Source organism: Phacochoerus africanus, chromosome X (assembly GCF_016906955.1).
Source record: "Phacochoerus africanus isolate WHEZ1 chromosome X, ROS_Pafr_v1, whole genome shotgun sequence".
NCBI classification, from domain to species: Eukaryota; Metazoa; Chordata; class Mammalia; order Artiodactyla; family Suidae; genus Phacochoerus; species Phacochoerus africanus.
The window spans coordinates 122,856,103-122,928,191 of NC_062560.1; the positions used below are offsets into that span (position 1 = coordinate 122,856,103).

The 72,089-nt window shown below is 43.7% G+C and overlaps 1 protein-coding gene across 4 annotated transcripts; it reads left to right on the forward strand.

Moving 5' to 3' along the window:
• Window positions 1-29,459: 29,459 nt before the first annotated feature.
• Window positions 29,460-38,169, forward strand: SLITRK2 (SLIT and NTRK like family member 2). 4 transcript variants are annotated; one of them, XM_047765576.1, is made up of 4 exons: window positions 29,460-30,497; window positions 34,158-34,211; window positions 34,296-34,472; window positions 34,703-38,169. In XM_047765576.1, exon 4 carries the CDS (start codon window positions 34,746-34,748, stop codon window positions 37,293-37,295), a length of 2,550 nt encoding a protein of 849 aa, XP_047621532.1. In that variant the 5' UTR covers window positions 29,460-30,497; window positions 34,158-34,211; window positions 34,296-34,472; window positions 34,703-34,745; the 3' UTR covers window positions 37,296-38,169. The 4 variants fall into 4 exon arrangements, with proteins under 4 accessions (XP_047621532.1, XP_047621531.1, XP_047621534.1 ...); XM_047765575.1 differs by lacking the exon at window positions 29,460-30,497 and having other exon boundaries at window positions 31,007-34,211; XM_047765578.1 differs by lacking the exons at window positions 29,460-30,497; window positions 34,296-34,472 and having other exon boundaries at window positions 31,007-34,211.
• The last annotated feature ends 33,920 nt before the right edge of the window (window positions 38,170-72,089 follow it).

Sequence of the window (72,089 nt, forward strand, 5' to 3'; positions counted from 1 at the left end):
AATAATTACTTTAACCTTTTTTTTTTTTTTGGATTTTCTAGGGCCGCTCCCATGGCATATGGAGGTTCCCAGGCTAGGGGTCTAATCAGAGCTGTAGCCCCCGGCCTTCGCCAGAGCCACAGCAACACAGGATCCGAGCCACGTCTGCAATCTACACCACAGCTCACGGCAAAACCGGATCCTTAACCCCCTGAGCGAGGCCAGGGATCAAACCTGCAATCTCATGGTTCCTAGTCGGATTTGTTAACCACTGAGCCACATGGGAACTCCCCAATAATTACTTTAAATGTAAATGGATTAAGTCCTCCAATCTAAAGGCAGAGAGTGGCTAAAAAGATTAAAAGAATGACATAATGCCATTTGCAGCAACATGGATGGAACTAGAGACTCTCATACTGAGTGAAATGAGTCAGAAAGACAAAGACAAATACCATATGATATCACTTATAACTGGAATCTAATATCCAGCACAAATGAACATCTCCTCAGAAAAGAAAATCATGGACTTGGAGAAGAGACTTGTGGCTGCCTGATGGGAGGGGGAGGGAGTGGGAGGGATCGGGAGCTTGGGCTTATCAGACACAACTTAGAATAGACTTACAAGGAGATCCTGCTGAATAGCATTGAGAACTTTGTCTAGATACTCATATTGCAACAGAACAAAGGGTTGGGGGAAAAAAAATGTATACATGTAAGAGCAACTTGATCCCCATGCTGTACAGCGGGAAAAAAATAAAAGAAAAAAAAGAAAGAAGAAAAAAAAAACACAAGATGCAACTTTGTACTGTCTATAAGAGACTCATTTCAGATTTATGGAGACACATAGGCTCAAAGTGAAGAGATAGAAAAAAATTCCATGGAAATGGAAACCAAAAAGAGAATAGTGGTAGCTATGCTTATATTAGACAAAGTAGATTTTAAATCAAACATGTAATAAGAGACAAAGAAGGTCATTATATAATGATAAAGTGGTCAATTCATCGAGAGGATATAGCAATTATAAATATATATGTCCCCAACATTGGAGCACGTAAATATTTTAAACAAATATTAACATACTTGAAGGGAAAAATATGTGACAGACGAATGGATAAAGTAAATGTAATATATATATATATATACACACACACATATATAATGGAATATTACTCAGCCACACAAAAGTTGAAAATACTGCCTTTTGTGACAATATGGATGGACTGTGAGGGCATTACACCAAGTGAAATAAGTCAGAGAACAACGAATATTGTATAAATTCATTCATATGTGTTATCTTAAAAAGGTAAACTCATAAGAGTTCGCATCATGGCTCAGCGAAAACGAATCTGACTAGTATCCATGAGGATGCAAGCTCCATCCCTGGCCTTGCTTGGTGGGTTAAGGATCTGGCGTTGCCATGAGCTGTGGTGTAGGTCGCAGATGTGGCTTGGATCTGGCATTGCTGTGGCTGCGGTGTAGGCTGGTGGCTGCAGCTCCGATTCGATCCCTCGTCTGGGAACCTTCATATGCCACGGGTGTGGCCCTAAAAAGCACACACACACACACACACACACACACTTTTTTAATTAAAAAAAAGCTGAACTCATAGAAATAGCAACCAAAGAGAGAAATGTTTTGCATAAAAAACAAGCAAATAAAACCTAAGATGTTCTGAAATAGGTATGGTCAGAAAGAATTCTTGAAAATTAAGAATACAATTGCTGAAATTTAAAACTTAATTAAAATAATGGAAATCTGCAAAGCAGACTGCAACTAAAAGAAGAGGAAAGATATAAGATAGAAATTAAATACAGGCTCTAACGTCCAATAAACAGGTATTCTTTCTTTTTTGGTTTTCAGGGCCACACCCATGGCATATTGATGTTCCCAAGCTAGGGTTTGAATTGGAGCTACAGCTGCCAGCCTATACCACAGAAACACGGGATCTGAGCCAAGTCGGTGACCTACACCACAGCTCATGACAACACAGGATCCCCGACCCACTCACTGAGTGAGGCCAGGGATCAAACCCAAATCCTCATGTATACTAGTCCAGTTCATTATAGCTGAGCCACAACAGGAATTCCAAACAGGAATTCTTGAAAGACAGAATTGGAGGGGAGGAAGTGATAATAGGAACAAAAGCAAGTTTCCTGGAACTGAAGATGTTGAGTGTTCCAAATGTAGAAGCCACTAAGTGCCTAGCACAGAATAAAGGTTAAAAGACCTGTATCTTGACAGACATCACAGTGATATTTCAGAACAGCCAGAGTAGTAAGATGGCACAAACATTAAGACAAAACATTAGGTTAGCTACACAGGAATGATAAGAAGACTTACATCAGACTTATCATCTAGAAAGTAGTAGATGCCAGATGACCATGAAGCAATGCTATCAGAAAGTAAGGTCAGTTTTTAAGCTAGAAACCTATACAAGGCAAAAGTATTTCTCAAGTTTGAAAAAAAGGATAAAATGAGTTTTCAAACATTCAAAAACTCATGTTTCTTTTAGAAAATGAACAGAGAACATATAAGGGAGTGAGCAAAGGAAAACATGGAGTCAGGAGACAATGTAATCACCCCAAATAGGCAGTGAAGAGATGACCCAGGATCGCAGCTATGCAGCAGGCTCACCAAGCATCATCTTACCAGAAGAGTAGTTCAGAAATACTGTCTGAAGTTGTTCGAATGCGTGATGAAATTATTAATACATTACTTACACTTACGAAGGTAATCAAGAGTATGGCTAAAAAGAGCAAAAAAAAAAAAAACCATACTGAGGGTAGGTTGGGGAGCAGAAAGTACAGATGTATAATATACACCAAATCAATCAGGAAACAATGATGCTAAGATAGGCTCAAGGAGGTACTGTACAACGTGGGGAATATAGTCAATATTCTGTAATAACTGTAAATGGAAAGTAGTGTTTAAAAATTATATAACAATTTAAAATTTAAAAAAGAAAGAAACAGTGATGCATACAAGTTATTTACAAATGTATCGGTTACTAGAAGGAACAATTTAAAAAGCTCAAATGCTGTGCCTCTAAAGAAAAGGGTTGATGGTTGAGAGATGAGAAGCAAGGAAATTGTTGCTTTTTGTTGCAAGCTGATAATTTGGTGATGGATGGAACTGAATCAGTTGAGGTGAGTCAGGGCCTATTGTAATTGTTGAGCCAAGAAATGTGGAGGTGCTGAAGTGGAGCCCTGGCAGGGCACGTGGAAGGGAGGATTTGAGCGAACCTACTGGCTGATAACTATTGTATGGGCTGCATATGACTCCACTGTTCCCAGATGGAGTGATTTTAATGAAGTAAGATTTCTGTACAGTCAGCAGTTTTCTCTGTTTTTGCTCAACTCTCTTATGCAAGTACACAAGTAGCTATACCAAGCAGAGAAGTCCTCATCAATCTGTTTTAATTAATCACTGATATTTTCCAATGTATGTATTGTTTACATTCAGTAGCATCAAATTGTGTAACTCAGAAATTTCATGGGTGCCCACAGCTTAAATCACTCCAACTGGAATGGAGAAATAGAAAGAAAAAAAACGACTTGATAGAATGTTATAGAAAGAGACTTGGCAGTGGAAAGACTGGGAATAAAATCAGCTTGGCTTTATCTCTGTATCCAAAAATAATCACTATTGTAAGGAAAGAGATTTTTAATGGGAGATTTCAGCTCAACTTGCCTTTAAAATCTCTATTGCCTTTGGTAACCATGGATGCTCCACACCTCTGTGTTCAACAGGCCAATAAGGAAGCAATGGTAGGGAAATTGATGGTGTTATAAGATTTTTGTGCTCAAATTAAACACTATAGCTTATCCCTGTAATTATAATATTTAGAAAGGACATCACCCAGAAGAACAGGCCATAAATCCCCACAGAAAGCTACTGGATCAGTATTTGGCATGAATGAGGAGGCAGTCCCACAGAGCAGCCACTGACCTCCAGAAGAGGCTGATTGAAAGACCATTGGGGAGTTCCTGTCGTGGCGCAGTGGTTAACAAATCCGACTAGGAACCATGGGGTTGCGGGTTCGGTCCCTGCCCTTGCTCAGTGGGTTAACGACCCAGCATTGCCGTGAGCTGTGGTGTAGGTTGCAGACACTGCTCGGATCCCGTGTTGCTGTGGCTCTGGCATAGGCCGGCGGCTACAGCTCCGATTCGACCCCCAGCCTGGGAACCTCCATATGCCATGGGAGTGGCCTAAAGAAATACCAAAAAGACAGGAAAAAAAAAAAAAAAAGAAAGAAAGGCCATTGGATCAGATGATGACTAGGTAATCAGATAGGTTAGCTGATAATTTGTGCAAAGTGCTTAGGAAGCTCCTTAAACTGGGAGAGTTAAGGTTGACATCTGTCTCTAGATAAGGCATGAAGTACATCCCCACTAACAGATGGTTTTTAAAAGATAGAAAGAGAAATCTGGGCTTCAAGTTTTAAAAGATGGATTGAACACACATCTATTTCTCTTCCCTATCAAGATCCTCTTGATATTATTTAAAAAAGATTTGGGGGGCAGGGCAGAGGGAGAAAAGGCTATTGTGGTGCCAGAGAAATCAGAAAGGCAGCTTGTAGTAGACTAGAGATTTCGAAGAAATCCCAGCTGGTAGAAAGACAGTAGAACACAGATGAGATGGGACTGACTGAGGAAAAGAGACAGAACCTCAGCCCAAACAGCAGAGGGAAGGAGGAAGAAGCGCTTTCTCCCAGTCTCCTGCAGCCTTCTGGCCAGGGCTCCGGGGAACAGGACTCAGGCTCCCCCGGCCCTAGGAACTCCTCCCCAAATGAGGTGGAGGGGTGCCTGGAGAGGGGAGTTGGTGTAGATATTAGGGCCTTCTCTCTATTAGAGAGAAGAAGAGTTTGAGGTAACTCAGAATCTTCACTTGAAGAACCAAGGGACAAACAGAGATGAAAACAAAAATACAAACAAAATGGTAAAAAGCTCCATCCAGGAGGGCAGTACGCTAAGACCCTCCCCTCCCCCTAGAAAGCAGGACATTCCTTCTTTTGACACCTGTGGGACATTCTGCTTGTCAGTGGAGTCTTGGAAAGCCAAGCAAAGGAAATGGGTGCTTGAAAAAGCACACGTAGGAGTTCCCGTCGTGGCTCAGTAGTTAACGAATCCAACTAGGAACCATGAGGTTTCAGGTTCGATCCCTGGCCTTGCTCAGTGGGTTGAGGATCCGGCATTGCCATGAGCTGTGGTGTAGGTCGCAGATGCGGCTCCGATCTGGCATTGCTGTGGCTCTGGTGTAGGCCAGTGGCTACAGCTCCAATTAGACCCCTAGCCTGGGAACCTCCACATGCCACAGGAGGGGCCCTAGAAAAGGCAAAAAGACAAAAGAAAAAAGAAAAGAAAAAGCACATGTAGAATTGAGTGCTATGAAAAGTTTACTTTGGGGAGAAGCCCCGGGCTACTTAACTAGCTGAGGAGACACTGAGAAATGGCAGGATGGGATTTGACCTGTAGAGTGTCATATCTCTTCACATCTCCGCATCTCCATCCACAACAAACCCAGAGGACACGGGGGTCAGGTCCAAGTGCTTGGCAACCTGAGTATTCATTCCCTTTAGATGAGTAGCCCCCTTCTCCTCCTCCCTCTTCGCCACCAAGCAGCTCCAGCTCAAGAGTGTTTTAAATATGTGATATTATAAAGAAGTTGTTGTTCTTGCTCAAAACTTAGTTCCAAGAGCCCCGTGCTCAAAAATTCCCTTCTCTTAATAATGAATGTGGTCCAATGACCTTTTTTTTTTTTTTTTTTTCTCCCTGAAGCACGACTTTATTTCTGGAAATACAGATAAAATGCAGTGCGGGGAAACTCAATCCTACTTTTTTTTTTTTTTCTTGAAGATAAGGAGTTCAGTAATCAGAAGCTACCTGTCATGGCACATGCAAACACTGGCAGCTTGGGGTGAAAGAGTCATCATAGTAAAGCTGGAGACTTTCTTTCCTTCTCTGGGGAGCACACGCTTCTACAGAGAACACAGGGGAGGCTGGGTGTCAAGATTTGATAGATAAGAAGAGCTTGTGGTTATTTATAAAATCCACTTGTATAAAATAACTTCTGGAGGGCTCAGGTACGTGTCTTTCCTGTGAGTTCTGCTTCTGCAGCTGCAGCTGAGCGTAATGGTGGAGAGCTGAATAGCACCCAAGCTGAACCGTCAGGGTCAGCTAGCAAGGATTAGCCCTGCTTTTGCATGAAACTTTGCATACAGATAATTAATTGCCTTATGAATTATCTGCAGGGCCAAGGAGGGAACTGTCACTTCTGTCAATGATTAGGGACTGCTTTATGGGACCAGGGCTGGGGGGAGGGGAACGACTGGATTGAAACAGAACCTTCCACAGTTAGTACATTTCAGTCCCTGGCACTCTATTAAACATAATAGTCAGTTGAAAAGTCTGACGGCATTCTTTATTCAAAAGTATATTTAATCCTCATTGGCTGATCTTCAGCCTTTGAAAGTAACTTTTCAGAAAAATCCAAATGCCATTAGAAGCTAAATCTGGAGAAAAAAAAAAAAGTGAATGATCAACCTGAGTGTTATTCTTTGAGTCTAAAGCAATGTCTGCTGAGAAAATAATGACATTAGTTTCATCTGTTCCTGGAAAAATAGTTGGGAAAATGATTCCAAAGTACAATGGCTTAGCATCTCTAAATAAGTGTAGCACGTCCACAAGGAGAGAGAGATCTCTTGGGACCGAGTGTCGGCTGTATTGGTCACCTAAGAGCAAGGGAGGTAGACTCAGAAGGGAAGAGGAATCTGGGAATAGTGGCAGGCAGGGAAGATGGAATGTAGACGCAGTGTTGGCCATAGGGCAAGACTCACTTGTCAGAGGTGAAATCCAGAAAGAATTATGGAAAATATAACACAGTTACAAGCTGAGAATGTTGATAGGTGAAAACTTAGGAAACAATTGTGTAGGGTATGACTTCAACTACAATAAACATTACATACGGAAAAATCTTTCTGTCCATGTCTGTCTATCTGTCTCAGAGGAAGAGATTTATATAAGGTTGCCATATTTCACAGGTATTCCCACAACTGTGCCAACAGGTGGTGGTCCCAGATGCTTGGGAAGATTGGGACAAAATAGACAATGTTAACTGGGTGGATTATGCACAGGAAGAAAGGAAGAAAATTGTATCCCAAACCTGGGCAAAAAAGGGGGGCTGTACAGACGTTGCTCCCCATAAATGACTGTGGGTGTCAGGCCCTTCAGCTCTGTAATGTAGGAGACTTAAAAGTCTTTCCAAATGCCTTTAGTGGTTATTGAAGTGCTTCTTCCTGCCCTTGTTGGACCCTGGTGATGGGAGAAGAAATATAGATCAAGCTGTGGACATCTGGGATGGACCAAGACAGAGCACAGAACATTTCTAGTTTCTTGAATTAAAAAGTCTCATTATTGGTTTGTCATACTCAGAGAGGAAATGCCAAATGCTTAAGTTAACTTGCCTGGAGTCACACTGCAAACCATTAAGAAGAAATTAATTAGAGATGCCCAGAAAATTTGTAGCTATTTTGGTTGCTGTTCATTATTTTTAAAGGGTAAAAGATACTAATGGAATTTTATTTTCACTTTGATATTTAGTACATGAGCAATGTCTTCAAATTTGATTCTCTTGATATCTACTCCTTTCCCCCCAGCTATTGTGGTAAACACTGTTGGCTACCTACCCAATAGCTTTTCCTCTCCCTTCTTCCTTGCTGTCACAACTGAGCTTTCATTCAGCCATCTCTGAATTGTAGTGTCCTTCCCCATAATTAGGTGATGAGGGTTTTTTTTTTGGGGGGGGGGGAAGGCAGGGATTGCCTTTTAGGGCCGCACCTGCAGCATATGGAAGTTCCCAGGCCAGGGGTCAAATCCGAGCTGCAGCTGCCAACCTATGCTACAGCCACAGCAACATGGGATCCGATCCATGTCTGTGACCTAGACCACAGCTCACAGCAATGAAGGATCCTGAACCCACCGAGCAGGGCCAGGGATTGAACCCTCATCCTCATGGATACTAGTTGAGTTCGTAACCCACTGAGCCACAATGGGAACTCCCTAGCTGTCGAGTTTTTTATTAGACTTTTGAAAACAAGCATTCCTCTTGGTAAGTGCTGTATTTCTGGACAATGAGACTTTAGGTGAAACCTGCTGGAGGCTTCTGGGAAGGTTTTCTGGAAAAGGAACATAAGTGATATATAGACTATTATTTTGAGAATTAAATGAATATATATGTGTGTGTGTGTGTGTGTGTGTGTGTGTGTGTGTGTGTGTGTATTGCTTTGAACTGTGGCTGACATAGTCAATAATTGGATGTCAATAATTGTTTTTTATCATTGTTATTTTGTTGCTGCTGTCGTTATTGTGAATGTGTAGCATCCTGGGGTGCCCATGATGCCGTAAAAGTGGCATAAGATGTGTATACCATATTTTTCTCAATGTAGGTAGGGCAAACACCAGCCTACGGTGGAGGCACACAGGCACATGAGGAATTCTGACAAACGCTTGTGAAACCAAGCTCTCTGAGAATTTTTCAAATTAAGCATGCAGAAGCTAGCTCAGAGCTAACAGGACATGTGTATTGTCTTACCAAGGGAGCATCAGAATAAAGAAAAATAAACAAAGTTCTCTGAGATTAATTCTCCATTTGCTACCCCACTCCAACCCCCCAAAACAAATCTTTCCACATGTATAATTTAGGAATTATGTATTGGCCACATGGTAGTAACAAGATTACAAGAGCTGAAATCAGAAAATAATATATTCTAGAAAATGAAAACCTAAAATTTAATGCAGGAACATTTCAATTTCCAGGTAATTTTTATTTTCATTCACTTATCTCTAATAATGTGAATACTAATGGAAAGGTTTAGAAATACTGGCATATGCAGGCCACAAATGCCATTTCATCTCTGAACTCTTAGGCAAGATATTACAGTATAACAAGCATGAATATTAAATATTCTAGTTTTATAGCTGGTGCATATTTTGCAAAACATGAACAAAACTCGTTAACAAGCAAAAAACTTTCAATACCGTAAAATAGTATAATGCCATAGTGCTATTGATAAGGTTCCATTTTCCACTAGGCAGAAGATTGGTCCAGATGATGCTAGAAAGGGTCTGCACTAACCCCAAGTGGTATCTGGATACTAGGTGTTAGCATACTGGCCAGAGGTATTCTTTTGTAGAGAGAAATGTCAGAATATTAGGTTTTTTTGTGTCCTTCTTACTTTTCATGATTTTTAAGTACAATATTCTGCCTCAAGGGTATTTAGAAGTACTCTTTAATATCATTTACAACCATTATTAGGAACAAATAAAGTCCGCAAAATAACTTTTAAACAATACTTCATAATCTCAATTATATAACAAGAAATAAAAACAACGTAGAAACAAAGTTAACTAGTATTCATTGTATGAAATAATATTACAACCACACACAGAATAACCCTCAAAAATGAACTAAGTCCCAAGCTAGGGATGAGTAACTGAGGACTTATTTCACTCCGTCTCTCTACTTTTGAGCACACTTGAACATATTTTTGGAAAGATTTTAGAAGATGTGGAGCAGAATACAGGCCCCACCAAGATGTCCACATCCTAATCCCAGAATCTGTGAGTATGTTAGGTCACACAGCAAAAGGGTGAGGTTGCTGCTTACCTGATCTCGAGATGGGGAGATTATCCTGGATTATCTGAGAAGGTCCAACATAATCAAAAAGGTCAAGTGCAACAGGGAAGCAGGAATGGGGGGGAGATGTGATGCCTGAAGGAGGGTAATAATGGTTCAATGTAAGAATGATTTGACTACACTTTTTTTTTTTTGGTCTTTTTGCCTTTTCTTGGGCCGCTCCTGAGACATATAGAGGTTCCCAGGCTAGGGGTCCAATCGGAGCTGTAGCCGCTGGCCTGTGCCAGAGCCACAGCAATGCAGGATCCGAGCCGTGTCTGCGACCTACACCACAGCTCACGGCAATGCCGGATCCTCAACCCACTGAGCAAGGCCAGGGATCGAACCTTCAACCTCGTGGTTCCTAGTCGGATTTGTTAACCACTGAGCCATGACGGGAACTCCTTGACTACACATTTCTTAATTTTATTTTTACTATGGTTGATTTTCTGGCTTTGAAGATAGAGGAAGGGGCCATGAGCCAAGGAATGCAGGTGACCCCTAGAAACTGGCATAAGTGAAGACATGGATTCTGTGCCAGCACCTCCAAAGGAATGTACCCCTGCTGACAGCTTGATTTTAGCCATTTCAGGCTTCTGACCTACAGAACTGTAAGATAATAAATTTGTGCTAATTAAGCAACTAAACCTGTAAATCTGTTACATCAGCAATGGGAAACTAATACAGGGAAAAACATAAATCCTCCACCCCCCTTCCCACTGGTGGATGGGTGCAGTAGGCCCTGCAAAGATGTCCATGTTTTAATCTTCAGAAACTGTGAATATGGGATGTCACACAGCAAAAGGGATGAGATAGGGAGATTACCTTAGATTATCTGGATAGGCCCAATGTCACCATAAGGGTCCTTCAAAGTGGAAGAGAGAGGCAGAAGAAGAGAAGCAGAGAGATTCGAAGATGCTCTGCTGCTGGCTTTGAAGATGCAGGAAGGGGCCATGAGCCAAGGAACGTAGGTGGCCTCTCGAAGCCGGAAAAGGCCAAGACAGAGATTCCCCTCTAGAGCCTCCAGAAGGAACATGGCCCTGCCGACATCTTTGTGTGTGTGTGTGTCTGTGTGCGCGCTTTTTAGGGCCACACTCATGGCATATGGAGGTTCCCAGGCTAGGGGTCTAATCGGAGCTATAGCTGCCGGCCACAGCTACAGCAACGCAAGATCTGAGTTGCGTCTACAACCCACACCACACACAGACCCTTAACCCACTGAGCGAGGCCAGGAATCAAACCCAAGTCCTCATGGATACTAGTCAGGTTCGTTAACACTGAGCCCTAACAGGAACTCCCCTGCCAACATCCAGATAAGCTTGTGTTGGTTGAAGCCACCCAGTTTGTAGTCATTTATTATGGCAGTGTGAGAAAACTAATACCAAAACAAAACTCTTGTTGTGTGTGCTTAGCACTGTGATGGTCGCTTAGACACCAAAATGGTTTAATCCTTGCCTCTGTGTTGCTGACCGCCTGTTTGGGGAGACAGAGCTTACACAAAGAATGCCTAAGAGAGTAATACAAGATGACAGAGAGTTTAGAGCTAAGATTCAGGACCTAGCTTGGGCTCCTAACGGAGAGTCCTGGAGATACGGAAGGGCGGCATTGGAGAACTGCTGGCACTCTTGGGTTATCTGTCATTGTACTGTGCTGCTGGCCTGGCGTGTTGCAAGAAAAGTCCCTGGGCAACTGAAGGGAGCCTGAGGTGATGGGTGGCTTTCATCTCCGCACTGATGCGCTGTCACACAGAAAATGAAAAACCACTGAGCACTGCACCAAAAATAGCCTATTAGACCATACTCTCCTGGCCTCCTTAAGAAGCTCTCCCAGGCCCCAAACATCCCAGCTGAAGTTGTCACACCGCCTGTAGAATTCATCCGTACTCACTCCCTCCTTCCAGCCCACTTCCCCTTGTCTTCAAGCTAACGGATGCTCCCACTCACCTTCTCCTAATCCCTCCAGTTTGTGTTTGCAAATGGGAATTTAGCCAGGGGAACATGCATGACTTTCCTTTCCTGTACCTTGGTGGAGTAACTGGCTGTGAGGATTAAATGAGACACTGTGAGTAAAATGCTTAGTACTGTACCTGGGAAGTACTCAGTCAAAGCACAGTAAGATCATTATCACTTATCAGTACCAGGATCATTATCACTTATCAGTACCAGGTGGGAGATGGGTACATTTTACTTTTTACTCATAAGTAGAGAGATCATAAGTAGAGAGATCCTATGTCTAGTATGCATCATAAGTAGAGAGATCCTATGTCTAGTATGCACCAGCAGTTCAGGTTTATACCTGCTTTTCCAGGCTAGTTATTAATAGCACCCCATTTATTCACAAAATATCCCCAGATGGCACCTTAATCATAAGGAACAAGGCAAGAAACCAATTATTAGAATTCAGTCATTAGATCATCATCAACAAAAAAAGCTGATTTATAGTAAAACATCTGGCTCAGAGCTTCTTCCAGCTTCCCTGCCGAAGGAACAGGATTGGTGCTATAACCAGAGATGGGATTGAGTCTCTGGGACAGGTGGAGGGCATAGAAACGGACACAGAAGACTTCAGGGAGATGGTGTATTTCTCTTCTCCTTGAACAATTTCTTGTTCATCCTCCCTAATCCAGGGAGAAAGGAGGGATTAGAAAGATCCAACTCTGCTGCCATTTGATTATTTCAAGCAGGCATTTCTGTCTGTCTCCCTAGAAAGAACAAAGCCAAATCCTTTTGATATCGAATCGCCTCAATGCTTTAAAGCTCCAGAGCTGTGATTATGGTCTGAAAATAGCTCTTGATATAAAACAAAGATTAAAGATTCAGGTGAGTTCGAGGATGGGTTCTCCTTAGTTCTAAGGAGGCTAAAACTGGGTTAGACAAACAACAATTTTTTATGGGGATAAGGTAAGGAGCTGTGGCTAGGCATTCCTACTTTATAATAGCTTTTCCTTTAGAATGACCTTTCAATATTTCCATTCATGATTTTATGTACATATGTATATACATATACACGATTTTATGTATATACATGTAAGAGCAGATGACCCAGCTAAGCCTTGCCTGGACTCCCAACCCACATAAGCTATGGGATAATAAATGTATGTTGTTTTAAGTTGCTAATTTTGTCATAGTTTGCTACCCAGCAGTAGAAACATATATCCCTATCTGTGTCATATATATAGATATAGTTAATTGTAGTTGTGTGTGTGTGTATGTGTATGTATATGGGATGTATAGAGATACAGGGAGTATCTCTATCCACGTTGCACTGCAGAAAATAAGTGTCAAAATAAATATATAGAATATGTGTGTCTGTATAAGCTTCATAAAGAATCTGAAAGAACATCTCCAGAGAGTGGGAAAGGGGGGTTGGTGGGAGATGGGTACATTTTACTTTTTACTGTACAATCCACTGGCTTCCGAATTATTCCACTTTTTTTCAAAACAGTAAGAATGTATTACTTTTGTACTTAAAAATGAATGCCAAAAAGTTATTCTGATTTTAATCAAAATTAAGTTTCAAAAGCATGTAAATATTGTTTTTGAGACTAGGTAGTAATAGACAAGATGGTTGGACCAGAAGACCAAAGTTATAATTTCACATTTATATGTTAATAGGCGGCCAGCTAACTAGGAGGAAGTAAATAGCCTCTTAAAAGCATAACAACTCCAGCTGTAACTTCCATACTCAGAAAACCCATGCCTTTCTTAAAATAATTGTGGCAGGCAGAGAGAATTCTACAACACCTCTTGGGGTATAAACCCTGTATAATCCTTCCCCTTGAGTGTGGTCAGAATCTGTAAATATGATGGGATTTCACTCATGTAAGTGTGTGAGTGTGCTATGTACATGGCAAAGGCGAATGGATTTTGCAGATGGTTTTAAGTCCCTATTAAGTTGCCTTTAGGTAATCGAAAGAGAGAGATTTTTGTGGGTGGGCTTGACCTAATCAGGTCAGCCCTTTAAAGCTAGGAGGAATTCAGAGACAAGAGTAGGAGCAGCAGATACTTAATTCTCCTGTTGACTTTGAAGAAGCAAAATGTTATGTTAGGTAGAAGGCCGTGTGACAGGAAATGGCAGGCAGATTCTACAAAGCAAGAATCTGAATTCCGCCAATAACCAATGAGCTTGGAAGAGAACCCAAAGCCTCAGATGAGACTGCAGACCAGGCTGGTACCTTGACTGAACCCTGGCGAGACCCAGAGCAGATGACTCAGCTAGGCCTTGCCTGGACGCCTGACCCATGTAAGCTATGAGATAATAAATGTGTGTGGTTTTAAGTCACCACTTCTGTGGTAGTTTGCTAGCCAGCAATAGAAAATCAATGCAGGGATTTAGCCCAGCTCCCTTCCCGGCATTCAAAACCAGCCTCTACTTCTTGGTTTTGCCAAACTGTGTTCTGTTGCTCTTTGTTAGCCTAAGACAACTCTCTATGCAAGGACTCATAACTATGCAGTCACGCTCCACACGCTTGTTCATATCATTACCCCAGGAAGAGATGGCATAGAGGAATGGTTGAATGCACAGTGAGTAAACAAATGCTGTGTACCAGAAAGTTCTACAACGATGGAAGTGTTCTCTATATCTGTGCTGTCCACCAGCTACATGTGGCTGTTGAACACTTGAAATGGAGTTAAATGCATCTATGGAACTGAATTTTAATCCCATTTAATTAGAATGCATTATATTTAAATAGCCACCAGTGGCTACCAGATTGGACAGTGTAATTCTCGAGTTAGGCCATCTAGATCCCACTCCTAGCTCCATTCTTCAGCTCTCTGACCTTGCATATGTTCCTTCTCTCTGTGCCTGAGTTTTCTAACAATTTGATCTCTTCATGAGGTGGTTGTGAACATTAAATGAGTTATTATTTGTGAAGTACTCAAAACAGTGCCCTATGTTTGGCAAATACTGTTGAGCTTTGTCAGATGAATAAGTAGATTCTCCCACCCTATTTTCCCCATCTCGATCTTACCCATCTATTTTTTTAAGCCCTAGAGATATTTCCCTGCTTACATGAAAACTTTGAGAGAACTCCAAACCACAATAATACATACTGGCTGCCCAATTACCTAATTGTGTACTGCCTTGAATTGCTATTGAAATATTAGGGGGTGTATTTTCTGTCTTTCTCCAAGAGTGAATGGTCCTCAGTGGAAACTGCTGTGTCACAGGTGCCTTTTGGTATCTATCCCTCATACTGCTGAATACACATCAGTTTATCTAAAAAGACACTCAATAAATATTTGTTGACACTTATACAAGGCCTTGAATTCAAGATGGAGAAGGCAAGTGACCATGACCAGAGATACTGCTAATCCCTGTCTTATAGAGCTAAGGTGTCGCTAAGCTGGAGTAACATAGCATCTTAGAAAACATGCTGTCAAGAGTCTAGCTGTCCAGACCTGAGAGAGGGGAGAAAATTAGAATCCTAGGCCAGGAAGTTTGTGAAGAAGAGGATGGTGATGAACCTGATAAGGGATTTATATCCGGAAAGTACACACACACTCTCCCAAGCCAAGCCCAGTCCATAATCCACCCAGAGGGCATGGGGGTTTCTCAGGGGACAGAGATCCTGTCTCATTCCCTGGAGAGTAGGGACAGTCAGTCCAAAGAAGATTTGACCCTCTACATCTTGGGAGGCTGTCTTTGCTGTAAGATCCCGGAACAGCAACAAGACTCCTGAGAAACAAGTCCTGTTGGAACCTAGACCCCAATTCCAAAGTCTGACTCCTGGCCTGCTTCATTCCTGCCTTATTCTCAGCATGACAGTCTCCTGTCTGTGGATCTTGCCTAGAATTTTCTTTGGGACCATGTCTCATGCTGCCAAATCATTTAACACTGGCTTCACCTCCTGCCGAAGAACAAGACTTTGGCTCGATTTCTGCCAGGACCTGTGCTCCCACCAACTCCTTAGATGACTGCTTCTCTACCTTAAGTTCTGTCCATACCATGACTCACCTTGTCTCCAGGCAGCCCGACTGCCTCTTTCTGCCGTGTGAATCCTAATCGACTTGGCAGGCTGCAGGGTTGCCTTGCACTGGACATTCAACTCCCGGGGCTTTCTAAAGAGGACTTGGAAGTTCCTGGGGGTAGGAGAGTCGCAAAGACACTATAGCCACCCCTTTCTCAAATCATACCAAGTTACTAGCTCAATTCTGTGCCACTGTGCATATGACTGTGACAAAAAGGTCCCTCAAGGAGTTTGCTGGAGCTCACACTCCGCCCTATTTTTTTTTTTTTTTTTTAAAGGACCGCACCTGCAGTATATGGAAGTTCCTGGGCTAGGGGTCAAATCGGAGCTCCAGCTGCTGGCCTACACCACAGCCACAGCAACACCAGATCTGAGCCATGTCTGCAACCTACACCACAGCTCACAGCAACACCCAATCCTTAACCCACTGAGCGAGGCTAGGGATGGAACCTGGATACTAGTCAGATTCGTTTCTGCTGAGCCATGACAGGGACTCCCTCTGCTCTCTTTTGTAATCAACCAAAACTGTTTTTTGGATGGCTATAAATACTTCTCCTAATTTTAGGCAGGACCAGTCGAGTTTTACTGCCAGGCCTTTCCACTTAACACTTGAGTGCATTTCTGCATATCATCTTTAACCATCCAGTTGGTTAAGGAAGAAGAAAAGAAATGTGTTAAGACCTCCAGAGTAAAACAGTAAAAAAAATAAATAAATAAATTGAAGAAAAGCAGCAGACTCAGCGACTATAATACTGCTCACCACTAAGAGCTTCTCTGACTTTATTATCTATTACTAATGTAACCCTTTATTTTTGCTGCATTTTTTCATTAGTAAGTCTGCATACAGTGTACTGTAATAGCAGCACTCACTCTACTCGTTCTAGGACATGGAAATAAAATGTGAATCATGAAGCTCATTAGCAAATACCAGTAACTTGTGGTCATTTAACACTAGAATATTAAACACAATATTCCCATTGTTATTTTGCATCATGATTCAAAGCAAAATACACAATTTTTAAAAATAAACATTTGTATTAACTACGTGCTCTAAAAACTGCTCCACTGGATGTTTTAAGCATAGTTATTATCTTTTTAAAACTCTGGAGTTGCAGAATATTTTCATGTTTTTCCTGGAAATGAGTCCTACTGATAGGTAAGTCACGAAAGTTGAATTGTAATCTGACTACCAAAATGTCACCAATTCATATTAACTACAAGGAAGCTCAGTAAGAACTAATGAGAAAAAGGTAAAGAAAAATAACATAGAATAAGACAAATTTCCAATTAACATATTTCTAAGCATTTGCCTTTCTGGTAACGAAGATAATGCTGTCGTTCAGGAGTTATGAGTAATGAGATCATGTGTATCAAATGTCATTCAATATAGTATTTGTATTATTATGAAACCCTAGTGCCCCACATTTTCTACCCTTCCAGGAATCATTTTTGTTGAATATCTAAATAAAAAAAAACCTAAGCACTCATCCTAGGTGATCATGAGTAACACCGAAGCCTCCTGTGTATTTTCACATGATTCCTGGAAAGTATAAATCTCTCTCTCTCTCCTGCTTTTCCTTGTGACATTTGGCTCCAAAAATATGCCTCCGGTTTCTCTGGATCACTCTAATATGGGTGCATCTAGTTACCATGAAGCCAAGCCACTCCAGTCCTCAAGAACCTCTATCTGAACACAGAAACAGAGCCCCTTCCTCCACTCCCCAAGTAGTACTAACACCAGAGGTTGTGGTGGTTAACACATGGTGCTGGAAACTTGATTACATCACAGAAGAAGAAAACCCATAGGCCACACCTCCATATGGAAGGTCCCTTGCAGACCAGCTGCCAGAGTTTCTTCTCCCATCATCTCTCCCTCCCCAGTTCCGAGGCTCCTAAGCTTTTGTCCCAGGGGAAGTGGAAGATCCTTAGATTAGGAAGGTGTGGATTCTCATCCCTCCATCCCCCACCAAATGGAAACTTCTGCATTAGGAGAATAAGTTAGCGTTCCACTAGGAATTATTTATACTTGGATTACTTGCAGTATCAGAGGACAAAGAATAAGTACGTAGTAGCTTACTTCTGCATGTCAATAAAGCTCAGGATTAATTCTTTCCAGAACAAAGAGAAAGTCTACTTACTCCCAAGGCGCATGCCCACTTTCACTCTTCCAGCCCCTGGAAGCCAATTGCTTGCAATTTTTGAAAAACAGTTTTATCCCAGCTGCTAGTCATCAAGGAATTAGAAGTACTATTTGGGTTTTGGACCACCTCACTACAATTGAGTAATATTAAGGGTTTTGCCAGATTCTTTTAGTAAATAGATTTTTAAAAATCATTTATAATTAGTATGTTAACTGTTTCCATGCAAATAGGAATCAGCCAACTTTCAATTAGAAAGCAGTTGGTTTGTGAAGTAAGCCAACAATTACCCTGCAGATTTGTGGAGGGTTTTTTTGTTTGTTTGTTTTAGATTGTACAAAGATAAGCTTCAGCCTAGACTGCATCCAAATCGTGCAAAAAAAAAAAAAATTCAAATTAATGAGGTTTTGCCAAACTGTAAAGACAGGTTTGTTTCTTACAAATACTTGCATGAACATCCTGAGTGGCTGTCTTTAGATATAGTCACAGAATTCTCAAGCAGATGAAGATCTTATACGTTCTTTTAAAAAAAAATATATATATATATATATATATGATAGGAGTTCCCGTTGTGGCGCAGTGGTTAACGGATCCGACTAGGAACCATGAGGTTTCGGGTTCGATATCTGACCTTGCTCAGTGGGTTAAGGATCCGGCGTTGCCGTGAGCTGTGGTGTAGGCCGGTGGCTACAGCTCCGATTGGACCCCTAGCCTGGGAACCTCCATATGCCATGGGAGCAGCTCAAGAAAAGGCAAAAAGATAAATATACATACATATATGATAAAACTCAATTTTATTTATTTATTTATTTATTGGCCACACCATACATAAGTTCCAGGGCCAGAGATGAAACCTGTGCCACAGCAGTGACCCCAGCTGCTGCAGTGACAATGCTAGATCCTTAAGCCACTGAGCTATCAGGGAACTCCAAAGATCTTTTATCTTCTTAAGCTTATTCTGTTGTTTTGTAGAAGAAAAAAAAATTGGTCCTAAGAATGAGTTGCTCAGATTTACACAGCTCTTAAGTGGCTCCTGGGCCAGTGTGTGTGGATATTTATTCTTAAATGGTAAGATTCTTAGGATGGCATTGCTTTAGCTAACTATGTCTGTGTTTGGATTGGTGTCCTCTGAATATAGATGTTCAGTTCTCACGTTAAAAAGAAAAATCACAGGTAAACAATTGAAGGCATATGATGGCTCCACATGGTCCTTAGGACCTAAGCGCCTTCTAGAAATCTGTCCCACCACTAACTACAGAGGATGGTCTTAGTCTTCATGATCCAAGATGGATGTAGGAACAGAAGCAGAGAGCAGAGTAAGGGGATTCACCTCGCCCCCCGCCTTTTTTTTTTTTTTTTTTTTGCTCTTAAGGGCCGCACCCACAGCTTGTGGAAGTTCCCAGGCTAAGGGTCGAATCAGAGCTATAGCCGCTGGCCTACACCACAGCCACAGCAACACGGGATCTGACTGGCGTCTGCAACCTACACCACAGCTTGAGGCAACACCAGATCCTTAACCCACTGAGCAAGGCCAAGGATCAAACCCACATCCTCATGGATACTAGTTGGACTCGTTTCCGCTGCACCACAATGGGCACTCCCTCACCCTCGCCTCTTAAAGAGACCATCCTGAACTCCCAAATGACACTTTCACTCTCACAGGCAAGACTCAGCCCCATGGTCATGCTTGGCTGCAAGACGTTTAGTAAGGACCGTCTTGAGTCTAGGAGATCATGCAACTGACATAAAAAATGGGCTTCATTGCCTAAGCAAACAATGGTGAACAGAAACTGAGAGGCTACCAGCCATGCCTGCTGCAGTAGCTTTGGCTTGTCTTCAGGTCTTAGAACTTCTGAGGACAGCTTTATGTTCACAAAGGATGAGAGCCACTCCTCTTACCAGTGACTCTAGAATTCCGGGAAATGACACTTCTGTACGGGGTCCGGCTTCTTGGTAGATGACACCATAGGGAGCAGAAATCTGAGCTGCCATCTACGCCACATCTGCCATGGGGAAGGAGACAGGGATGGGTATTTTTAGCTAACCCTTGGCACAGGCTTGCCAGAAGTCTATTTGTGCGAAGGACTGAGGAGATTCCTGGCAGAGAATTCACCTTAGGGAAAGTGTGATTCATTTGTTGTTTTCATTGTATTCATTTACCCCACAAATATTTAGTAAGGATACACTGTATGACAGTCACCGCGAGCATATACACATGTTGGTGAACAAGACCAGCAAACCCAGTTCCTGTGCAGAGACCTTCCCATCTAATGGGGGAGGCAGCTATTTTAAAAAGTAATTAGTGAATAAAATCACTAAATACATTATTATAAAGAATGTTAGATGCCAGGGTCAAAATAAATAGGACTCTGCACTATGGGAGACTACTGAGCAGCTCCACATAAGGCTGAAGACAAGGCGATAAGAAAAGGTGCTTATGAGAAGGACAGGGCTTGTTTGTATTGGTGAAAAAATTGGCAACAACCGAGATGTCTATCACTCTGATAAATATTACTCGATATATTCATATGACTCCTCTATAGCAGTTAAGCTAAATGAATTCTATTTCTATGCAAAGGTCTAAAAGAAATGTTAAATTATATGTATAACTGAATCACTTTGTTGTGCAGCAGAAATGATCACAACACTGTAAATCAACTATACTTCAACAGAACTTTGAAAAAGGTTTTTAACAAGAAATGTTAAATTAAAAAATAGAGAATAACGCATACAGTGTTCTCTCATAAAACAAGCCTATAGATTCTCCATGGATAAATGCACACACACACACACACACACACCCCAGTATGTTTGCCTCTGGGGACAGAGGAAAAGAACGCAACTGGGAAAGGGTTACAAAAATGGCTTCACCTGTATCTTCACGTGTTTATTTTTATATTAATAATATTGTTTGTATTTGTTCTAGGTCTTTTACATTGTCAGTCTGGGTGATGGGAACAAAAGTATTTGCCGTGATCTTATTGTTATACTCCATCTTACTCCTTTCTCTCTCTCTTCCTTTTCAATCTTTCGTTCTTTTAATTTTCCAAAAAAAGTGATAATTAAGGATCCTATTGCTAATATTTCCCCTCAGGCCCATATATTTCTGTTCCCACACTGACTGTATTCATGTCACAAAGTGTTAATGACAATTAAATTCACACTCACACATACACACATTCTCAAAAACCAGGTGAAGCTACCATGGGAGCATTGGTCTTGCTATGAGAACTATTATTGCCTCATAATATCACCAAATCCAGTGTCTTTTGACACAGCAGACATTTTTTGCATTTAAATCGAATGCATAGAATTTATGACTAAGCAGAACTGACCTTGAGGAAGCACCAAACAAAGCATTTCCTCTTGCTTTGAAGATGTGAAAAGGATTTCCGTTTTCACAAAGTATGAGCAAAATCATGGTGCTCACTTAGGTAAAAGATGCCAATGGTCAATTTTTTTCTCCCAATTAATTAATAAAGAATGTCCCATATGGAACCCATTAGGTTACAGGCATTTTGTATTTTGAGTAGACAAAATTACCATGGAAAGAATGAGGGTACAGTCAAAAATCCCTACGATGACACTAACTATTAATTTTTTGACTCTCTACTCCTGGGGATTTGTAGTGATCAGTGTTCACACCTTTAAATTCACGTGGGTTCACAACCAATTGAGAAGTTTACTATAGATGGAGATCAGAATACCAGCTTCATACTATTAACACTGAATGCAATAAGTTGGTTTGGTCTATGGCCACAGTTAGACTTCCCAGTGAAGACTTCTCCATTGGATTTAGCCACCCAGTCCCAGGCAGTGTGAAGCATACCTTGAGGGTAAGTGGCCCTGGAGGACACAACACAAAAGGCACTGAGCTAAGCTTGGTCAGATTTTTCACTCAAAGTTAGTAGCAAGGTCACTTCTCTTTGGGAGTTGGGAGAGAGAGAGAGAACTCTCATCCTATGACGTCCGGAAAGGATGAGAGGATGGTATTCCTTACTCTATGGACCAATCTAAGGACACTAGAAGGAGGACACAGTTCTGGCTCCACCTGTTAAATGGGCACAGTATGCAACATTTTATATCTATTTTCTATGTTTTTCACAACAGCCCTCTCGAAGTCAGCCTAATTATCCAGACTGTACAAAAAAGCAAAGTGAGACTCAGAATTTAAGTAACTCTTGGCTAGGTGGTTGGGCTGGGGTTCAAACCTAGGCTTATATGACTCCAGAGCCCACATGTTTTCTACTATCCACACTTCGTACCCATGAAATCACCTGATTTCCCCTAGTGATGCAGATGGGGCATAAAAATGTCATTAGTCCTTTCAAGTTTCTTGGATAATTGGAGCTTGTCAATCCCATGTATTTGACTCAGGATTAGATTATGCCAAATGAATTGTCTCTTCACAAAAATTTATTGTTTAATTTTAAGTTAATTCACCTTTGTAACTCTGAGAGGTTAAGTCCCATTCTGCCTTGGGTGTGTACACACAGTACCTATTAGCAATTAAAATGAGTTACAAATGTGTCAAGAAGAGATCCTGCTGCTGAAATCCAGGTCAGGTTACTTGAAATGGATATATATCTTCCTCTTCTAAATGTTAATTAGATGTTCTATTTTATCTTCAAAAGTTTCTAGCAGAAATTTTCTTGAAGCTGACACTTATAGGTCAAGAGAGCTTCTGAAAGGTTTATGTAACTTTACTCAAAATTCTGAAATGAAGATAAAAGCAAAATGTAAAAAAACAAAACAAAACAAAACAAACTATTATGGACCATGGTCTCCATGCAGTGGCCTCAGAATTATCCAATAGACCTAGTAAATGATAACATGAAAAGCAAGCTATTTCAGATTCCATTAAATTTGACATTTTAGCGTCTGTGTGCCAATAACAAAGTAAATCTTTTCAAACTCGATACCAAAGTCAGTGCTCATTTTTTTTTCAATTCAATACATACTTATCAAGCATTTTATTCCATTTTATATAGCTTATCAACCAAAGCACAAATAAATAGCAAATAAACTTTTAGCCAAAAGAGTTTGGAAATAAAATGTTATTTCTTCTTGTGGCTGACCAACAAGGCATATTGTAGCATGGTTCATAAGCAGAGTGTGTTGTGCTGCATTAAATTTTAATGCTGATTGTCATTGAAAAATAAAACCAAAGTAGCAAAACATCAAACAACCCGGCAGAGGCATGTACATGAGAGATGGGAGATGAGTTTTACTCCTGCTTCGCCCGTGTGACTTTGAATTAAGTCACTTCACATTTCTGAGCCTTAGTTTCCCCATCTATAAATGAATGTATTGGACTAGAATTGGTCCTGCAAATGGCATCAGAGTCCCCTTGAGAATCAAAGACCATTCCCAGGCTCCACCTCCAGAGTCTGGGGTTGGGGCCCAGAAATCTGCTGGAGGTTCACACAAACCACACAGTAAAGTTCTTTAAATGCCTTCCTGCTCTGCTGTCCCTCTAGTTTATGGAAAACACAGTAAAGAGAACAATCAGGATTGGTGTCTTGCTTATGGAAACCTCTGTGTGGTGGTGGCTGATTTCAAATCATCTTTGTCCCAGGATATAGGCTGCTGCCTGAGGAGTTGATAGTTTTCTTTGACAGAACATCTAATTGTGGATAAATGAATTCCCAAATCCACTTAAAAAAGAGAAAGAAAGAAAGGAGGGCAGGATGGAAGGAGGGAAAGCGGGCAGGCATACATGGAAAGCACAAATTCTTAGGCTATCAAGTGCTTTTAGTCAACATCTATACCAAAAATAATCACTGACATTTTGCAAGTAGAAAATTCTTAAAGATGACTAATCACTTTGGTATTTCAATGAAAGATAACAATTGAACAGGAAAGCCAAGAAAGCAGCTTTGTAAATCTGCAGAGTTTAACTGTAGATCACTTGCCTTAACTCTCATATTTTGAGATCTTTCTATGTAGAATTATTATATGAATATGTCATAGAATGTTTTTAAAGATTACTTGGGGTGCTATTGCATATTAATACTGAAAATGGCTCAAGAAATTGTATAACTTAACTCCATATAGTGGAATTCCGATCATGGCACAGCGGGAAACAAATCCGACTAGGAACCATGAGGTTTCTGGTTCGATCGCTGGCCTCGCTCAGTGGGTTAAGGATCTGGTGTTGCTGTGGCTGTGGTGTAGGCCAGTCGGCTCCAGCTCCGATTCGACCCCTACCCTGGGAACCTCCATATGCCGCAGGTGCGGCCCTAAAAAGACGAAAGACCAAAACCAAACCAAACCAAACCAAAAAACTCCATATAGGTATCATGGTTCATCAGCATTCTAGGACTTGTTTTAGACAAACCACTTACTTAAAAGTCAGTGGAGAAGCACAATTTGATGGAGCCAGGTAGCCTGTGGTCGATATCATCACCACAGCTCAAGACTGAATTTGGCTAAGGGCCATAGCAGGGCTAACAAACGCATAATTCCATTGTTGTCTAATACACCCCAATGTTGATGTAAATCATAGCAGATCTGTTCAGACCCTTGAGTAAATCATAGATTTGAATGACAAACCACTGAAACTTAATTTGTTATGAACCCCTTATTCATTTTGCAGGTCCCTATTTTATTTTTTCCATTTTTAAAAGTTTTATTGAAGTATAGGTGATTTACAATGTTGTGATCATTTCTGCTGTACAACAAAGCGATTCGGTAATTCATGTACACACATCCATTCTCTCGCAGATTCTTTTCCCGTATAGATTATGACAGAAGACTGGGTAGAGTTCCCTGTGCTATACAGTAGGTTCCATTGGCAAGTCTAAATCAGGGACTTGAGCATACTCTGTATTCAAGAGATAGGAGTTATCTTAGGTTGAGTATTATATCTTATAAAAATTGTAAGGAGAACATCGATTCATTCATTTGACAATTGTCCTTCTTTGCTGCAACTAATAACCAGCATCCGTCATTTAGCAACACTGTACACGTCTTCTTAAACATTAGTATTTCTACTGAAATAAAATGCATTAAAATAAAGTAATTCAACACATTTAAATGATGGCAAATAAGTTGTCTGGCCCAAATGGTGCTGTTTCCTGACCTGTACCAACTGGAGCAATATATACAGAGCTAAGGAATCAGCACACTGAACTCATTATTCTGAAGCAACGATGTGTAGCAAAAAATGAGCTTGCATTTCCCGCCTTTCAAAATATTATAAAGTGACACTGACCCCATTACAGCACTTGGGCTGCTGTGGTGAGGTCCAGGGTAGGGGACAAATCTGGTGATGATTATGCCTCCCGTTTTGTCAGGGTTTCCTGGGGTTGCCCCAAAGTGATGCTTTTGAGAAACACCATATGGTTCCTCTACCCCAGGCTATTTTTTAACATCAGGCCATTTTTCTGAGAGAACTTCAGGGGTATTTCAGTTATCAAAAGTGTCATGAAATTTGAAGCTTTTTTTTTTTTCCCCTTTTGAATTTGCCTAGGGACCACAATATGACCACAGACAGCTGCAAAAGCTGTTTGATGTATGTCCTGGAGCCATTGCACTTGACTTAGAGGTGACCTCACCTACAATAATCAGGTGAATTGGGGTGTGTGCCAGGTGGTGTGATGACATCACTTAGGCAACTTCCTGGGAGATGAAAAATGGAAGGAAAAAAAAAAAAGAACTGATATCACATCTGAGTAATCAATCATCAAGATCCAAGGTAAAAAAAAAAAAAATCCTTCCTCCTCTCATTGATTTGCAGTGATGGTTGAAGGCTGCATCCAGCTATTATTTGGAAATGATTTTATTTACTTTGTAAATCTTACTCACCTCCCCTCTGAACCCATAATTTCTAAACGCTGCTTCATTTTGTGCAAATCACAACTTCAGGGTAGACCTGGAGTGTGTCATCCTTGCTATTTTTGAATATTAATGGCCTAGTCCTCTCCACAAATGATGACTTTTTTCAAAATCAGAAATACTTAATGCAAATCCTTAGTAGCTGCTCTTCTGGCTGTAACTCTTTAGAACTGGGCACCTTTGTGCAGACATTTTTGAATGTTCCAGCAGAGTCAGCACTAACCTCTCTACCACAGCACATACTTTACCATATATTTATACTAGCTAAACAGAAATACATAAATAAAATCAACAGAACTTAGCACAGAGGCTCAACGGCATGATACCGTTCCGATAATGTGCAGTGTCAAACCCAATAAATTTGGTTTCCTCCTGAACGCATTAGGTTGTAACTCCAGACCAAAGCATAACTTCTAGCTGCGGTGAGATTAATAGGAAGGAATGTGTCAGGGTAAATGAAATACTTACTAATGCTGTCCTAAGCCTTATCTGTGAAATCTATGGCTTTTGCCATGTATATTCCCTCCCGAGTCCAGTAAGCTTAAATCTGGTTCTAACTGATGAACCGCTCTACTCAATCACCACGGAGGGAGGTCTAGGACCCTTGGGAGCAGGGCTGATCACTAAGTGACATTTGATTTTAACACAATTGGTTGAGAGCCAGAAGTTTTACTATAACTTTGCACCGTAGACACTTCTTTTTTCTCTATTTCTAGTCTCCCCCTTTTTCTTTACTGCCCCCTTTTTCTCTTCGGTCCCATTGTCCCTCCTCTGCCCCATCCAGTATGTCGGTGTTTTTCAAATTGTGAGATACATCCTATTAGTCCCTCATGAAGTCAGTTTAGCAGGCCATGGCCAGCAGTTGTTTCAATGAATTACAATCGAATATTTCAGGGTGCATGGCTATAACAATGGTAATATTGTTTCAGAAACTCTGGTTGCAACCCATGACTGTGCCCTGGGTCATGACAGAAAATACCACTGATGGTAGCAGATCACAAAGCAGGGCAGCAGGGAGCCTGGCATCTTACTCTGTCGCTAAGTCATAATGTATACTATGGTCCTTCAACTCAAGTGTGAAATAAATGTAAGGTGTTTATATACACATGCACACACATACATACTTATATATTACATAAAACACATGTAATATGTATAGATATATAGTGTATGAATATAAATATATGGCATACTAGTATTCCTGGAGAGTGATGGAAACCAGGGATGCAGCTAAACTCCACATGGCACATGCCAGCCTCCACATCACTGCTTATCTGGTCCAAAATGTCGATAGTGCTGAGGCTGAGAAATCCTGATATACACATATATCCAGCTATTTGGAAAAATCTAGGGAAGAGATTGAAAATTTTTTAAGTTTTCCTTTGAATGTCTGACACCACATAGCTCCAACCAGAATAGTCAATGACTTTCTAATCCTGATTCCATTATCCAATTTTAATCAAAATTATGCTTACTCATGAAAATCGTGGCTTTGGATTATTTAGTTACCTTAAGAAGGAAGGGTAGGACTTCCTCATTTCATGATTTCCCCTCACATATGGGTACCACGTCCCAATTTTCAAGGACTTTTGTATGAATCCCATCCTTACTGACTCCATAAGGCAGATGCTGGTACCCAGTTTTACATGTAAGTGAACGGAGAAGAGCAGTGCCTGCTTGGGTCCTCCTGCAAGTAAGAAGCAGAGTTGGGGATTTGAACCCAGGCCATTGGTCATCTCCAAGGGTTTGGATATGAGTCTGATTAAAAGACAAACTACTCTGGGTCTGGCTCAGCACTCCTCCAACCAAGCCAACATGCCTGCCAAAATAATCAAAATAATTGAATTTAAAAATATCCACACTTTCAACAGCATCACAGAACCAACGTCTACAATATCCTTTAAACTCTAATTACTGGTATTAACAGCATGTCCTCTGTGTCTCCTTTCTTTATTTAGGAATTTGTCTGTCTCTGCCTGAACTCTTCTTTGAAACCTTTGGTTCAAAGGGACAGTATTCCCAGAAAACACCTCACATCTGTTTTATTTTTTAAAAAAAATTTTTTAAAGCTTTCCAGCCCTGGATAGGTGTGGAAAAGGTAGGGAAGCAAAAGTCTCAGGCAAGCTGTGTACTACATGGTAACCAGGCAACATTCTGCATCGTCTCAGTAATGTATGCACATTGAAAAAACTGATCCTAGATGAAATTTCTGATTTTTTCTCCTGATCTTAGGATGAAACTATAAAAACCCAAGCAAAAGTTAAGTTTATATCTCTATTGCCCCGCTCGCATTGCAGTCAGAGATCTCTAAGTCCTTTGGTAATATGAACTAATCAACAGAGAACCGCACGTAAACAGAGATGCATTTACAATGCCTCTCCACCCAAGAATTAATAATGCCATTTTATTAATCCACAAAGTACATTGCTATGCACCTCTTTGACAATCAATTCTATCAACAATTTTTCCCCTAGCACGGAAACTTTTAGAAAAGTCAGTATAAAGCAGCTCTCCAATAAATTGGTACATTTAAAACTTTCACACGCTTCAAGCTCTGGTCTACTGTAATTATCTTGCAACAACCCTCACAGAAAGTTCTGTATTGCTCATCATTTTGTGTATGCTTCGTATGTGTGTAGCCAGGACACCCTTCAAAATAGCTACCTGCCTACTTGAAAATGTTATGCTGACAAAGAAAAGTCTGTTCTTTATCTTACTATCACTGTGGTGCCATGCTGAAAGGCAGGCTGCTCAGTGCTTTTCTGAAGGCTGATAAACATGTTAGACTTGCTTAAAGGCTAATTAAAAATGGATGCATGCCGTATTTTACAAGGTTCTACTGGGTCAAAATAAAATGTCGGTCTTTGTCATTGATACCATACTCTGTATGTAGGTTGTGGCTTTTTGTCCCTCTAGCTAGGGACATACCACCCTTCTCAGGAAACTGTCTTTTTTTTTTTAGCCTGACTGTCTCGTTATTTCTGCCTTTGAATAGCCCCTTAGCTCTGTGTTTTGTGGTTGTTTATAGCACCCATTAAATAACTACACGAAAAGATGACACAGTCAGGAATGAGGTAAAGACAAAAGAAACAGTATTAACTGTTCTCAGTCAGTAATAATATGATGTGCCCAGGGTGCTGCGATACAGCTGGTGGGGAACAGCACAGTGGATGGTTCGCACCATAAATAAGGATATTAACAACGAAAGGCAATGTTTCTGAATATGTAACTGTAAATAGCCGGGCCATGTGCATATGTGAGAACTGTGTTGTCTGAAATTGCTTATTTGAATGGCAGTAACATCTCAAAAAGGCTTTCTCAGGACTGAAGCAAAAGGAATAGTAATGATCCTTAAAACCTCAGAGATATGATTATAAGAGATAATTCTTTGGACTATTACTAAAGTAAACTCTGCATATGTGCATAATATAAGATTATCATTAATTTTCTATTTAAAAGGCCCAGCATGGTCTCCTTGGAAAACCATTATGGAAAAAAAATAAAGAAAGAAAAGCCAAGAAGAGAAGGAAGAAGCACAGAAGATTCCCCAGGGTAAGGACGAGAATGAGGCAGAAGTCTGTGCCCCGGAGAACGTGGTTTAAATGCATAGGAAATAACCTTGAAAACAGACAATGCAGATGCTTTGGCCCCAGAGCTCATTTGTGCTCTAACTTTGCACCCCTCCCCTCCCATTCAAGCCTGTGGATATTCTGAAGAATTGGGGGTTTTACAGACTCTGTAGGGGGTACGGGAAAGTCAGGGGCCAGCTTCGACTTTAATTAAGGCTGCTCTCTTCCAGGATTGAGGGGGAAATTTCCTCTTGGTGACATCAAGTCAACTCCCTGCTCCCGACTCAAAAGAATACAACTGCAACTTTATCCCTAATTCCCTGGGAGAGGGGAAGCGAGGCCCTGGGGAAAGCAGATCTGCTGGGAACTGCAATGCACTCGGCGACAACCGCACCTCCCTCTGGAACTACAGTGACTCTTTCACAGAGCGCCTTCCCGTCACGGAGACACAACCACCTGGACTACTAATAAGAGGGAAAAGAAGGGAGAAAAGGCAAGGAGGATGGCAAAAAGTCCGCTCAAGTAGATCCTGGCAACGTCGTGAAGAATGAAAAGAATCAAGCTGAAACGGGGTCTGGAATGCTGCTAAGGGCTGGCTTCGGTGAACACATTTGCCCTGGTCCAGCTCTGCTCCCCATTCTGTGGAAATGCCTTGTTTACCATCCCCGTAGGAGGTCCTGGACTCTCTGCCTGGAACTCCGAGGGTCGGGCGCTGACTAGTTAGGGGAGGCAGCCGGCCCGGAGGGTGTGGGGCTCCAGGGGCTGGCCGCTTTTCACTCGCCCGTAACTCCCGCCCTGCGCTCTGGTGTCCCCTCGGATGCGGTGCTGACCGAGTGCCATCCCGATTTCACTCGACCGAGTCGGAGCCGCAGCCCACGGAGGAAGCTGCAAGGGCTGGGCAGAGTTCCAAGCGAGAGGGGCCGAGAGGCGCGAGCTGCGCTCCGCGGCGCCCGTGCGAGAGGTGGAGCAGCGGCCCCTTTGTGGGCCGGCACATCCCCCTCCCGGGTGCACAGCGGGGACATTTGATCCGCGGGGTGATTGATACGTGCGGGCGGGGGCCGCCGTTCCTCCCTCCCCCTCTCCTTCCTCCTCCCCCCTCCGCCCTCCTTCCCTCCTCCCTCCCGGCTGCTCCCTCCTTGCTGCCAGAAGCGCTGCCCGGTGGCGAGCCGCTCCGGTGGGATCTGCCTGCCCTTGGGGGCGCCGCCCGCGCTCGCCGCCAAGCCCTCGCTCCCCGGCCGCGCCGGTCCGAGGCCGCGCCGCCTCCCGCGCCTCCCGGTCGCAGATGCTGCGGGCGCCTCCGGGGGAACCTCCGGGCGGCGCGCTCGCCGGGTAAGTTGTGAGCACTCGGGGACGCCTCGGCGACGCGGCCGGCGAGCTGGCTCCGCGCGGGCCCCTGCCTTCCGCAGCCGAGGGAACGGGCGTGGGAAGACAGCGCGATCCGCCGGGACCGCGCGCGGGCGGCCGCCCTCGATTGCGGCCCCGCTCCGGCTGCGGGGCTCGGGACCGTCGCGCAGGCGGGGTCCGGCTCGGGGCGTCGCGCAGCCCCGCGGCCACCGCGCGGGAGGAGGACGCGGCACCTGGGTCCCGGGGGAGGGGGCGGCGCGAGCGGCCGTCGCGGGGGGGGGGGTGGCGGGGTGGGAGGGCCGGTGGGACTGCGGGAGCGCCGGGTGCCCGGGTCCCGGCCGCGGGGTCTCGCCCAGCCCCTTGGTCTCCGGGAGTGAGTGCGGACAGAAGGCGGTCGCGGGCGGGCGCTAGAGCCCCCTCCCCGGGCCGGCCGGGCCCCTGTCCCCCCTCGCGGTCGGGCGGGCGGCAGGGCGGAGAGGGGCTGCGCGCCCGCCCGCACTCACCGCGCCCCGCGGCCGGAGACCCGAGCCGGCTTGACTCGGGAAGATGCGAGTGAGCGTCAGGCGCGTTTCCACCTCCCTCGCCCCAGCGAGGAGAGGAGCGTTTGCCTCCTTTTCGCGCCCGCCTCTGCCTCCCTTGGGCTCCGGGTGCCTCCGGAGCCCTTCCGCCGCGACGAGAGCCCGCTCTCCCCAGCGGGAGACGCGGGGCCAGAGACAACTTACTTCAAGCGCTTTGTCGCGGTTGCGGCTGATTGTTGCCAATAACTCCGTGTGGGAAAGCGGCTGGGCAAGCCCAGGGAGCAGCCGGAGACGGAGGAGTGGTGGGAGGGTGCGCCGCCCCGTGTAGGAAGCTAAGCGCACCAAGCAGATCCGCCACCCCGCCGCAGGGTCCCCAGGGTCGCTCCCCCGGGCAGCTCGCCGCGGCGTGTCCCTCGCTCCATGACGGCGAAAATTTCCAGCGCCCCCAGCGCCCTGTCACTCATCTACCCGCCCCGTAGGCTCTGTCTTCAAGGAGACAGAGTCATCCGTGTCTTGGAGGAAATTACTATATATTTGGGAACTAAAACTCATATTGGGTATTTCGCTTTCACATACGATTTGGTAGAAAGAACACATTTAGGCAAAACATCAGCACCGCTCTTTAAGTTTAGATGGTTCTCTAATTCACAGTAAGCAGTAGTGAGCTTTTTGGAAAACCACTGGACCGAGACCTAAGATCCCTGGGTTCTGTTTCCAATTTTATAGATTCTTGAACTCAAGCAAGTCAGCACTTCCCCTGGTTGAGGAATGTCCTCATCTATAAAGTGAAACTGATTTCAAAGGTCTTGTCCAGCTCTCATGTTGGCTTCTATTTCAAAGAAATATTAACCTAATTAATAAATGCTTGTTAAGTGAATGACTGAATACACCACATCTCTCTAGGAACTATGTATATTTAATATTTGGAATTATGAAATGAAATCAAAGGAAGCTTAGACGTGTTCACTGCACATCACTTGGCTTGCCCCTAATGATGCAATTGCCGTGGAGAGTGGGAGGCCAGCCGGGGGGCCGCCCCCTCGCGGACAGCCCCTCTCCGGTTGCCCTTTGGCACAGAGAAGGAAAATGTGAGGGCCCAGAAGGAAAGGATGTTGCCCAGAGTGAAGCAAGGATTACTGCGTGGGGAGGGGCTCTCCATGTCTGGCGCAGGGCTCTTCCCCAAAGGAAAAGGGGGGGGGGGAGAAAGCCCAAGAAAAATTGCGGAGGAGGCAGCCGGAGCCACAGGTTGCTTCGGTACCTAAGTTTATAAGTGATCAGAGCCCTCCTTGAGGAGGAAAGAACTTGTATGGGCGGGAACAATCCCAGGACCTGAACTTTGCGCGGATAGAGGGAAGAAGCAGGAGGGCTTTCGGTTCTCAGGAGGCTCGTTTTGCCTTTAAGCTTGCCTCCCTTCCACACTTGGCCTGGCCATGGGACCCTGTGTTGACTGCAGCAGGCTGGGGCCGAAGTGGCGGGGAAAGCAAGCTAAAGTGTGTGACGGGACCGGCGGCGAGTCCATGGGTCCCTTCCTTCTCCCATTCTCTTTCATTCTCTTCTGGGGCTGGCTCAACTCCCCGGTTCCCACCGGAGGCAGCCCCTGGCCCTTCTGGGCCACAGCACGTTCACATCTTGCAAATGGACTCCAACTGGGAGACTCCTGGGTCCAGGAGAAAGGAGATACTGAAGGCAAAACCCCAACCCCTGGCCATTAAAAATCCTTAGAAAGGTTATCTGAATCCAGTTGAATGTCCGAGCCGTGAGGGCACATAGAGGCCACCCCCTTGTGCCAAGGGGGATGGGAAGATCCAGAAACAGGTGACACACCTGGCAACAGAGCTAGCTCAAAGCTAGGTCTCCTGAGTCTCGGCCAGGACTCCTTTCATCCGCCCTGCCCTCTCTTTCTCAGGAGCCAGTCTTCCCCATCCAGCTTCTGTCCCCTAGCTCCCCTGGCCTTGCCGCCTGCAGAGCTTAGGCTCCCTTCTGCACGGGCCCCAGCTCCCAGCTGAAGCTCAGCTTGGCAGTGCCTTTCCGACACCCACTCCTCTTCTCCTTCCTTCAGGCAAAAAGCACACGTTTCAACCTCATTAGCTGGCTAAGTATAAACCTCAGGGGGAGAAGGGCTGTGTTGTTGTTTATCTCGGTCTATAAGCTAATGTCGAGCTGGTTTTCCGAATCCAGGCAAATATCTGACCAGTCAACACCCAGAAAGTAATTCTAATTCTCTCAGCACGGAAACAAAGCTCTGTATGTAAACCATGAATCCCCTAGGAGAACTCCTCGCCCTCCTACACACAGACACACTGGTGCACACACACCCCGCTCTCCGCACCAACAGCATCTGAGCTAGGAAGCTGACGGGAGGGCCCTGGTCCTGTAGCAAAGAGGCACCCCCCGCCCCGAGACACACACACACACACACACACACACACACATACACACACACACGCCCCTTACTGGGGAGGTCGGGACCCCAGCTCGGGGATCTGGAACGAGCCTCCCCGCTGGGATGGCCCGGAGGGAGGGGCAGGTGGAAGAAACCACTCGGAGGGGTCAGAGGAGTCCCGGCGGTGGCCGCCCCTTAGCCAGACCCCTCCTGCAGAGCCCTTCTCCAGGAGCTTCGCCAGCCACTCGCCGCCCGCCGGGCTGGAGGTGGAGGAGTTCAGAATCCACTGACGCAGCCGGGATTTGAGCTTTGCAAAGCCACTCGCAGGGAAGGGAAGCATCTGCCCCTCCCTCCCCCACTGCGCGCCCTCGATCCCCCAGCCTGCCCCCTCCCCCCGTGACGTCACCCTAGCCCTGTCCCGGGGAACCTGCAAAGCCTCTCAAATTCAAACTGCCGGGCGCACCGCCGCCGCTGCCACGGGATTGGAAGTGCGCGCCCGGGCTCGGCCGTCGCCGCCGCCCGCCGACCGGGCCGGCCAGCTTCGCGATCTCGCCAAGCAGTCGCGCCCCTGGGTCCCCGTCGGCTCAGCTTCCCGCCGCTCCGACCCTCCTCTTCCTCTCCCACCGCCTGCCGGCTTTCTAATTCGTGCGCACCCCCCAGCAAAATTAAATCAACCCAGGGAGAGCAGGGCAGCCCTCCGGAAGCGGCGGCGTCTTTTACCTTGCTCTCCCTCTCTTTCTGAAGATGCCAAACTACTGGCGGACCGCAGAGGAGAGGGGTCCCGTCTTCTCCTGATGTGTGAGTAACCCCCACCCCGCGCTGTCTTTGCTCTCCCCTCCCCCGCCGCCAGTCCCCTGATTTTCCCACCCCCTTTTTGCGCAGTTAAAAAAAAAAAGTAAAGCAATTTCTGCTGCGAGCCCAGGAGGGGCGAGCCGCCCGAGATCTCTTCAAGATACCCCAGGGGAGGAGGAGGAGGAGGAGGAGGAGATGGGCTGGATTTAGTAGGACAACTCGGTTACTAATGACTCCGCGGCTGGCGGCGACCCGCCGGGAAATCAGGTGCAAGCATGTGTGCTGGGGGACGCGTGGGTGGGTGGGGGGGCTGGGGGGGGAGGGGGGAAGGGGAGGAGAGCAGACACCGCTTTGAGCATCGCAGTGATCTCCTGCCGTGTGGCCCACTCCCCGCATTCTTCCTCCCGCCCACTCCGCCCCCTCGCTTTGCCATTTTAATCGGCCTTCCGTGTTTCTCTCTCCCCCGCATCCTGCTCTCTCCCGCCCCCCTCCCCAAGGTTTGCCTGTAGGTACCTGAGCTGACACCGACGGTGCCTAAAGATGCTGAGCGGCGTTTGGTTCCTCAGTGTGTTCACCGTGGCCGGGATCTTACAGACGGAGAGTCGCAAAACTGCCAAAGACATTTGCAAGATCCGCTGCCTGTGCGAAGAGAAGGAGAACGTACTGAACATTAACTGCGAAAACAAAGGATTTACAACCGTCAGCCTGCTCCAGCCCCCCCAGTATCGAATCTATCAGCTCTTCCTCAATGGAAACCTCCTGACCAGACTGTACCCCAACGAGTTTGTCAATTACTCCAACGCGGTGACTCTGCACCTGGGCAACAACGGGCTGCAGGAGATCCGAACCGGGGCCTTCAGCGGCCTGAAAACCCTCAAGAGACTGCACCTCAACAACAACAAGCTCGAGGTGCTGAGGGAGGACACCTTCCTGGGCCTGGAGAGCCTCGAGTACCTGCAGGCCGACTACAACTACATCAGCGCCATCGAGGCGGGGGCTTTCAGCAAGCTGAACAAGCTCAAAGTGCTCATCCTGAATGACAACCTTCTGCTGTCGCTGCCCAGCAATGTGTTCCGCTTCGTCCTGCTGACCCACTTAGACCTGAGAGGGAATCGGCTGAAAGTGATGCCTTTCGCCGGCGTCCTTGAACATATCGGAGGGATCATGGAGATTCAGCTGGAGGAAAACCCGTGGAATTGCACTTGCGACTTGCTTCCTCTCAAGGCTTGGCTGGACACCATAACCGTTTTTGTGGGGGAGATTGTCTGCGAAACTCCCTTCAGACTGCACGGGAAAGATGTCACCCAACTGACCAGGCAAGACCTCTGTCCCAGAAAGAGCAGCAGCGGCAGCGGCGGCGACTCGGGTCAGAGGGGCAGCCACGCGGACACCCACGTCCAAAGGCAGTCCCCCACCCTGAACCCTGCCCTCAACCCAACCAGGGCGCCGAAAGCCAGCCGGCCCCCCAAAATGAGAAACCGGCCGACCCCCCGGGTCACCGTGTCGAAGGACAGGCAGAGCTTTGGACCCATCATGGTGTACCAGACCAAGTCCCCGGTACCCCTCACCTGCCCCAGCAGCTGTGTCTGCACCTCCCAGAGCTCAGACAACGGCCTCAACGTCAACTGCCAAGAAAGGAAGTTCACAAACATCTCCGACCTACAGCCCAAACCCACCAGTCCAAAGAAACTCTACCTAACAGGGAACTATCTTCAAACTGTCTATAAGAACGACCTCTTAGAATACAGTTCTTTGGATCTGTTGCACTTAGGAAACAATAGGATTGCGGTCATTCAGGAAGGTGCCTTCACGAACCTGACCAGTTTACGCAGACTTTATCTGAATGGCAATTACCTTGAAGTGCTGTATCCAGCTATGTTTGATGGACTGCAGAGCTTGCAGTATCTCTATTTAGAGTATAATGTCATTAAGGAAATCAAGCCGCTGACCTTTGATGCTTTGATTAACCTACAGCTACTGTTTCTGAATAACAACCTGCTGCGGTCCTTACCTGATAACATATTTGGGGGCACGGCCCTCACCAGGCTCAATCTGAGAAACAACCATTTTTCTCACCTGCCTGTGAAAGGGGTTCTGGATCAGCTTCCGGCTTTTATCCAGATAGATCTGCAAGAGAACCCGTGGGACTGCACCTGCGACATTATGGGGCTAAAGGACTGGACAGAACATGCCAGTTCCCCTGTCATCATCAATGAGGTGACCTGTGAGTCTCCCGCCAAGCATGCAGGGGAGATACTGAAGTTTCTGGGGAGGGAGGCTATTTGCCCTGACAGCCCAAACTTGTCAGACGGGACCATTTTGTCCATGAATCACAACACAGACACACCTCGCTCGCTGAGCGTGTCTCCCAGTTCCTATCCTGAACTGCACACTGAAGTTCCGCTCTCCGTCCTGATTTTGGGATTGCTGGTGGTCTTTATCTTATCCGTCTGTTTTGGGGCTGGCTTATTCGTCTTTGTCCTGAAACGCCGAAAGGGGGTGCCCAGTGTTCCCAGGAGTGCCAACAACTTAGACGTAAGTTCCTTCCAATTGCAGTATGGGTCTTATAACACTGAGACTCAGGACAAAGCAGACGGCCACGTCTATAACTACATCCCACCACCTGTGGGTCAGATGTGCCAGAACCCCATCTACATGCAGAAGGAAGGAGACCCTGTGGCCTATTACCGAAACCTGCAAGAATTCAGCTACAGCAACCTGGAGGAGAAGAAAGAAGAGCCAGCCACGCTTGCTTACACGATAAGTGCCACCGAGTTGCTAGAAAAGCAGGCCACCCCAAGAGAGCCCGAGCTGCTGTATCAGAATATCGCTGAGCGGGTCAAGGAACTTCCCAGTGCTGGACTGGTCCACTATAACTTTTGTACCTTACCTAAAAGGCAGTTCGCCCCTTCATATGAATCTCGACGCCAAAACCAAGACAGAATCAATAAAACCGTTTTATATGGAACTCCCAGGAAATGCTTTGTGGGGCAGTCCAAACCAGACCACCCTTTACTGCAAGCTAAGCCGCAATCAGAACCAGACTACCTCGAAGTTCTGGAAAAACAAACTGCAATCAGTCAGCTGTGAAGGGAAATCATTTACAACCCTCTGGCATCAAAGGATGCTGCTCCAAACTGTTGGAAGCACTGCATTTGCTTTTGTGTTTGTTTGTGTTCTCCCTTTCCCAGCCTCAACGGGGACTTTGAAAATGCCTGGGGGGATGGAGGGAAGCAATGATACTGCTTTTTCAAGTTTTCCTTTAAATTATTTCTCTCTTGCTCCCCCCCCACCCCCACCTTTCCCCCCCTTCTCTCCTTAGGAGTCACCATTGAACATGAATGTTTCTACAATGCATTTTTTCATATATTTTGTTTATGGTTTTGTTTCTCTTTTTTTTTCTTCTTTTGTTTTTCCAGTGGGGGAATGGGAAGAGGAGATTATAGTGAATGAAGAAAGAGTAAGGAAACTTTTCAAATGAAAAATGGATATTTAGTGTATTTTGTAGAAGATCTCCAAAGATCTTTTGAGACTATAAATTCTTTTGTAAATAATGATATATGGTATTTCCGTCTTCAGTTACCAAGTATAGCCACTAGGCATCACTTCTTCGTGTTAAAGTGCCTTTGCACTTTAAGTACATTACTTAAATGTTGCTTTTAGCTTTGATAAATTGAACATATTTTAATGTGTTGTATTTTTGAAATTAAAAACACTGTAAAATAGATTGAAATGTCAGCTATATTAAGTCAGAGTACAGTTTGCTTGAGTTATAGAAGCCAACCTGTCATCAGTGATTCTAGTTCTAGGATTTTCTAGATTTAACTGTAAAATATTTCCTTTCCTTTGGGTTTGTTCTAAGTGATTTTATTTAAGTCAACTAAGGGGATTTAACAGTGGACTAGAGGTAATAAACTGCCTCAGTTGGGATTAGTAATTCATTAATAAAATATATTTAACCCAATATCAGAGTGAATTGAACAATTAATGCCCTTGCGTAAATCATTATTTGAAACTAACGTGGTCAGTGTTTTAGATTATTTTCCTAGTTAAGAACACATTACACAACTTGTAATATATTTTTTCTGCATTAAATTAGATATTTTTATATATTTAAATGAAAGAGTCTGTATTTCTAACTTTTTAATTGAAATTAATATTTTCTCTGCCTATTGAAACATTTTTCTACAAACACACACCAGTAGAGGCCGCCACACACCTCATTTAGTAAAGACATATGAGCCATTAAATACCTTGAAGGAAGACTTCAAAGGTGAGATGAAAACATCCCAAACAAGTTCTCTGCCAGTTCACAGCAGCAGAGACAAATGTATACATTACTCTCCATTTCTTTTAGGATTAAAGGCTAGCCTCAGAATCCTACTCAATGTTCACATTTTTAGAGAAAGCCGAGTTTCCCTCTTGAGTTCATGGAAGCGTTAACGGGGTGCTATCAAATCATGCACTATTTGCATCTACAACCTGATGAATAAGTACCTAAACCAAGAAAGTAAGCATCTTTTTTCCTTCTGCCTTCTTTCAGGCATATGTGTTACTTGAATTTTGCCTTGTCGGCTTCAGCGAGCTTTTCGTTTTGGTCTTGGCATTAAAATCATTTTAACTAACCACGTTTATATAACATCTGTGAAGCCTTATTAGCTTGTAAATAATTTTTAGATGCAAATATTATTGTGTGATTTAAACAAACAGCCCTTCTTCACAACAAAAAATAGTTTTGTTTTGTCTATTGTAAATCCTTATGCAACTGGGATGGTGATCTGCATATAAAGTAGTCCAGCTTTTCAATTCCTTATTAAAGCAATTGATGGCGTCTGAAAGAAGCACACTGTTTCCTTTTCATAAATAGGTTACTGCACATAATAATCCTTTATTATCATGTGGAGATTGAAGTGGATTCTGATAACTTACTTTTAAAGCTTCAAAATGACTAATAGTATATTGTCTGTCACTATAAACAATTCATGTGATAGGCTTGCAATTAGAAATTACTTAAATCCAAATTATTTGGATTAAGAACTACTGGTGCAAAATAGTCTTTTTTGACAATAGAAGGTAATCGTGTATATATAAATGTCAAGGGCATTCAGGAAGAAAATGCCTGTAATACCCGAAAATCTCTGAATATCTACAAGCTAACTTGTTCATTCTTTGATTAGAGGTCACAATTCCTACTTAAATCCATTAGATCAAAGTTGAAGATGGTGGGCCGGAAAGATCAACAAGGAAGGTCACGAGTAAAGATTTTCCATTTCTTAGACGAGGAGCAAGAGCGTGGGATGCTGGTTGAACCTGGAGATAGCTCCTGGAAACCACCTCCTCTTAGATATGTAAGAGTTTCAAAAATCCTCTCGTGGCTGCTCTCGTTGGGTGTAATGATAAATACAGAATGCAGAGGTAGGTATTTGGAGAAGTGGTATGAAGGCAAATTAGTCGACATATTCTATTAAGATACTTTTTTTTTTTTGGCTCAAACTTTATGACTAGGACTACTGATGTGGTGCTTCCACATCAGTGTTCTTCTTCTCCTGAAAATGAAGTCATTCCTACTGTAAAATGCCATTATTCATAGAAAAACTAACTCAATAATCTTCAACAGAGATAGCCTACTACCTGATTTTAAAGAGGCCTCCTGGAAGAACTCCGAAGCATAAACTCTCTTGCTTATAATAACAACGGTTTCTTTTATTTAATATTCTCATGCCTCTTCGATTTCTACTTTATTTTGTATTGGGTTTTCAAATGAAATACTTTGAATGTGGCCCAGACTATGTCATTTAAAGGCATAATACACTATATACTTTGAAGCTTTATTTCTAATGCAATCACAAGCACATTTAGGTTTATTAACTTATTAGCATCCCCACTGACTGTATTGTTTTGCTTTATCCACGCAAGTGCTTTCAAACATATTTTATTTTAGGATTTTTATTTTTATCTCCTACAGCTGGATTTTGCTAGTTCACTTTTATTTCAAATGCAGCGCAGCAAAATGGTTCCAGCCAGCAGCATACCACCTCCCCTGGCCCTGCCTGGAACAGATCTGTCATGTCTGGCAAATGGTAATTCCCTTTGATGCTAGCTCTCAATTAGTTGCTTCCACTCTTTTTGAATATACCTGTGTCTGAGTTTGTATTGGAACACGCAAAACACCACTTCTCAGTCTGGACACAATTGCCAAAAGTCTAATTTGGTCAACCTGTGTGCCTTGTTAGTTGCCTCCAGCAGCTGATGAGTAAGGACGTGGCTGTTTAGTTTCCTCTGCTTAGTCCTCTGACTTCTAAGGTGATTTAATTTTCCTGAATATTTCCATGTCATCAAGGGCTCAATATTTTACGGATCTTACAAAAAGTGTATGATGAACGAGAAGAAGGTTCTGTGAGTTTTCAGACGCTGGAAATTCATTTTGATTGTGCACATTCCAGAAACATACTGGATTGCATGCTAGAGTGAAGAAAGCCTTCCAGACAATTCTCCCAATCCAATCATTTCTTCAGTCATTCTGTAAATATTTGAGTGCTCCTTTCCTAGATGCCAGGATCTCTGCCTGACCCCCTCATCCCCAACACCCCTCTTCTCCCCTCCCACCGAGAACGTAATGCTATTAAAGGAGAACCTTATCTGAATGACAGTCACCCAGAATAAACAGTGGGAACAGTAATGAAATGCAGGAAATCGGGTTTTTAAAGGTGATTCTGTGCAATGAAGTATAAAAGCGATACAGCATAGGCTAGCTACTGTGTAATCCCCATTAACATCTCTTTAGAGTTACACAGCTAAAAAGGAGGAAAAAAACCCACAAAAATCAAATAAAACACATTTCTGCGGAATAGGGCCCAATTGTATGGCCTGAAGATAGCTGTATGCGTGTGCTATCTAAAGATCTACATTGTAAAGATGACTCCCAGAACTGTAAATACAAAAATCACAAACATGCTTCCATTATCTGGAATATCCATGTTTTTTAGAGGAAATATTTGCTTTATAGTTCAGTGGCTTAAAATATAACATTTTGGCTTGAGTGTCTTTTACAAAGACAGTAAAAGACAGACTTACCTAAATCCTGAGAGAAAATTAAGTACTGTATATAGGTGTGCTGTGCTTCTCACAATGGTTGTGCAAAAAGTCACGTGTAAATTGAAGTTTTGTAAGTTCAACTGTATTTTCAATGCATTAGGGGGTCTGCCATTTAGAGGAAACGTGTGAATCCTTTTATAAAGCAGAAAACCATTTTATAATACAGATAATCAGTCTAACTTATCTGTTTTGTATGTTTGGATTTTCGATATCCACTTTGCTTAAAATGGAGCCCCTCTGCATAATAAGAGTGTGTTTTGCCAGTGCTGCTTGTGCTACCGGTTTCTTGGTTGCTAAGGGCTTATACTTGAAAATCTGCTGCAGTTTTGTGTGAATTGAAGTATGGAGTTATTTTACGATGGCACGGCAGCATTCCTGAACAGTCCGAGTAGCCAACCCATTTCAACCCCATTGAACACAAGACTCTTTGCTCAGCAGCATCTCCTCTCTCAAATATGGCCATGATGCACTAGAGGGTAGAGTGACTCCTGTATTCACGTCTTATAAAGTGCTTAGAGTCACAGGTTTTATAATAAATATATGTTATTATGTAAACATATTGCATTGCATGTGTGTTGGAATTTTTTCGCAATATCTTAGCTTGAAAGTACCTGTACAGATACTGTTAGATTTAGTTGCAAGTATTGTTCTCGAGTTATTGGAATAAATGGCAAATGAAACAAGCTCTCTCGTGTAGACTTCTGTGCCAAATAGTGACATTGTTTCACAAACGGAATGTCATGTTTTGGGCTGTTAATAGGCAAGATGAAATATTGAAAATGTGATCAAATGATATTGTGTTTTATTGGATGAACTGTTTATACAGTTACTTTATGCTGTAGTTAGCTTTAAATTGCTAAATAAATATTCACTAAAAATGAACATTTGAATTAGTTAGAAAAATTCTTCAGAATCTTGAGAGAGGCGTTAATGATAAAGTATTACCGGAACCATCCTCTCTGTCTTGATACATACTGTTGACATGTTTACAAATTAAGGTCTTCTCTATATGATTATAATGTACATATTAAGGGTAAAATATGCTTTTACAAACATATCATTACTTTTCCATTAATGTCCATTTTAGCCTTTAAAAATCAAAAGTAGAACAATACAGTTCAAACAGATGTCTTTCTAGGAATTGAAAGAAATTCTGATTTCCCACTCCCCCCACCACATACACCCACCCACACAACGGCCAACTGGTTTTCGTTATAAAATTCTATCTAATACTCCAAGGGATCTAATAAATTTTTTCTAATAAATTTATATTTGTGAAATAAGATACTGATTGACATGCAAATCCAAGGAATAGAAATTATGAATTCATTAAAGATGTAACTGTATTCCCAAAGACTAGAGTCAAAACCAATGAGAGCCGGAGAGAGAGAGAGATGCATTTGTTGCTATAATTGTGGTGAAATTATTGCAAAGTGACCTGTTTGGCTTTTGCATTGGTTGAACCTCAGAATATATCTGCCAGATATGCTCCATTCACAAATGTATAACATAATGAAGGATCTGAGATTCGTGCAATGGACAAGAGGACCCAAAACAACTATCCTCTCTTGAGATTATTTATTTGCTATATGCGCGATATAGTCAGTTTATTCATGTGGCCTTCACAGGTTGGCAAAACTATTGGAATAGTCTCCTTGTAGAGTGTTTTCCTGGAGAATGAGAGTTGGTGCTTAGCACACTAGATTATCTCATCCTTTAAAAAGATTAATTGAGGAGGAACGGAAATGAAAGTGATGTGCAGCGAGCACCCTATTCTAAACACAGGTAATTTAAGACATCAGCAAGGCATGTGTGTCTGTCGACCCTGGAAAGAGACCCTCAGAATACATATTGTCATTACTGAGCGGGGGCTGGAAATGCACCTGATCTGAATTTCCCTGGGCAACTGCTATGTGATTAGTTATACATCATGTTTATTAACTCGATTTTCAGATATTATTTGGTATTTGCTATCAACATTAGCCTGAGAGTGAACATTTGAGCTAATTATCTGTCAGATCTAGTTACTTGGCATTTTGGGATATACTTGATCATGACAGAATGATGTCTACAACATAAAATATAAGGTGATTTCTGGCTCACAAAGGGACTGTTGTGCCGACAGGATAGAGGGATGGAGCCCACTCTGGGTAATCCTTGGCCGAGTCCCTTTTACCTTCACATTGTGAACATCTGCCATAGTGTTTTGGAACTCACCAACTCTCTAGTAAATATTTCCTTAATGAATAAATTGAATAAGACTCTGGCTCTCATGTGAACACTGCAGAAAGGGTCACAAACGGAAAATCTAAGTTCACAGCATAATTACAATGGGTTTCTAGCTGTTCCATGAAATCCTCAACCAATATTTGGTTCCAACATTTTCAGAGCTTATGAGGATCACTTGTGTGTGCCTGTGTGTGTACACACACACACACACACACACACACCATGAAGTCAACAGAGAAGTTATGGTAATACACAGCCAAGAGCCACAGTTTATTACATGCAGGCAGGCCCAGTTTTAAGTGATACTTGAGTCTGTCTATTGAACCCAATGATCTCATTCTAGACTTAAAAGTAACTTTACTGCTGAGCTGTGACATTGCCTTGTTATTGGCTTTTGGAATTGGGAGAGTCTGCGTTGAGAGAAAATACACTCCCTGACAAGCCTGAGTGATAAATTCTCCTAGAGCTTATCATTTAGTTCTTCCTAGGATCTGTGTATTTGGTTTGTTTCTTAAGTCTTCCAAACAGGAGAGAAAGTCTATGCATTCAGATTATATTAAGTCACATTTTTGTCAGAACACAGTTGTTTCATAAAGTCCGATTTATACAAAATAAGAAGCTATAGTTGGTGTTTCATAACAAAGAGTCCCAGGAGCTGAGGTGCCTACAGAGTGGTGAGGACAAGCCTTAGTTCCACTGGGTCTCCGTTTTCGTGTCTGCGAACACTGTTGGCCTGGATGAACTTGAGGGACGTGCCCAACTTCAGCGCTCTATGATTCTAGGCTAACTGGGCAGTGGCTGCTACACGCAAAACAAATAGCACATTGAGGCAATTCTTCGGGTAATTCAAGTCTGAAAATCTCTTACCCCTCTTCTTTCAAATGTCTTATTTGGACAGAGCCTTACTCTGATTTTATTTTTATAGGATTCAAATGCACCATTTGTCTTGGGCTAATCTCTCTCCCTAAACTTGACTTTAAAGTGTTTAAACCATTTTTCTTACTTCTTTGTAAATCACAACATTCTATGGCTTTTCGTGAGGTGGGGAGAGGAAGGTGCTATTTTGAATTCTTTATGGGGCTGATGAGTTTATTCTGTGTGATCATGAGGAAAGTTAAACTATGAATCTCTCTAGGAAGATCATATTATCACATTTCAGGGTGCACATTTCACTTTTCCAATTTAGCTGTTCATCACCCCACCCTTTCGGCCTACACTGCCAGGTTTCTTATCATCAGCAAAACTGTTGGACCCTTGGACAACTGAGCTGAGCTTCAGAAGTTCAGTGATTCATTCCAGTGAGCAAAGCTTTTCACTGACAAGTGGTGTTTGGCCTCTTCCCGATCATAAACCTGAGCCATAGTTTTATTGTGGGGCCAACATGCCTCTAGTTGGTCAAATTCACTTTAACTGGAAACAAACAAAAAAAGACAGCCCTCAATCTTGTAATATTTGGCTGACATGATTTTTGCAAAGGTGGAAAAGAGGAAAAGACATTCATTCCAAAACTTCCTCTATTTTCCAGGTATCTGAGGGGCCTATTAAAAGTCTTAGTGAATGAGTGGGGTGGGGGAGGGAGTGGGATGGACTGGGAGTTTGGGGTTAATAGATGCAAACCATTGCATTTGGAGTGGATAAGCAATGAGATCCTGCTGTGTAGCACAGGGAACTATACCTAGTCACTTGTGATGGAATATGATGGAGGGTAAGGTGAGAAAAAGAATATGTGTGTGTGTGTGTGTGTATGACTGGGTCACTTTGCTGTACAGTAGAAATTGACAGAACACTATAAATCAACTATAACGGCAAAAAAATCTTATAAAAATATAATAAAATAATTAGTGAATGAAAGGAAAACCCAGCTACACTTTGCTTTATGTTTCCTTCTGCCACATGACACAAAGTTATGAAAAAAGAAATGTAGGCTATCCTCGTCTAAGCCATGATCTTAAAAAATTATAAAAATAAGATGCTTGGAGTTCCCGTCGTGGCGCAGTGGTTAACGAATCCGACTAGGAACCATGAGGTTGCGGGTTCGGTCCCTGCCCTTGCTCAGTGGGTGAACGATCCGGCGTTGCCGTGAGCTGGGGTGTAGGTTGCAGACGCGGCTCGGATCCCACGTTGCTGTGGCTCTGGCGTAGGCTGGTGGCTACAGCTCCGATTCAACCCCTAGCCTGGGAACCTCCATATGCCGCGGGAGCAGCCCAAGAAATAGCAAAAAGACAAAAAAAAAAAAAAAGATGCTTACCGAGATACTGAGTATTTAAAGTATAATGACATTTCAAGTGTTTAACTTGAAATTTTGGAACAAAATATATCTTATGTACTAAATAGATCTCTGAAAAACAATTAGATTTTAAGCAATCTGAGTGATTTGAGAGTGGGCCTCATTGAAGAAATCTTAGTTTTAAACTGCATTTATACAGATTTTGTTTTCTGAAAATTCCTCAGAAAGTCGTTCAGTTCTACTATTCAAACAGTCCGAGTGTTCTGAAATTTTAAAAATAAGCTAATTATTCTGCTCTTACAGATGGAAATGGGGGAGGCTCTGTCTGTGTTGATGTAATTTGTTGTTTTTCAATTAGACTTTTTGGGTTTCTCTCTATATGCAAGGATGGATATTTGTACAAAGACAAGGTAAAGTCTCAGGAAAAGAGGGGTAAATAGATATTTTCTAGAATGATTCATAACAGAGGGCCAGGAAATAGGGAGTTTCATAAAATCTCCTTGCTTTGCCTCCCCAAAGAAATCTTTCCCAAGCCTTGATCACTAACCAGGAGACAAACACTTTGCTTTGTGAGTAAGGAAATTTGGACTTTCCTGGGCTCTTTCCTTGTGGTTTTCAGTCACACTGATTCTTTCTGATTTGCTGATGGAGGAGAATCTGAGGACAGAGAGAGGACCATTCCCAGGGGACAAGGACACCTTGAATGTAGCCTCTGCTACCTCTTCCCATCTCCGAGCCCCGTAAACCTCATTCGAAAAGGAATTAGACTTAGCCTTCCCAGTCAAGAAAACAACTGAATAAAAAGGAGTTTACCACCGGGGAAACCTGAAATCCACTTCAATTCATAAAATGTAGTAAAGCATGTGCGAACTTGACACATTAACTATCACTAATAACAACGTATTTTCAGCAATCCTCACGCCTGTTCTGTGACACCACAGTGAAAACAGTGGGACTAGAAGTTCTGTCGTTCCTTTCAGCTCAAAACAAACAAACAAACCAGTCTCAGGATTTTCTTTCCCTCTTCCTTATTCCAGCTCCTAAACATGGTCATTTACACAGAGTATGAGTAATTTCTGGTAGTCCTTATGTGATAACAGATTGTCTCTAAAAATACAATTTATGGAGTCCTTGCTGTGTGCTGCACACATTGAAACAAATCCACAAGTGTACCCCGAGGCCCAGCATGTGCCCAGTGCTGGGACGAGACTCTGGGCGGATATGAAAAATCGCTGGCCACGGCCTGCGCATCAAGGACTGCCTATGTGTTGGGGAGATGTAACATACACACTAGACGTGAGACGTGTCTCCTGCCACGTTGGGAAGAGAAGCTACTTTTCCTTGAAAGGGGTAGGTGAGGTCAGGGTCAGAAAAGAATAAGATCAGTGCGGATCAGACTGGCATCACCTGAGAAGCGAGGAAGCAGGGCACACAAAAAAAAAGGAGCTCTGAATTGGGGAAAGGCTTGGAGCATCAGGGAGCTTGCAAATGTGAAGACCAAAATAGGCCTGCAAAGAGCAGTGAGGAGCCTGGAAGGCTGGCTTCATTTCCCTTTTGATGGCTTTGAAAGCCAGACTCAGAATCTTGGATTCGAGTCCGCAGATAATGAAAGGTCCTTCCAGCAAAGAAAAAATTGCAGAACTGTTACTATTTGCATAGAGCCTTATAAAGATTTTCACTCGCATTTCGAACATGAATCCCTATAATTCCCGTTTGTGACGGAACTGAGGTCGAGGGAGTTTTGGTGTTTGTCCTTGTGACCCACCGAGTGTAGGGAGAGGCCACCTAGCTCAGCGACCCAGCACAGAGGAGCGTTGAGAGGGAGAGGGGGCAGGCACACCCAGCTCGGCCACTCACCCACTGTGTGTCCCTGAGCAAGTCACTTAACCTCTCTGGGCCTCAGTTGCCTCATCTTGAAACAAGGTGACAATGAGCGTACTTGTCCTCACCAGGTGGTTATGAGAATCAGTGACTTCATATTTGCCAAATAAAATGTATTTGTTAAGCAAAACAAAAGCCCAGCTCTGACTATAAACCCCGCATCCTGTCTGTTCACCAGTGGGGCTCCCTGGATAAACAGAGAAGCAGCGAGTCGTCTGGCAGAGGGATCTGAGCATGTGGGCAGAGAGAAGACTGCGGCCCAGGAAGCTGCTAGGGTGGTTGGGATTCCTCGTGATCAGGGAAATGGAGAGAAGCTGAAGCCCAGCGATCCTTATGTTCAAGCCCAGACGGTCCACGAGCAAGGCGTGCAGACTGATCTAGAGACCCTATTTAGTAACACGCCCATGTTTTACCATCAGCAGTTTCTTAGTTTAATAATATTTCTACTCTCTGAGGAAAAAGCGTAAGGCAAAAATGGTGAAGGAGAAAAGGACTGTTCCCTCGTGGATTCTGAAGCGGGAGAACCCTGAAGGGAGTGGCTATGAGAGGAGAAACCTGAGGCCAGCCGGGTGGTCCCCAGGCTTAGAAGGGTCCTACACTCGCTCTAATGCTCTGTTGCTCTGAGGGGGTCTTGGCATTCTGAAGAGCTTTTATTTTTTAATTTTTTTTTTTTTTTGGCTTTTCGGCTTTTCTAGGGCTGCCCCTGCAGCATATGGAGTTCCCAGTCTAGGGGTCGAATCAGAGCTGTAGTTGCCGGCCTACACCAGAGCCACAGCCACGCAGGATCCAAGCCGCGTCTGCGACCTACACCACAGCTCACGGCAACGCCGGATCCTTAACCCACGGAGCAAGACCAGAGATCGAACCCACAACCTCATGGTTCCTAGTCGGATTCGTTAACCACTGCGCCACGACGGGAACTCCCTGAAGAATTTTAAACAAGAGGCCGTACATGTTCATTCCGCACTGGGGCTCACACATGATGTCACTAGTCCTGGGTGCATGACACCACTGACTCCATTAACATGCCACAAACTCCTGTTGCCCGAGGCCAATCTGTGGACCAGGACCACGACCTTCTGGACACCCTGCCCCCGCCCGTCTTTCTGGCCCAGGGCCTCTCATTCCACTGCCAGCTCACACTAAAGGAATGTGGGGGGGGGGGGCTTCTCCTTTTAAATGCATTTTGCTTATACTGGACACACTTTTTAGCTCATTCAGGACGTGAGTGTGCATGTGGGAAGATAAGTGAGGCAGTGTCTGTTCTGCACACAGCCTGTTGTTATCTCACCCGTGTCTAGCTGGTGAGAGCCACTGAATGATTTTGCAATGTGAGAAGAGCAATTTGGATTTTGTAGGGCAGGAAAAAAAATGGCTTTGTATGATTTGGGTAAGCTTTGTGGGAAAGAAATTGTGCCCTTTTCAAAGCTCTCCGTTTACCTCCGTCATCTAAGCTGTGGCCACGAGAATAACTTCCCACGGGCCCCGGTTTCATTCATCCTCAGAACTGCCTGAAGAAGACGTGGAAAAGAAGAAAGCAGAATGTTCTCCATTTTCGAACATAAAGAAACAGAAACATTTTGAGGGGGAAGGGGGGCTGGGAAAAGTTGACACGGTAAGTGAGAGCTGGGCTGGATAGGATGGAAAGCCTGGTTCACGGAATCAGGATGTTTCGATTGCCTTCTGTTGCTTCATTGTAAATGAAATTGTTCCAAAGCCTTTGAGGATTTCCATTAAATGGCACCCAGATAAATTTTCACAGTTATTCACAGCAAAGCTCTTTAAATAGTAAATGAGAAAGGTCACCGCCTGACAGCATTGTACAAGCAAAATCTCCCCCGACGCCCATGCACAGATTTCTATCAAGCATTTGTCAGGCGCATAGGAGGAGCTCGTAGGCAACCCTCACAGCTGCCTCTGAAGCCCAGAGCATTCGGAAGCCTGAGATGTTGGGCCACATATCAGTCTTCTGTTTACATCTTGACCCACAAACCGTGGGTCTTACTTAGAATGCAAATGAATGAGCCCTAGGGACAACAGTGTCTTTGATTGATGTATTTGGTCTTTCTGACCTGAAAACGCATCAATTATTGAAGGGCTGTGTGGGCACTGGTGTGACTTAGGAAGTCCAGGCTGGACGCTGGTCTCAAAGCTTAGGGCTTACATTCTTCTTCTTTTCTTTCTTTCTTCTTCTTCTTTTTTTTTTTTTTAATAAAAGCACTCAGCGCATTTCCCATTGATTCCTTGGGCTGACAAAATCCCAGTCCTGCCAAGTAGTGCAGAGGCCCTGAGCCCTGAGCTGAGGAGAGAGGCGGGCTCCACCCCTGGGCTGGCTGCCTGGCTTCCTCAACCATGGACGTGTGCATTCAGGCACCAGAAGCCTCTCTCTTGAGCTCTGGGACTGGTCAGATGGCTACGGATTCAGAAAGCTGTGCTCTGCAACTGCTAAAAGATGCTGCATCATAGTAGAGAGCTAGCCTGGGATTTAGAAAACTTCTGGCATTATTTGTTGTTGTCGTTTTTAATCCTAATAACCTTAATGTTATTGAATTCTATTCATGATTGTCGTAAACAACCAAACCAAGTAAAGAGCATAAAAAGAAATCTTAAAGACTGATTTGGAAAATAAGCACATAGGTCTCTGGCTTAATGCTTAAATAGACAAGAATTCCTTACGTTTATTTCTGCTTATCCATGAAATTGGTAGATTAAAAACTGCTGTGGCTTTTTGTAAACATAATATCTCTTATACCTTTTGTTCTATAAGTAGCAATGACATCAAAATCTCCCCAAATCTGTATTCTACATCAGACAAAAATGACCCTAAGATCTCTTTTGATCAAAAATATATAACTCCATGGCTTACTTTATGAATTGTGCCATGATCAGAATTATAATAAGGTAAAACTACGAATTAAATGTTGGAGAGCTCCCGCTGTGGCACAATGGGATTGACCGTATCTTGGGTGTGCTGGGACGGAGGCTTGATCCCCAGCACGGCACAGTGGGTTAAGGATCTGGCATTGCCACAGCTTCAGTTTAGGTTGAGGCTACAGCTTGGATCTGACCCTGGCCCGGGAGTTCCATACGCCACGGGGTAGCCAAAAAAAAAAAATTTTTTTTTCTGCATCTCTTCTTGGTTAAGTTTTATATCTTGTATCTCTTTGCTCAGTGTTTCCTGTAAGTTATCCATCTTTGCCTCCAGTTTATGTCCAATGTCTTGCATCATCTTCAGCATCGACAATCTAAAGTCTTTTTCCTGGATGCTGAGAATCTCCTCCTGGCTTAGCTGATTTTCTGGGGTTTTTCCTTTCTCCCTCATTTGAGTGACAGTTCTCTGTCTTTTCATGTGTATAGGTTTTTGGTGTGGTGACCTTTTGACAGATAATAGAGTTGTAGCCTCTCTTACTTCGGGTGTCTGCCCCCCTGTGGCTGAAGTCGGTATGGGGGGCTTGCTGTAGGCTTCCTGATGGGAGGGGCTGATGCCTGCCCCCTGGTAGGTGGAGCTGATTCCTATCCCTCTGATGGGTGAGGCTTTGCCTCTGGATGGGATTAGAGGCAGCTGTGTGCCTGAGGGGTCTTTAGGCAGCCTGTTTCCTGAGGGGTGGGGCTGTGATCCCACCTGGGTTGTTGTTTGCCCTGGGGCTTCTCAGCAGCTGACTGACGGGTGGGGCCAGATTTTCCCAAAATGGGCACCTCCAGAGAAAGGCACAGCTGCTGAATATTCCCAAGAGCTTTGCTTCCAATGTCCTTCCCCCACCACAAGCCACATTCACCCCTGTTTTCCCAGGAGGTCCTCCAAGAACTGCAGTCAGGGTTTGACCCAGATTCCTATGGAGACTTTGCTTTGCCCTGGGACCCAGTGCACGTGAACGTCTGTGTGCACCTTTTAAGAATGGGGTCTCCGTTTCCCCCCGTCCCATGGAGCTTCTGCGCACAAGCCCCACTGGGCTTCAATGCCAGATGCTCCAGGGGCTCTTTCTCCCAGTGCCAGGTCCCCGCACGAGAGAGTTTGATGCGGGGCTCAGACCTCTCACGCCTGTAGGTGAGTCTCTGTGAACCAGTTACAGTCTGTGGGGCTTCCCACCCGGGAGGTATGGGGTTGCTTATGTCGTGTAATTGCCCCTCCTACCTCTTGATGTGGCCTCCTCTTTGTCTTCTGGAGTAGGATATCTTTTTTGAAGGTTTCCGGTCCATTTGGTTGAAGATTGCTCAGGCTTTAGTTGTGCATTTTGTTGTGTTTAGGAGAGAAGTTGAGCTCCAGTCCTTCTATTCCGCCATCTTAACCCCGTCTCCCCAAGTCAAACTTTCTAAGGAGGTTACTTAACACTGTATTTATTGATGTACTTATCAACGAACACATGTAATTTCTAGGATGGTCTCATGTCACTAAATAGTCTTTCTTTCTGAAAATCATGGACTTGGAGAAGAGACTTGTGGCTGCCTGATGGGAGGGGGAGGGAGTGGGAGGGATCGGGAGCTTGGGCTTAGACACAACTTAGAATAGATTTACAAGGAGATCCTGCTGAATAGCATTGAGAACTTTGTCTAGATACTCATGTTGCCAGAGAAGAAAGGCTGGGGAAAAAATGTAATTGTAGTGTATACATGTAAGGATAACCTGACCCCCTTGCTGTACAGTGGGAAAAAAATAATAATAAATAATTTAAAAAAATAGTCTTTCTTTCTGATGCGGGTGTGATGGAGCTCACTATACAAAGAACACTGCTGAGAAGGCAGAGAAGGAACCATGCAGGCCAGGCAGGAAGGAGCGGCGGTGCCCCCTGCATCTCAGGATGGGGCAGGTGGGGAGCAGCTTCCTCTGGACCTGCAGCCATCACGCTGGGTCCCAAGACTTGCCAAGGAACCCTTTTCTCCCTCCCCGCAGAAGACCACCCACCAAGACCATCAAAAAAATTTTTTTTGGATGAAGAAATTTCCACAGTTTTGTCAACTGAGCAAATAATTGTCACCTGCAGCAAGCAATTTATATTTGAAACCATGCTACCACATTTGTAAATTTTACCTCATCTTCATAAAATTACGAAAATCATGAACAATTAATAGGAAAAGATTTCCTTTTCACCTTTCAGAGACCAGACGTCTCGATGAAAGAACTTGGAAAGAGCAAGTAGGGGAGAGGCCTGAAATATGGGTTACCACCTTTTCACTCCCAGGTTCAAAGAGCAGAACTTTTCACTCCTAGCTACTATTCAACAAGCCATTTTTTTTTCAACATTCTCATTCATGATATTTTCCAGCGTGTAACTTCAGTCTTTAAAAGGTTTAAGCTAATGCCCACACACGCCCACTTAAAAACATGTTCCCACTTATTACATTTCCTTTTCCCAGACCTCTGGTAAACCTAAGAGGCCTCATTATACCACATGGAAATAAAGAGACCTCCAAATGGAAAGGGACTGTTTTGAATGCTGACTAATGTCCATAGCAGGGGGAAATAATGAACTCATTAACTCATTCATTCATTCATGTAACAAACATTTATTAAACACTGCTAGAAACGCCAGCTCTAATCCTCCAGGAGTTCCCAATCAAGTGGGGCAGAAAGTCATGCATAAAACGAATGCTAATGCAGAGTCTTAAACACCACGAAGGATACACTGAGCTCATGAAGGGCAGAGAGGAGGCGGCTGCCAACTCGGTCTGGGTGGGAGATCTAGCAAAAGTGACCCCAGAGCTGGACCTAGAAAGGGGAGTAGAATCGTGTTGGCTGCAAAAGGTGAAAGAAGGAACAGATATTTAAAGGCACAGATGCAAGTGCATCACCTGTTCTGGTCGAGGTGAGACATCTGGTGTGACTAATTGCAGGCTAGCCTGCAAAGGGAGGATGGCAAGGATGGGGCTAAGACAGGCTGCAGTCAGCTGACGAAGGCCCTTGAACTCAGGCTAAGGAGCCTGACGGCATTGCAGGTTTCAGCAGGGTAGCAACAAGATTAAATCTGTATTGAGAGAAATCTCTTTGATGCCTGACTCATTAACTAGAGTGGGGAGAAACCAGATGTGGAAAAACAATCTGGAAGTCAAAACAGGAGCTGAAGCAACTGAAACAAGAGGCCTGGAAGTCCCAATGAGGAAAGGCGGCAAGGAACTGGAGGACCTACTATGAGCTATCTTTGCAAGGGGCGAAAAATGGAGGGGGCAAATCTTTCTAGAATCTTGTATGTTTACATCACGCAGGGTGTTCACACGTGTTTAACTAAAGCTTTGTATAATGAATAAAGTCTTGGCATAAAAAGCATTTACTAAGCCCATATCCTTGTTGTGTGCAATTCCAAAATACCCATGAGAAGCATAGACGTTTTGACTTCTTCACATGCGCTGAAAGCTTTTTTTATACATAACCAACTTGCTTCAAATAAATGGCTATACTTCCTACGGAAACATCTATAAATACCCTAATCAATGAATATTCCTCCACATCATGAACATTATTAACTGGTGTCTATTTTTTTTTCTGGACATGTGTGTGGTGACCGTATGAGCAAATAAATCCTATATGGACTGTGGGAACCCTGTCACATGTGAATTTATCGTGAAACTGGGATTCGTTTTAGGAGGAAGGTCAATATAATTTGGTTGTCAGTCATGTCTTACACACAGCGACTGTTGGAAAGCATTCAAACAGAATTATAATTCAGTTATTACTTACATTTGATTCTTTCTCAATTTTGTTCCTTAAAAGGGCTTGCGGGAGTTCCTGTTATGGCCCAGGGGGGTTAAGAACCCAGTTAGTATCCATGAGGATGCCAGTTCGATCCCTGGCTTCGCTCAGTGGGTTAAGGATCCGGCGTTGCCGTGAGCTGTGGTGTAGGTCGCAGACACAGCTCGGATCTGGCTTTGCTGTGGTTGTGGTGTAGGCTGGCAGCTTCAGTTCCGATATGACCCCTAGCCCAGGAACTTCCATATGGAGCAGGTGTGGCCTTAAAAGCGGGTGGGGGGGGGGGGAGCGGTGGCTTGCTTCTTCTTCTTTTTTTTTTTTTTTTTTTTTGCATTTTAGGGCCACATCCAGGGCATATGGACGTTCCCAGGATAGGGGTCACATCGGAACTGCGGTTGCTGGCCTACACCACAGCCACAGCAACACCAGATCCAAGCCGCATCTGTGACCTACACCAGAGCTCACAGGAACGACGAATCCCCGACCCACTGAGTGAGACCAGGGATGGAACCCGCATCCTCATGTATTACCAGTCAGATTGGTTTCTGCGGCACCATAATGGGAACTCCCAGCTTGCATATTTTCGTGTTGAAAGGTGCTATCCTAAAACCTCTAGACCTACTACGATTGCTTTACCAAATGATTTCCACGACACCTTCATTATGCCGTTACACCAATATTCAAGTGTCTGCCCCATGCTAGGTACCGGAATCCTGCAAGGATGAGGCGGATGGGCAATGGCACGTCTAAAGGTCAAGGGGATGTGGCAAAACACTGCCCTGGAACAGTCTTCTCAGTTCCATTTGAAATCCCATCCACATAGCTCCCCAAAGAGCTGGTGCCGTAATCATTCAGTCATTGCACAGAGTGGGCACTTCCTCTGTGTTGGGCACACGGTGGCAAGCAACAGTTTCTGCCCTCGTGGAGCTTACTGTGTTCTAGAAAGCATTTGCGGCGCCACACACTGAGGGCTTCGGCAGGGTCACCTGGAGCCGAAAGTTCCCAGGATGCAATGGGCACTTCAGGTTTCTGTGCAGGATATACAGGAGAGAGCGCGAGAATTCAAGGTATGCGTATCCTAATTTTACCTAAATACACGCACTTTCTTTCAGAAATCTGTGAAAGGGAACAATAAAGAAAGCAGCAAGAAGAAGAGAAAGAGATGTGAACGGGCCACCTCCACCATGAAGTCTTTGCTGCTTCTTCCAAACGAAAGTGCTTCCTCAATAATCCTAGCTCTCAATTCTGGACCATTCTATCCAATTTATGGGCATATTGTTTCTTGACTAAAAATAGAGAAAATCCCACACAATATCAAGTTATTTCCTGTTCCTGCTGTTAAGTAAATCCAGAAAGAATCTTTAGTGTTCGTTCTTCCTAAATGCTTTTCCAAAAAAGATTTGGCAGAATGCTGTGCAAAGACTGAAAAAATGATGAGGACCATAGCTTGTTCAAGCTTCATTTTCTGTGATTATTTCTGCTCCTTCTTTCCCACCTTTGCCTTCCTAGTAATCAGCCTCATCCTGTGGTATATGCTACAAAGATGCTGATTGCATCCAAGTCGCAGGGTAATTTACCCTTTTGACCTTCCTTGAGCTCCTATAAATCTCTCCACTGCTGGGAGGCCTGGGTTTTGTTCTGCCCTCAGCAACAAAGGGCTGTTGCTTTGTACGCTGCCTCACACAGCAGCAGAAAGCAAACAGTGAAAACTGTGTGTGAGGCTGGCAGGGGAGGGGTGACTACGACCTTGGCCTTGCTGAGAATGTGGGGAAGAGGAACAGCCACCATTTTCCCAGTGTTAGCAGCCCTCGTCATGCCAGAAGCAATGCTGGTGACAAATTGGAATGCAGTTATCAGTTGTGAGCGCGAAAAGAGAAGGGTGGACCCACTGCTCTCCAAGGCCCCCTTCGGGCTCTCGGGTTCCAGAATTCTAAACATGTCTCAAGGGCAGTAACGTGAAGAGGGCGATGAATGCGGCGTATGCGTGAGAAGCACCCTGGTGGACAGGATCCATTCACAAATCCCAGCCACAGACAGCCTCTCCTGAACTCAGATGTCCAGCGGGAAAGGCTCAGTCTGTGCCGCGCTGCATAAACATAGACAGCGAATGCCACACTAACCACAGCGGGGCCGTCTGACCTCCGGGAGAGGGTGCGCACATAGGAAAATGATTCCAGCCTTTAGTTTCTCTAAGTCTGGGAACCTTTAACCTCTGTAATCACATGGCCACTCACAAGACTCCTGACATTCCAGAGGAAGGGGAAGAAGGTTCTCAAGTCTGGTGAGGGATCTTATCTGGTCAATTGATACCTGCTTTCCTCCGGGACTCTGCTTGTGGCAGCGTTCGCTTCGTTCTGTTTCCTCTGTGCAGCATGATCCTAATTGCTGCCGTTATTTCCTTCCTTCCTCTTTCTGTATTAATATTAACGTGCAAAGGTGAGTTCTCTTCCAACGCGATCTGTTCTTGCCGAGGCTGGATGGCGAAGCAAAGCTCTCGAGCAACTCGGTGTGTTTTATTCGTTTGCTGCATTATGAACGTAGGCCCATCTTAACACAAGTCAAAATGACCACAATTCTACGGCACAGTCTGCAGCCTATGGTACTGGCAGTCTCTGCGTGTATGAAGTCAGGCCGTGTTGGCACCCACCGTGAGTGAGTGTGCGCGTGAGTGTGTATGTGCCGCTGTGGGTGTGCTCCCCCTGTGCTGGCTTGTATTTTCAGTCGTTCACAGTGTCCCGTGTTTTATTTTTAGTTGGAGTTTCTGAGAAAAGAGGAGAGAAATTCCCTTCATTGGTTCATTTCTCTCCCTTTGCCCCATGGCACTCAGCCCTGGCCTGGCAGCCTTTGATGCCCAGCAAGTATTTTGGCAGCGCTGGGAGCCTGAGTGGCCGCCTTGCAGGGCGCAGGAGCGGGCGCCCGACCGTGTCCGCAGAGACCAGGCTCCCATGGGCTGGGCCTGGCACCCAGGGTCGCTGCTCCGATTCTCGTCTTGCTCAGGGTGACATCCGCGATCGAGGGAGAACCTCCTTCAAGAGGCCACCTGGAGAGCTGTCCTCCTGCAAAGGGCCTGACAGCAGCTTCCCAGTGGAAGCCATGCGGCAGCTCAGCTACTCCGGCTACTCCGTGGCAGCAGCAGAGCATGGCTACTGTAGCATTTTGGAAAAATGCACCCCATTTTTTAGTTTCTTGGGAAGAGTTTTTGGCAACCTGCACAGCGCCCTTGTCCTGCTCTCCCCAAGCACTTTTTAAAAGTGCTTGTATCAACACGAACTTGAAAAGGCCACATATTAGAGGATGTTGGAAATCCGTGAGCAGAATATTAAAACCAGTCACTAGGAAAGTGAAAGGAAACTCAACATTATTTTGTGAGACACAAAAATCATCCCTTACCTGCCCAGGCTTTAGTGACAGGTTGGGAGGTCCATTTGACTCTGTAATGTGCTCTGGCAACCTGAGCATGTGGCTTTCTTCTATCAAGGAGTAGCATGAAATGATAGAGATTGTTTGTTCTAATAAGTTTTTTTTTTTTTTTTTTGGTTTTTAGGGCCATACCTGCGGTACATGGAAGTTCCCAGGCTAGGGATCAAATCGGAGCTGCAGCTGCTGGCCTACACCACTGTAACACCAGATCTGAGCCTTGTCTGCGACCTATACCACAGCTCATGGCAATGCCGGATCCTTAACCCACTGAGCGAGGCCAGGAATCCAACCCACATCCCCATGGATACTAGTTGGATTCATTTTTGCTGTGCCACAACGGGAACTCCCGCGTTTATTTTATGTTTATGATTACATGTCATCCACCCTAGCCCCCACCTAAGCATGACTGCCTTTGGGGGATGTGGCAGACTTCACATATGCCTCTGCTCCCCCGTCAACAGTGCCTTAAAAACCATGCATAGTGCAAGTCTGTCTTTGCTTGGTTGTGAATGTCTTGAGAGCCACTGTGTGTGTGAATGCATTTTTATTCTAAAAAGCTTCTCATTCAGTGGCTACTGCACTTTGTGGCTAAGTCATACTGGAAAGGGAAGCTGGCACACAAGTGGTAGCATCTTGCCGGCAACATTGTGACATTTACGTTTCCCTTGCAGTACCCATAAAAATCCCAAGATTACATTTGATTTGCCTTTTATTTCTTCTGACACCCTATGCTGGCTTCTCATTGCAGAGACTTCTCGTGAGCACATTGGACGTGGGAATGGGCTGCCAACAGATGAAATAAAAATACTTCCATCATTCTTCCTACCACCTCCAAGAAGTGGATGAAAAGATGTGCAGACCAGGGCTCAAGGCTCCATAGTATGTACACAGTGCATAGTAGGTCAACTGGTGTGCTTTCCTTTCGATCTTAGCTGCAGCCAAAACGGACGAGCACAGCACAGTCTGAAAATTTTGGTTACTTCAGAAGAGAGTAAATACATCTTTTAGTTTTCAACAACAAAAGAGCAGAAATGTGCTCAACATTGTCTTGCTAATTTCCAACCATTGTACAGAACTGTTTGTTTGTGCTTGCTAATGTTCAGTATAGACAGAAACACAGCGTGCATGGAACTGGTTCCACGGGAGTCATTAAAAGGCTTGCTGAGAATGTGTGCTAAGAATAAGACACAATTCTTTGTGCCTGCTCTCTGGCAAAACTCATTATGAGAAGTGATTTCAAAGTCACAGGAGATGACGCGTTCGTGCCTCCTGGAAGAGGGTGGGTTGAATGGCAAGTGTCTGCCTTTGGCTGGCAGGGCAGACAGACTGTACTGGGAGGGGGCCGGGAAGATGGGGGAGAACAGAATCAGGGTGGGGGAGGCCAGTCTAACACGCTATTGATCACATCCTGACTGTGTAATTTCAATCCCAGAGGACCAAATGGCACACCTTATTTATTTCATGAAAGGGCTTTTCCTTCATAGCATGATATGGTGGAAAGGGTCTCAAAGTCAGAAAGCATACATTTAAACCTTGTCTCTGCCACTTGCTCTGTGATCTTGAGCAAGTTTATCTCCTTGAGTCCAGTTTCCTCAAGTAGAAAACGGTCGTGATGACAGCACCTACTTCACAGTGAGCTGCCGCGTAACTGCACTCGTGTGAATGAAAGTGCCTGGAGTAGTGCTTGGCACCCAACTGTTGATTCCTAAATTTAAAGACATTGCTCCGTAGAAGGCCTGAGAAAGCAACCAGTAGTAGGCTGTGTGGCTTGACCCACCCCTGAGTGTGCAAAGCTATGAGCTCTACTTTAATATATTCTGGTTGTTTCTAGGGCTTTGGACTCTCCAGTTCGGTTTTAACTCACAGGGGCATTTTCCTGCTAAGCCTTAGCATTTTGCATAAGGACTCTCCTTTCTCTTCTCTTCTCCATCACTGCCAGAACATGCACTCAGAGCGGTGGCTGCCAAATTTAGAGGCGCATGACAATTGCTGCGGCACCACAGATGCCCAGCCCCTACCTGCAGAGATTCTATTCAACTCGTCTAGCCTGGGTCCCTAGACCTTTCTGGCATTCTCATTTTTCAAAGATCCCAAAGTAATTCTACTGTGAGGCCAGAGTCAACAGGGTTCTCCTTGATCTCACCCACTTTCCTACCTGTTTCAGCAGGAGTGACCATGGGTTGTTGGAGCCAAGCACAGCTTATTTCCTCTCACCTCAGGACTTTGCATGGTGCTTGGCACATGGGAAGTACTCGATAAATATCTCTTGAATAAATGAATGAATGAATCATTAGTGGTACCCGCTTGCAAGGTGGCTTGCTGATTATTAGTGAGTAGTACAACAAAATGAGAATTGACAAGCGACCGAGAACTTGGGCTTTCATTCTGATTCAGTCCCAAGCTTGGTGGGTTTTCATGGTTAAATCACTTATCCCCTCTGAGCCTCAGTTTCCCCATGTGTAAAACGAGAGGAATAGACTAAACGATGCCTTAGGGCCTCTATAGCTCTAACGTTGTTATTCTATGAGTCTATGAAAACCCATGGCACTAACAGTTATATTTCTGCCACCCTCATAAAATGACATGTACACAGGGAAAGGGAGTTTAATGAATCTTGTAAAAAGCACTTTCTGGAAATAGCGAAGCCATTTTCATAATGGAGAGGATTTAATGGACTTAGCTTGTAAAGAGGCAATTTAGTAGCTTCTGTCCATTTGGAGCTATTGTCCAGGCTAAGCGAAAAGAAGGGAGAGGGGAACGAGTAATCCTGGTGCACCTGCCTTCTTTCAGAGACGGCGTGTCCTCTGAAATCATGCCCACTACTTACTAGCTGGCTGACTCGGACATGTTCTTTGGGTTCAGGTCAAGATGAAATGAAACCGCACATGTGAAGCACTTAGACCAGCACCTGGCAGGTAGAAAGGACACAGTAAATGTTAACAACAGCACCACACATGAGTAAACCCCAGGAGCCCGGCAGTATCGGTCGCTATGCACCAGTTGCAGAAATGGAAGCTCAGGGAAGTCAAATAATTTTGCCCAAGGTGACATCGCTGCTAAGTCACAAATCTGGGACTTCTGGCGAGCACACGTGGCTGCAAAATCGGTGGCCTTATCCTTATTCCTTGCTGCTTGTCTGGATTCCCAACATGGCTAGATCTGCTTGCAACCTCCAAATGCACTTATAGGTGTGGTTTGGTCATTGATCTTCAGCTTTCCCCAGTGCTCACTGTGTAGTTGGGGAAACTGAGCCAAAGACGACGAGAAATTTACTCAAGGTGGTATCAAAAAAAACTCCGATCAAGGTCACCAGGTTTCAACTACAGCTCTCTTTTCCCTGCCTGCCAGGCCAAGGTGGATTGAGGCCTTTGGGAGTCCCCACATTATTTCACTTAGATAAGCCAAGGTCAGCACCAGAGCTGAGTTGGCTCTATGAGATGCTTTGATGTCTAGTGCCCTCTGCTCCTTTTTGAGATATCATTCTGGAATAACAAGAAAAGCTGTCTCTTGAGGAGGCGATATATTATGGTGGTTAAAAATGTGAAATCTGGAGTGAGAGCAGCTGGCTTTAAATCCTGATGTCATCATTTTCTAGTTGCACAATGTTGGGCAAATTCCTTAACTTCTCTGATCCTCAGGCTCTCTGTATGGAAAACGGGTATAATATTAGTTGCTGTAATAATCAAAGGAGATCATGCATATAAAGTACTTGGAACAAGAAGTTCCCTCATGGCTCAATGGGTTAAGGATCCAGTGTTGTCACTGCTGTAGCTCTAGTTACAGCTGTGGCACAGGTTCGATCCCTGGCCTGGGAGCTTCTGCATGCCACGGGCTCGGCAAGAAAAAAAAAAAAACCCTGTTAAGCAACCCAATGAAAGTCATTGTTCTACATAGAGATAGTGTTAGCCCCTCTACTGAGAATACTTATACATCCATTGTATCACTGATATATTTGTACTTCCAGACACTGTAGCTTCCTTTTCTTCATGGCTCAGACATAATTTCGTGGCTATATCCTTAGTACAAGTGTAGAATACAATCATCTGCAGTTTTATTTATTTATTATTTAATATTTTATTTTTTTCCATTATAGTAGGTTTACAGTATTCTGTCAATGTCTACTGTACAGCAAAGTGACCCATTCACACACACATATATACACACAGTCTTTTTCTCATATTATCCTCCATCAGGCTCCATCACTAGTGACTAGATAGAGTTCCCTGTGCTATACAGCAGGATCTCATTGCTTATCCATTCCAAAGGCAATAGTTTGCATCTATGAACCCCAGACTCCCTGTCCATGCCACTCCCTCCCCCCTTCCCTCTTGGCAACCACAAGTCTGTTCTCCAAATCCATGAATTTTTCTGTAAATAGGTTCATTTGTGCCATATATTAGATTCCAGATATAAGTGAAATCATATGGTATTTGTGTTCCTCTTTCTGACTTACTTCACTTAGCATGACAGTCTCTGGTTCCATCCATGTTGCTGCAAATGGCATGATTTTGTTCTTTTTTATGGCTGAGTAGTATTCCATTGTGTATACATACCACATCTTCTTAATCCACTCATCTGTTAATGGACATTTAGGTTGTTTCCATGTTTTGGCTATTGAAAATAGTGCTGCAGTGAACACAGGGGTGCATCTATCTTTTTGAACAAAAGTTTTGTCTGGATATATGCCCAGGAGTGGAATTGCTGGAGCATATGTAACTTCTGCATTTAGTTTTCTGAGGTACCTCCATACTGTTTTCCATAGTGGTTGTACCAATTTACATTCCCACCAACAGTATAGGAGGGTTCTCTTTTCTCCACACCCTCTTCAGCATTTGTTATTTGTGGATTTGTTAGTGATGGCCATTCTGAATGGTGTGAGGTGGTACCTCATGGTAGTTTTGATTTGCATTTCTCTAATAATCAGGAATGTTGAACATTTTTTCATGTGCTTGTTGGCCATCTGTGTATCTTCTTTGGAGATATTTCTATCCAGGTCTTCTGCCCATTTTTCAATTTGGTTGTTGGTTTTTTGGCTGTTGAGTTGTTTAAGTTGTATATTTTAAAGATTAAGCCCCTGTCAGTTGCATCATTTGAAACTATTTTCTCCCATTCTGTAAGTTGTCTTTTACTTATGGTTTCCTTTACTGTGCAATAGTCCGTGATTTTAGTTCAGAACTAGATCATTTTGTTTCTATACTTTTCCCCCTTTCATCTCTCATCCTTTCTTTTAAGCTATAAAGTCACGTTTTAAGCATTTTTGTTTCTTTTGAACATTTAACATCTATGTAAGAGAGAGAATAGGAAAGAAGACAGATAAATAAATATAAAAACTCTCTCAGTCCTTCAAATCTCAGCCCAGAGATGCTACTACATACATCAGTATTTACCCACAAGCCCGACTCCCACAATACAAAGATGCATTTTCAAAATGCTCCCATTGGTGTTGCATTTTAAGTCAAGAGCAGTGTTATGACTTACAAGAAAGGTCAATGAGGCAGCTATTGTGTCACTTCACACTCATGGGCAGTGTGTTTCCTTCCAAGGCAACGATGCCCTTTGAAGACCTCCAAGTGAGAGCCATCCACAATCGTGGCGATTCTCTTTTCTAGCGTCTGGAGCTTCCTATGCTTTCAGTCTCTAATGATGAGTGGAGGCTTGAGGAAGAGATAACTTGGCGCAGCCCACATTTGTTTAGAGGTGTTTCTGCTCAGAGATATTTTGAAACTAAAGTCAGAAGCATGACATATCTTCCCAAATCAATAGTTTTAATATCTTGGTATGGATACTCCTACCATTAATCTTGGTCTGCTTACGAAGCTATGGTTCATACTTGATGTAGCAAGTAAGTAAGCATGTCTTTTTGTTGGCTTGGACTCAGAAAAATAAACATATATTTTAGATGTGCTTCATTTTAGGGAGGTATCATCACCAACCATTTAAATAAACCTTTTTTTTGTCTTTTTTGTTGTTGTTGTTGTTGTTGTTGTTGTTGTTGCTATTTCTTGGGCCGCTCCCGCGGCATATGGGGGTTCCCAGGCTAGGGGTCGAATCGGAGCTGTAGCCACCGGCCTACGCCAGAGCCACAGCAACGCGGGATCCGAGCCGCGCCTGCAACCTACACCACAGCTCACAGCAACGCCGGATCGTTAACCCACTGAGCAAGGGCAGGGATCGAACCCGCAACCTCATGGTTCCTAGTCGGATTCGTTAACCACTGCGCCACGATGGGAACTCCACCTTTTTTTTTTTTTTTTTTGCTAAGAAATAGAATTTCCATGTCATTCTTTAAAAGTAAAGGAAACATTTGCAGCTAGCTTTACAGTATACTCAGTACATACTCACATATGACAAGTTTACATTTAAATACATCAGCTGTAGCCCTAAATCTCAATTCACTTGTACTTTAACAAGATATTCATCTGTACAAGAGAAATCTAACCCTTTAATGGAATTCTCTGGGCTGTGCTCGAGAACTTATCAATGTGGAGTGGATTTCGTAAATGGCCATAAATGTTAACCATTAATTTCCTCATCACAATGATAATCTTCAACTTAGCAATCTGGCAAGCAAATTGCTTCTTTAAAAGCTAGGTGCATGAAATTATATTCATTATGAAAATGGCTAGTCTCATTTCCAGGAAGTGATTTTTACAACATTCATCAAACTTTCTTTTCTAGAGTATAGGTCATTTTAAAAAGAGAAGTAGCAGTGTGGATTGGAGTGTCATGTTTATTCATAGACTTTGAAATAAAGGATGTTAGAGTGGGAAGGGGTCTTAGAGATCATTTAGACTTCTTCATCTTACAGAGACAGGGAAAGTGAGGGCAAGAGAGGAGAAGGAGTGCATGGCCTAAGACTGTCCAGTTTACGCGGAAAGAAGCCATATATGTGGAGAAAGAGAGAGAGAGACAGAGAGTTAGAGAGATAGATTGATCCCAGTGGGAGCCTTTCCTCTCCTTCGAGCAGCTGGTATTTTGGTGACTTAGGGCTTCAATGAATATAACAGAATCTGTTGGCTATAACCAAAGTGCGTAGCTATTAAAATCAGCATGGATTCAGAATGATCCAAATTTTAGTATAGACTGCAATTAAGATCATGGGAAAATCCAAAGATCCAGGAGGCTCGAGGGAGAAAAGAACCCAGGGAAAATCTTCACTGAAAACACGTGCCTTTTCGACATATATCTGGATAGGGTAGAATTTATATCACCACCGTTTGCTTTATTTAGTAGGTATAGTAAATGCCTTAAAGAGCCAAACTAGCAATTCATCTTCTTAACAACAAAATAACTATTTGAAATTTGCTTTTATTAGCAAGAACATCCCATCTGTGTGTTCCTTGACTATAATATTTCATTGGAACGGAAGACGTTCTAGGGCATCTACTTGCATGGGTGAGGGAGCCTCAGGCTCTTTTAGCTGCATATCGCAATCCACTGACATCTGCTCTTTCTCTAGAGCCGTCCATGGTATGAACAAGGCTTATGAAGACACCTGGAGGTCTGGGGCAGGCCGAGCGAGGGCAAGGCTGAAAAAAAAAAGGAGTAAGGAAGATGGAAAGGGGTAAAACAGACTTTGAAAGGAGAGAGAGAAATACAGAAGGGAAAGAAAACAACACGGGGATTAAGGAAGGGCATCAAATTCCAGGCCATGACATTACAGGAAGCTGAAAATCCCTGTGCTACTAGCCTGCCATGAACTTTTTTGGTGTATTTCCAAAGTTTCCAAAAGAGCATTCTGAAAAAAAAAAATACTTTAAAACACAAGCTGTTTGGCCAAGTGTATGCAATATTCATTGTAATCTTTTCGAGCACCACTTTTCCCCAATAATACACCAAATGCCTACATAGTTACATGGCAAACTTCCATGCGACCCTGGAATTTCTATCATCAAAACCATGAAGTTATTAGGTCTGTCAGGTGTTTTAAGAGAGAACTTGTACCTTTGGAATTTTATTTATTTTTAACTAATGATTATAGCTGTGGAAAAAAGTATATAATATATCTGTGATATAAAAGCTACTTTATATATTATATATATAAAATCAAAACCACAAGTAACCCAGAAAATGCACTAAGTAAGTGCTGTGTTACTGCTTCTCACCAAATAGCAATTATGCCTCGAGGCTTTTTTGGTTCCTTTTGTTATTTGCTCAGAAAGCTAAACTGTCATGAATAGGACTTTCATGCTATCCCAGAAACTTTTTCCTAGCACACAATTCTGACAACCTCGTTCCAGTGTCCAGGAATCATCTGATATGAATCCAGAAATATGCCCATGCATCCCACGTGTCCACTAATGGATAAAATGGATGAATGAAATACGGTCTCTCATACAATGGAGTGCTACTCAGCTTAAAAGGGAAGGACAGTCTGACACGTGCCACAACACGGATGAACCTCGAGGACATTATCCTAGGTGAACAGAGTCAGATGCAAAATGCAATAGGTGTGTGACTTCACTTCCATGAGGTGCATAGTCAAATTCAGAGTCACAGCGTAGAATGGTGGTTACAAGGGCTTGGGGCAGGGGGAGTGGGGAATGGGCTTTACGGGTAGGAAGTTTCAGTTGCGTCAGATGAAGAGAATTCTGTGATGGATGGTGGTGATGGCAGCACAACAAGGTGAATGCACTCGATGCCACTGACATGTATACTCCAAAGTTGTTAAGATGGCAAATATTATGCTATTATGTATATTTTACTACAATTTTCTAAAATTAAAAGAAATAGGTCACTGTAGCGCCTGCAGAACTCCTGACTTTCACCTGTGTCCTTGAATCCTTCACAGTCACTTTAAGGCATCGTGAGTCTTCAAGAACACCTCCTAGACCCCTCAGTGACAAGTAGGCATGCCCTCACTGCCACCTGTAGAGCTCTTTTTGTATTATATGTTCTTCTTGGGAGGCTGATTATTAAAATCGAGACTATTACAGCTTTCTTCAACTTAGGCCGCTCTCAATCAGCATCCTGCCTATAATTACATGTTCTCTCAGGTCAGAGACCTTCCTAGCTGAGGGCCTGGAGCATTGATGGATGGGGTGGGGGAGTGGAAGTTTTCCCAACAGAAGGAACAGTGTGACTCTGAGTCAGCTGGTATGTGATGATTGCTGAATGTAGTTCAATGGGTGGCATCTAACCTTTGGGAACAGTGGTTCATCTGCTTTGTTTCTGTCTGTAGAAAGTGTTAGTCATTGTCCCAGATTTGAGAGGTCAGACCCTTGAAATTCTGCCTTAAAAGAAATGGCCAATTTGTCTTCATTCTGTTCTAACCTTCCAGGTCATGAAGAGATGACCGCTTTGATATGGGATCTGTCCACTGCTGAGCCATCATGGCACACGGGGCAGGGCTAGTTCTATTCAGGGACTCAAAAGGGTTACAGAAGCTGGGCACCTGGAGAGTTCCCATCTATCAGCTCTGTCATTCAATTATTTCCTATTATTCAGGCCTATGTGAAATCCTTGAATTTTTTATGAAAAAACCCATTAGCACAGAAGGATAGAAGTGTTATTAAGTTAATAAAACAGATTTCCATTGAAACTAACTGGGAAAGTGAAAGAAATTAACATAAGAAATATAAAACTGATTAATTCTTGCCTTGACACAGCTAAGCACTGCTTAGATTAGACACAGCAAAATGGGAGGTATCTGTTTTTTAATAATAAAATAAGCCGACATACCAATATGCATTTTAAACAAACATGACAGAATGAGGCCATTATGATTTAGATACTTTGAGCATACTTGCAACAATAAATTTAGTAGACTTGAAAAAATGTCCTGAAGATCTCACAGTGAGTGTCCTACGGAAGAGACAATAGGGGCACCTGGCCTAGGAACCAAGCATGAAGCAAAAGCAACACTACTGGATCCAAAAAAGATGTGTAATCTTTTCTCTTGAGTTTACTCCTCATTACTGAATATGGGGGAGGGTTTGTTGTTGTTGTTGTTATTTTCTGGGTTTTTTTTTTTTTAGGCCACACCCATAGCATGTGGAAGTTCCTGGGCCCGGGATCGAAGCCACAACAGTGACCCCCACCACTGAAGTGACAATGCCAGATCCTTAACCCCCTGAGCCACTGGGGAACTCCTGTGGAAGGTCCTTAAATTTCAGTGGGCCAGAATGGTAGGTAGTGATTATTATAAAACTGTTGTCTCCACTAGTTTTGAGGCACTCCATAGTTTTAAATAAGAATAGACTGTTACTGAGACGAGCCCTTTATAGCCTCATTCCCGTTACAGATTAAAGTTATGTACGTTTGTACTGAGCTGAGCTGGGTGTCTTGTGTCATGTTCATTAAAGTGATGGCCCTAGATAAATATTAGTTTTAGTTTGGGCACAAAAGGGGCCAGATATTTCAGTGCCAAGTCCTGGCTCTTAAGAGAAGTAGCACTCTTTCATATCACTAGGGACATGGTGTAAAAGATTAAAGCAATGTAGCGATTTTCACAATGGTCCGAAGGAAAAGGTGTGACGTTGCAAAGTGCCAGGCATCTTGTCAAGGAAGCTTTGAATTGCAGCTCAATTGCTACCAGGGAATAACCCCAAACTGAGAGTATTGTACATTCAGATGCCAGCATCCTTCTCTCTACAGGGTAGATGCAGCCCAGCACAGCTGGTTGGAAATCACATCTCTTATTTACACATTCTATAAAATCCTATCACTTTTTGCCATAAGAAGAAAAAATCACAAGTTATATAGAAGACATTTGGCAAAGGAGGGCTGCAATAGCGTCAGCTCTGCATCCCTTACACTGCAGGATGGCAAAGCCGCTGTGGGTCCTCAACGTTCCTCCCAGTGACACGAACCCGCATTTCCTACTCACAGAACCAGGCCTTTGCATCTTTACCCGCTACCACGATCTCTTCATCTTTCATTCTGGATTTTCTCTCTCTCTCTCTCTCTTTCCTTCCTTCCTTTCTTTTCTATTTAGTGTCACACTCATGGCATATGGAAGGTCCCAGGATAGGGGTCGAATGGGAGCTGTAGCTGCCAGCCTAACGCCGCAGCCACAGCAACACGGGATCCGAGCCTCGTCTGGAACCTACACCGCAGCTCACAGCAGTGCCGGATCCTTAACCACTGAGCAGGGCCAAGGATGGAACCCGCGTCTCGTGGATCCTAGCCGGGTTCGTTGCCAATGAGCCAAAACGGGAACTCCCATTCTGGATTTTTAAAGGAATGGTCAATGGAGTCACCAAAATGTAAGCCCCTCATTTTGCGGATGGATGACACGACTTGCCTAAGGTTGTATGACTAGTTAGCAGCAGGGTCTCTCTTCACTACGTCGTGATTAATCAAGTTGTGATAAGGCACTGCTGGGAAACATAGTCAAAACCCTCAAAATCACCCATGAAGGGTGTTTTCTAATGCAAAGTAACTTTTCAAGGCTCTAGAAAAGCTCCTGTTGTATATGTTTTCTGTGTATGTTTCTTTTCCATTTTAAAATAACAGTGATATATTAACCTGACTGCAAAAATTTAAAACGATACAGAGGATTTAAAGTAAACTCTTATTCTTGCCCCCAAATTAACCCACTTAACTGTTTCAGTCTGCCTTTTCTGTAGGTTAACATGTATATACCCAAATTGTGTGTTTATAGTTAAAATTGTACAGACTTTGTTGAAATGAGCTTACAAATTTACAGTATGGAAAAGACTTCAATTTACAAATAAGATGCACAGCAGAAAACTTTAGGAATCTGAAATGATAAGTTGAGATCAATTACATTCTATTTCTAATTAGATAAGCTGGAAAGGTCGAGAGTTTTATTCCAGTTATTTTGTGTGCTTGCTTTTAAAGATTATGGAGTAATATAAATTTGTTTTGGAAAATAGAAAAAGCAGATTATCAGTAATGAAATAAGGAGTAAAATCACCGCTAATCCCAGAGAAAATATCATCCTTTTGGATGACTCTGTCCCTACAGTACATATTTTTGCAAACCCATAAATACATGCAGTGAGGCAGTCAAGTTAATTGTTTTAAAAGCAAATACTGGAGATCTTTTTAGGAAAGAAATGGTATTTGATTAGGTAAAAGCCTTAATAAGCCCTTGGGGATGAAAAAGATGAGTTCCCATACATATGATTCGAAGAAGGAAATGAAATTTTAAAAAACCTAACTGCTCTGAAAAAAAAAAAGAACAAAAAAACAGCTATTCAATGGGAGAGAAACAGAGAGACAAAGACAGACAGAGATGGAGAGAGAAAGTGCAAGCTGAGTAGGTTGGTAGGAAGATGGCTCCTGTGAGGAAAGGTGACTTGAACGCATGCCCTGTGATAAAGCAGCCAGAGAAATTTAAAGAACAAGGATGTCTAATGGCTACCCCTGCATTCAGTCAAGTCATCAGTGACACATCTACAAATCTCGAGTGAGAAGAGAAGCTCCATTCGAGTGGAGACCTCCTCCTTAACTACAATGAACCCAAGCACTGTGTCCGTGACAGTTTGAATGGATGAAGAAATGGTTTCGGAGAATAACGGAGCAGGGGCCAAGTCTGGGTCGGGCAAGGTGAGGTACAGAGTTAAAAAGGAGCAAGAACTCAAAAGGGAGCATGGACACAAATTGTCAGCAAGTCACAGAAATACGGGGGGAGATGCAGATACTGGACTTCTTGTTGGACATGGGATGGGGGAATAAAAATTTTTCTTCAAATTTCAAATGTTAGAATGATTTCAAAGATTAGAATGATTTTCTGACTTTCACTACTCATATGTAATTTTACAAAAAACTTTTAATGGTATTCATGCTATGCCATGAATATTGTAACATGCTTTTTTTCCCTTAGAAATAAATGGCCTCATTTCGATGGCCTCATATTTAATGGATATAAATAAGATAGTTAACCTTTTATTAGTTTTCAACTTTTCACCATGGAAAAACAATGCACTAAACATTCCGGGGTAAGTAAAATGCTCACAGAAATGTAAAAATCAGGAAAGGTGTACCATTGCTGGAAAACAGAAGGAATCCATCAACAGGCCAGAAACTGGGGGCGTTCTGAAAGGAGTGGTATGGGTAGGAGGAAGGCAAAGGCAATACTCTTCTGCTCTTCTCCCCAGGAATAAGACCCCAGTTGAGGAGTTAAGAGGTAGGCGGATGGGAACCCTGAGCAGACCGTCCCTAGGTCCTCAGGCCCAGCGTGGAGGCGCAGGTGAGTTCCTGGCCCTGCGGGGCAGTGGTGGGGAAGGAGACAGCATGGCACTCTGTGAAGCGCAGGCCCGGGTGCTCCGGTGCCCCCTTCCTCCCCCGGCATAGGTGATGGGCTAAGAGGAGAGAGCAAAGTGCTGCCACAGGCTCAGAAAGGGCAGACGAGATCATCTGGGAGGGTGGAAGTCCTCTGACTCCATGACACCATTGCCACCAGAGAAACAAGCTGTTCACAAGCCTCCGGCCCCTCCGTATTTACTTCTCACCAACAAGATCAACTGAGCAAAAGAGAACTACGAAAATGTCAAACTCCACTTGTCGGAAATAAACTCTTTGTACAGAAACCCATCCCAGCTGGAGAACTTTGTAGAGATCTCAGTCTGTTAGGATGTGAAAACAGGACTTCACAGATAGGTGAAGAGGCGGTAGTCCCAAAGAAAGCAGCTAGACCAGGGAATAACATTTCTCCCAACGAAAGAGATTTAGTCCAGGAAACTGGAGAAAACATTAGATAAATTCTACTTTGTATTTTCCAAGAGTTTTGACAGAACACTGCATAGGGGAAGACAAAGCAGTATGAAACCAGGAAAGATTGCCTTCAGATAAAACACGCGATTACAGAATGAAAACAAAAATACCATGGAGGCAGTGAACAGTGGACAGATTATTGTAGAAAACCAAATCTGTAAATAGAATTCAGAAAATCCTCCTGGAACCTAGAAAAAAACTTAGAGAGCAACATGATATGCAAAGATATAAATAAAGGCCACGAATGGCTTAAATCCTTAGGACTGTAATTCTTCGAAGGGAAAAAGGAACAAATGAAGGAGAAGCAAGAGAGAAATAATAGGAACAAACTCTCTAAGCTTAGGCTAATTCAGTTTTAGCTAGTTAAATCTTCTCCCGATTGGGGGAAAAATACAGGATGTCCATTCATGCTGCTGAAAGGAATACATAAGTGTAGCCAGTCTTTTTCTTTTGATATTTGCCAAATAGCAAAGAGGAAATCAGCATTTTTCCCTCGGGCAAAAGGACAGGAAGCCGAAAATATCAGCTGGCACTGCGAAGGACAATTACAGTGGTTCCTTGGATGGGGTGTAAGGAGAAAGATAAAGATCTGAAAGTAGGAGGAAAGCCTGAACGGACGCCTGCTGGTTTTCTGCCAAAGGTGAGGGTCTCAGTTCAGCTCCAGGCAGACT

What these genes read in the sequence shown, in the direction of transcription:
- SLITRK2 (XM_047765576.1), top strand. Translation starts at nt 34,746, where the DNA reads ATGCTGAGCGGCGTTTGGTTCCTCAGTGTGTTCACCGTGGCCGGGATC.